Raw genomic sequence first — 70,881 nt, 5'->3', positions numbered from 1 at the left:
CTTTGGGTGTGTCCATAGCCCATTGAGAGCCATTGTTCCACAGGGCTTCGCTACTCAGCCTGTCCATAGCAATGCTTAACCACATTCAGAGAAATATTCAGCTTCCACACAGATTACAGATTCCTACCTACACACATAGACATTATATACTCACATAAATAGCATACATAAGATCAACAAACGATAAGCTCCCATTCAATACCCCACATGGCTCCCTTTTATACCAATTTCTGGGGCCAACACCCCCACCTAGGGGTGCAGCAGTGATCTGGCTGCTTCCCTCCAATTCGGTAATGTGACAGGTTGTGACTATTTTCTTCCACTATTTGATCTGAGGAAGTGGGCCTGGCCCAAGAAAGCTCATCATCTAATAAACCATCTTGTTAGTCTTTAAAGTGCTACATAGTCCTGTATTTTGTTTTAACTCTAAAATAGTGAGCACTAAATTAAAACATAAGCTCTTAAATATGAATAAACTGCAACACCTGCGCAAAAGAATATGAACAGAACACCAGGCATTTAGATTTACCCTAGAAATATACAAATCTTTTAATTTTGAAATAAAACATACATAAAAATGTGACATTAAACTCATGTAAGTGATTGCTGGAACATGGATTACAGCAGGGGTTCTCAAAATTTGTGATACCACCACCCCCTAAAATGCTAAACGAATTTGTGTGACCACCCACCCTCACTGCCCTGGGTCGCTTCCTCCCCCCCTTCTCACCAGACTCCTTGCCTTCATGGCATGTGCAGTCCTTAACACCCTCCCCCCTGCAGGCTCCTTTCCCCCATCTCTTTCGCCTCTGTGCCTCTTTTCTGCTCCGCATCCCTTTGGTTGGTTGGTCACTCTCCCGCTGCCTTGCCTCCTCCTGCAGCTGAGCCACGCTCCTGGAGTCCCATGGCCCCGGCCACGCTGTGCGGCTTGCTGGCAGCTGCCTTCCGCCACCCTGCCACTCTTCACAGCCCGGGGGAAAGGGGTCACAAGTGAAAAACCCAATCCAGCTACAACCCGCCCCCCCCCCGGGGGGTTGCGACCCAGTTTGAGAAACACTGGATTAGAGACTACAGTTAGTACTGTAAGTACAGTCCCCCTTAGCACTGGTGCCTGCAGGACTAAGTATTTGCTAGGTGATGCTTAGATATAAATTAAGGCAATAATGCAATGAGCCTGTAAGACAGTACTCGAGCCAAATAAAGACACAAGGCGTAAAAAGCCTTAAGCATAAGTAGTAACTAAAAATAACCCTAGATAATACCGTCTTAAACAGTAAAATGCTGAAATGACTGAAGAGGTGACAGGTAGCCACAGGATGCTAGTTCATAGCATCTGGAAATAAAAGAAAAAAAACAACAACAAATGGTCTGGTAGCACTTTATAGACTAACAAAACATGTAGATAGGATCATGAGCTTTCATGGACTCATGATACCATCTACATAAGAACGGCCATACTGGGTCAGACCAAAGGTCCATCTAGCCCAGTATCCTGTCTGCCGACAGTGGCCAGCACCAGGTGCCTCAGAGAGGGTGGACCGAAGACAATGATCAAGCGATTTGTCTCCTGCCATCCTTCTCCAGCCTCTGATGAACATAGGCCTGGGACACCATTTCTATCCCCTGACTAATAAATAGCCTTTTATAGACCTGATCGCCATGAAATTATCTAGCTTCTCTTTAAACTCCATTATAGTCCTAGCCTTCACAGCCTCCTCTGGCAAGGAGTTCCACAGGTTGACTACGCGCTACATGAAGAACTTTCTTTTATTAGTTTTAAACCTGCTACCTGTTAATATCATTTGGTGTCCTCTAGCTCTTCTATTATGGGAACTAATAAATAACTTTTCTTTATCAGCCCTCTCCACACCACTCATGATTTTATAGACCTCTATCATATCCCCCCTCAGTCTCCTCTAAACTGAAAAGTCCCAGTCGCTTTAACCTCTCTTCATATGGGACCCGTTCCAAACCCCTAATCATTTTAGTTGCCCTTTTCTGAACCCTTTCCAAGGCCAAAATATCTTTTTTGAGGTAAGGAGACCACATCTGTACACAGTATTCAAGATGTGGGCGTACCATAGTTTTATACAAGGGCAGTAAGATATTCTGGGTCTTATTTTCTATCCCTTTCCTAATAATTCCTAGCATCCTATTTGCCTTTTTGACCACCGCTGCACACCGTGTGGAAGTTTTCAGAGAACTGTCCACAATAACTCCAAGATCTCTTTCCTGATTTGTCATAGCCAAAGTAGCCCCTGTCATACTGTACGTATAGTTGGGGTTATTTTTCCCCAATGTGCATTACTTTACACTTATCCACATTAAATTTCATTTGCCATTTTGTTGCCCAATCACTCAGTTTGGTGAGATCTTTTTGGAGTCTCTCACAGTCTGCTTCTCTCTTGACTATCCTAAACAGTTTGGTATCATCTGCAAACTTTACTACCTCACTGCTTACCCCTTTCTCCAGATCATTTATGAATAAGTTGAAAAGGATTGGTCCCAGGACTGACCCTTGGGGGACACCACTAGTTACCCCTCTCCATTCTGAAAATTTACCATTTATTCCTACCCTTTGTTTCCTGCCTTTTAACCAGTTCTCAATCCAAGAAAGGACCTTCCCTCTTCTCCCATGGCCATGGAATTTACACAAGAGCCTTTGGTGAGGAACCTTGTGAGGAACCTCAGAAGGCGGGAAGGGCTCGAGACGCCTCCTGGGCATGCGTAGCTCAACAGGGGAAACTGCTATACAAAGCTCCGATCTGAGGCTCAGGGCGACCCTTCACCTACAGTGGAGCACCAACGGGGACACTACTCGAAGAACTACTACTGGATCCCCCTTGTCTGCATGTTTGTTAACCCCTTCAGAGAACTCTAATAGATGAATAAGACATGATTTCCCTTTACAGAAACCAAGCTGACTTTTGTCCAACAAATTATGTTCTTCTACATGCCTCACAATTTTATTCTTTACTATTGTTTCAACTAATTTGCCCACTACTGAAGTTAGACTTACCGCTCTGTAATTGCCAGGATCGCCTCGAGAGCCCTTTTTAAATACTGGTGTCACGTTGGCTACCTTCCAGACATTAGGTACGGAAGCCGATTTAAAAGATAGGTTACAAACCACAGATAATAGTTTAATAGTGTGACGGCGCGTTGGGAGTTCCCCGTCTCCTGCACCCCGAAATGGCACAAACAGACTGCACCAGCCAGTGGAACTGAGGGTGGTTTATTGCTCCTCCAGCACAGCGCAGCACAGATGTAATCTGGTTACAGGAACTGGGGGCTAAGAGGCCTCAGTGCTCCCCTTGAGATGGGGGAATCCCAGCCCCCTCCCCAGTTCCTTCTCCCCTTGCCTTCCAGCCAGGAACTCACTAACCCTCTTCCAGCCCTGCCCCCCAGCCAGGGCAGCATTCCACCTTCCTTTGTTCCTCTCCATGGGGGGTGTCTGGCCACTGGTTTGCATAGTGACTCATCCTGTTTTGCTGGGTCATGGTACCCACGGCAGCCAGTGGGGGTTACCCCAGAGCCAGCAGCATAGAAACCAGCCAGGTACCCCCACTACGTCACAAATAGCAATTTCCCATTTGAGTTCTTTTAGAACCCTTGGATGAATGTCATCCGGTCCTGGAGACTGGAGATCTCAGGGGCTCTAAGAGTAGCTCTTGAGCCCTCTCTGAACTGCGCGCCTGCGCAGTACATTTACATTAGATTTCCTCATTTGTGGAGCAGCTACTCACCGAGCAACAACACAGGTGATTAGCTGCGAGGAATGGTGGGAGCTGGGAGGCCTGGAGGGCTGAAGCACCCCAGCAAGCTGACTGTGGCTTTCAGCTGAAAGCGGCTGCCCCGCGCTCCAGTTAATTGGCGGCTTCTCCTCTGAGCCTGCCCACGTGGAGCTTGGTGCACCCTGGCTGAGCACCATGGCCAGCTGGCCGGGCAGCCACTTCTCTTCCCTCCAGCCCGGCTGCCCTGCACTCAGCCCAGGGAGGCTGCGTCTAGCTCCAGCTGTGCTGGAGCAAGCTTCCCAGGCTGAGCGCAGGATCACGGATGCCCATCTGATGGACTGTATACGACTAGCAATCTCAGACTAAAACCCAGACTTCAAGACACTGGCACATACTGTTCAGTCACGGGTGTCACACTGAGACTTTGTTATTGAAAGACAAAAAAGGGAGTTACTCACCTCATGCAGTAACAAGTGTTCTTCGAGATGTGTCTCCCCGTGGGTGCTCCACTCTAGGTGAAGGATCGCCCTGAGCCGCAGATCGGAGCTTTGCAAAGCAGTTTCCCCCCTGTTGAGCCGCGCATGCTCAGAAGGTGTCTCGAGCCCTTCCCGCCTTCTGTAGCGCGCGGCTCAACCCCCTCCCTTTCAGTTCCTCGTCTCCGCCCGAGTAATTTAGACTCCGTGCAGAGGGGAGGAAGGGAGGGTCGTGGAGCACCCACGGGGACACACATCTCAAAGAACACTCGTTACTGCACGAGGTGAGTAACTCCCTTTTCTTCTTCAAGTAGTGTCCCCGTGGGTGCTCCACTCTAGGTGACTACAAAGCAGTATTCAATATATGGCTGGAGGGAGCCGGAGTCAACGTTTAGCGGTGGTAGAGAGCACCGCCGTAGCAACTGCTGAGTCACGTTTAAGTTGTGGTAGGATAGCATAATGTCTGGCAAAGGTATGGTCTGAAGACCATGTTGCTGCTCGGTAAATATCCCTTAAGGGGACATTGTTCAAAAAGGCTGTGGATGCAGCCGTGGCTCGAGTGGAATGTGCTCGTGCTGGGCCCTGTAATGGCTTATTGCCCAGGGTGTGGCACTTGATTATGCATGACGAAATCCATCTTGAGATTCGTTGTGATGATAGAGGTGTTCCTTTGGAACGCTCAGCGATGGATATAAAAAGCCTTTCGGATTTACGAAATGGTTTTGTTCTCTCCAGGAAGAAGGCGAGAGCCCTTCGAATGTCCAGAGTATGCAGGTGGCGTCCTTCTGTGAGGCATGCGGTTTTGGGAAAAAGGTAGGTAGTACAATTGGCTCGTTGACATGGAATTCCGTACAGACCTTTGGCAGGAATGTTGGGTGAGGTCTAAGTATGACCCTGTCCTTCGTAAAAACAGTGTAGGGGAGTTCTGACATTAGTGCCCCGAGTTCACTCACCCGTCTGACAGACATAATAGCTAATAAGAAGCAGACTTTCATAAAGAGAAAGGGGAGTGGCACTGTAGCCAGAGGCTCGAAAGGAGGTCTGGTGAGGTGGTGGAGAACAAGATTTAGGTCCCACAAAGGAGGTGGGGCCTTGTAGGGCGGGTATATGTTGTGGAGCCCTTTAAGGAATCTTTTAGTGATCGGATGGGCAAAGATGGAGAAGCCGTCAATCAAGGTATGGAACGCTGCTATTGCGGAAAGATGGACTCTTAAGGAAGAGATTGACAGTCCTGATACTTTAAGGTCTAGAATGTAGTCCAGGATCGTATTCAGTGGGGCGACACGGGGCTCTACTTTGGTTCGCTGGCACCAGTGAGAGAATCGTGTCCATTTCTGCAGGTAAGTTTTTCGAGTGGACTGTCTCCTACTGTGGAGGAGGATGTCCTTCACTTGCTGGGAACAGTGATTCTCTATCTCCGAGAACCAGAGAGCAGCCAAGCCTGAAGGTGTAGGGTATGGAGCTGTGGGTGTAGTAATGTGCCATTGCTCTGAGATATCAGGTCTACATGGTTTGGTAGTCGATAAGGAGGGAGAACTGCTAGCTTGTGCAGGTACGGATACCAGGTTTGTCGGGGCCATGACGGGGCTATCAGAATGACTAGGGCTCCGTCTCTGCAGATCTTGCGTAGGATTCTTGGGATGAGTGGTATGGGGGGGAAGGCATAGTGTAGGGGGGCCGTCCATTTGATTAGAAAGGCATCCCCCAGGGAATGTCTGCCAAGTCCTGCGCGTGAGCAGAACTGGGGGCATTTGGCGTTCTGGGTAGACGCAAAAAGGTCTATAGATGGCCATCCCCATCGGTGGAAGATTGAGTTTGAGACCTCCGTGTGTAACTCCCACTCGTGATCTGAGGTGAAGTTGCGACTGAGTGAATCTGCTCTGGTGTTGCTCACCCCGGGCAGGTAGGATGCTATGAGGGTGACATGGTTGCGAATGCAGGAGTTCCACAGGCGGATAGCTTCTGCGCAGAGGGAGTGGGAGCGGGCTCCGCCCTGCCTGTTTATGTAGAACATTGTGCAGATGTTGTCCGTTAGGATACGGACTGTCTGATTGGCAATGTTGGGGGCGAAGTGTGCACAGGCATTCCTTACTGCCCGCAGTTCGAGGAGGTTGATGTGTAGTCGTGCCTCGGATGGGGACCACCTTCCCTGAACCCCCTGATCGTTCATATGTGCTCTCCAGCCAAGGAGGGAAGCATCTGTGGTAATCTGTATAGTGGGTTCGATTTATTGGAATGGAACGCCTGCCAGGAGGTTGTTCGGTACCATCCACCATTGTAAGGATGCAAGAACGTTTGGTGGAATAGTCACTGTCTTGTTGAGGGAGTGTTGTGAAGGTATGTACACAGTTGCTATCCAGAGTTGGAAGCATCGAAAATGCAGACGAGCGTGGCGGACTACATAGGTGGTGGAAGCCATGTGTCCCATTAGTCGGAGACAAGTAAGTACTGTAGTGGTAGGTGTTGTAAACATCACCCTTATAATTTCTTGTATAATTCTGAAACGTTGTCGAGGTAGGTATGCTCGAGCTGTGATTGAATCCAGGCGTGCCCCGATGAATTCTATATCTTGAACTGGGTGAAGCGTTGATTTGCTTTCGTTGACTAGAAGACCTAGGCGATTGAGGAGGGATGTGGTCATATCTATCATGGAGGCGGCTTCCTCCTGTGTCGAGCCCTTTAAAAGGCAGTCGTCTAGGTAGGGGAATATAATGACCTTTTGTCTTCTGAGGTACGCAGCGACGACTGCTAGTACCTTTGAAAATACTCTCGGAGCTGACGAGAGGCCAAAGGGGAGAACATTGTACTGAAAATGATCTGGGCCGAGCGTAAAGCGTAGATAGCGTCTGTGGGCAGGATGGATAGTTACATGGAAGTACGCATCTTGCAGGTCGAGGGCTGCGAACCAGTCCCCTTGATCTAGCGCAGGAATTATTGTTGTAAGTGTGACCATTTTGAAACGTTGTTTCCTGAGAAACTTGTTCAGTTTGCAGAGGTCTAATATGGGCCTCCAGCCCCCCGTTTTTTCTCTATCAGAAAATAGTTTGAGTAAAAACCTTTCCCGTGAAACTCTACTGGTATTCTTTCTATGGCTCCGATTAAGAGGAGTCGATCTATCTCTTGTCTTAGTAGAGTTTCGTGAGAGGGGTCCCTGAAAAGGGACGGAGTAGGGTGAAGGGTATGTGGGGTAGTGGTAAATGGGATGGTGTAGCCGACTCGAATTATGTCTAGAACCCATCGGTCCGATGTTATAGATTCCCATTGTGGGAGGAACGGCCGTAAACGGTGGGTAAAAAGATGGCCCTGTTGCGTTGTTGCTAGATCGTGAGGGAGGTATTGCAGACCTTCGACCACATCTTCAAATTTGTTGCTTAGAGGACTGAGCAGTTGGTGGGGGCCCTGATTAGGGCGCCTCCTCTGAGGTCGTTGTCTTGGCCTAGTGTCTTCATACGGTCTCTGTGGTCGGTTGTATTGTCCATACCTGTAGCGATTGTATGTGTTATATGGAGTGTATCGCCTGCGTTTGAAAGGTGGTGTGTACATGCCTAATGTACGAAGAGTGGTTTTCGAATTCTTACTGTTGTGTAGCATTTCATCTGTAGAAGCTGCAAATAATTTTTGCTTATCGAATGGTAAATCTTCTACTTTGGGCTGAAGATCTCGGGGAACTCCAGATGACTGTAGCCAGGAAGTTCTGCGCATGACTACCGCCATAGCTGTAGTCCTGGCTGCGGTGTCAGCGATGTCCATTGCGGTTTGGAGAGCGGTGCGAGCGATCGTATGGCCTTCATGGACTATCGCTTTCAAGATAGATCTTTTGGATTCAGGGAGATGTGGTATCAGTTCTCCCAACTTCGAGTAATTATCGAAGTCATGATTCGCTAAGAGGGCAGAATAATTTGATATTCTTAGTTGTAGTGTAGAAGAGGAGTATATCTTCTTGCCGAAGAAGTCTAGCTTTTTATGGTCCTTGTCCATATTGCCATTTTTGTATTGTGGCAACTTTGCTCTTTGCTGTGCTGATTCAACAACTAAGGAGTTGGCTTGTGGATGTGTAAACAGGAAATCATTGTCTTTTGGTGGAACGAAATATTTTCTGTCAATCTTTTTATTAGTCGGCTGTATGGATGCGGGTGTCTTCCACAGATCCTCAGATGTTTCCATGATTGCCTCATCAATTGGCAGGGCAATCTTACTGTGCAATGTAGGATGCAGGTTCTTTAACAAGTGATGTTGTTTCCTTTGCACTTCTTGGAGGGAGACATGCTGACTTGTCGCTACTCGTTTAAATAATTCTTGAAACTGTTTGAGGTCGTCAATCGCTACTGTATCTGATGGTATAACTGCCTCGTCTTGTTGGACACTCAGGTCGTCAAGGTGTGTGATGTTTATTGATTGGATATCGGATTCATTGTCCAAATTTTGTTCCTCCTCCTCCTCCTCCTCCTCCTCCTCCTCCTCCTCTGCGTGTGTTGCCAAAGGTAGGGGCTGTAGATGAGGCAGGTTCCCTCGAGATGGTGAGGAATGGGCTGAGGACCGGCGTCTGTATAGGTCCCAATGATCCCAGGGCCCCCATTGGGGTGGGTAGGGTGGGGGTGGGTATGACCAGTAAGGATGCCATGGGGTTTGTTGTGGTCCAGCCCTATGATAGTATGAGCGAGACCCCCTTGGCGACGTGTGTCGTGAAGAATATGTCGTATGTCGGTCATCATCCTGTAAGGGAGCGTCTTGCAAGGACACTGGAGACATAGATCTGGGAGGGGAATGCCCTGTCAAGGATCTCCCAGGTGAGCAGTCAGTGGGAGGCAGGCATGAATGCTGCTGCCTGCTGTGAGTGTCAGACGCTGTCTTAGAGTGTTCTGTAGCAGACTCTTGAGGATGCCTCTCACTGTCTGCTGCCGGCACCGGTGTAGAGATCTGATTTACAGTTGCAGCCGGTGCTGGCTGTGTATGTGTTTTCTTTTGGTGCGGTGCCGACGGTTTGAGCGGCACCGTCCCTTTAAGCTGAGCCGGGGTTTTTTGCGGTGCCGGGGTTTGAAGCGGCGCCGGGGCTTGCAGCGGCACCGCTGTTTGAAGCGGCGCTGGCTTTTCTTTCCGCCCCGGGTGTTTAGCGCGTTCTCGGGACGTCTCGGAGGCAGCGCGCACCGGTCCCGGTGCCGAACGGGAGGATCTTCCCTCTGCTTTGCTAGCAGGGGTCCTCAGACTTCCTTGCCCCTTTCCCTGTGTCTTTGGGGAGGAAGAAGGCGGGAGAGAGCGCGACGGTGAGGCTCTCTGCTTTGTACTTTTTGACGGCGGGGGGGTTTCATGTTGCGGTTCCCCCTGCTCTGTAGGCTGCAGAGCCTTTTCAAAAAGAATCATCCTCAGGCAGAGCTCTCTATCCTTTCTAGCTCTCGCCGTGAGGGAAGCACAATGTATGCAGCTGTGGGGTGAGTGAATTTCCCCCAAGCATCTAATACATTTTGTGTGGCCGTCAGAAGCCAGCATAGGCTCGCGGCACTGCTCACATTTTTTAAAGCCTGAGGAAGCTGACATAGTTCGAGAGATTCTTATTTTCTTGCACTGTTGATGTTTTCAGAGTTTTGTTTGTTTGTTATAGTCCTTTCTTTCTTTTTATGTGGTTTATTTGTTTTTCCAGCTGAAAAGCCGAGGAGAGAGAGCCCCGGTTCACCGGGGCTCCAGTCTGAGGCGAGTTTCAGTCCCCGAAGGGAAATATTGTCAATTTCATTCTTTTTATACAAGAAAAATTTTGTTGTTGTTATTATTTTAAAAAGAAGACAAGGAAAGAAACTAATTTGGAATATAAGAGGGGAAAACCGTGGTAAGCTAACTAATAGAAATGCAGTCTGAAAGACTGAGAGGGAGCTCCTACTCGCTCCGTCCGCTGACGAGGGCGGTTGAAGAGGAACTGAAAGGGAGGGGGTTGAGCCGCGCACTACAGAAGGCAGGAAGGGCTCGAGACGCCTTCTGAGCATGCGCGGCTCAACAGGGGGGAAACTGCTTTGCAAAGCTCCGATCTGCGGCTCAGGGCGATCCTTCACCTAGAGTGGCGCACCCACGGGGACACTACTCGAAGAAGAATATATAATTATCAATACTTGATTTTAGATTTACAAAATAGCAGAGAACAAAATGTATAATTGTAAATGCTTCATCTGACATTTAAACAGCATGCATTAAAAACTGACCATTTATTTCGTAACTATAAACGTGATTTTACTTTTATATATTGCATAATTTAAAAATAAACTGTTTAACAGAGTGTATAAGGGCTGGGGATAGCAAGTGATTGACAGGAGAATAGAGAGGGCGGGGCTTTAAGGAAGGGGCGGGGCAGTAGATCTTGGCCTGTTCTGAGACTTAAAAAGTAATCTTGGGTGTAAAAAGGTTGGAGACCACTGCCCTCTCTCTACTTGCTGTGCAGGGTTAGGGTGTTTGTGATGTGGCTCTAGCTCTATTCATTATAAATAGGGGGTGATTTTTTAAGTAGGATTTTTGCGACCATGCACCTTCAGACTCCCAACTGAACAGAATTCTCATACTTTACCTGATGGTGGTACAAGAATCTATCCAATTTCAGTGCTAAGTAAGGAAATGACATTAGTAATCACTGTATAGTCACTGTATCCGGCACTGGGCACGTGTTTCCTATTTTCATTAGTCAAAGGCCTAGGAAAGCAAACCCACACTGTTGCACTGCAGTGGCAGCATGCTAAATCCTCTCCAGCTCTCTCCTTAAAGACTGTGGGTGAGACCACGAGGCCCTTGCAGGATTTTCACTCGTAGGTAAATGGATCCTTGTCTTGAGCAAGGACCTCGGGATCTGACCTCATTTCCACACTGTACTGTGGCCACTACATGTGGCTGGAGGGGACCATCTCCACCGCTTGTGCTACTGAATTCTTCAGCCAGGAAACAGGGAGATGCTGGAGGGCCACATGCACCAGTTATGGTCTGGCAGCCCCCTGCTCCCACAGGCGACAAGGAGGCAGTGGAAGAGCCGATGACGACCCACCGACAAACCTGGCTCTGTCGGTTCCTGCATCACTGGGCGGGCCCCACCCTGCGTGCTGCCTCTGCCACGCCACTTCCTCTGGGGCCCAGGCTGCCATGAGGTGGGCTCTGTCCGGGACTTGCCAGGGAGAAACTCACCGGCGAAGGTAGCACACTCTGAGGAAGCATCCGGCACAGTGCTACCACTGCCATTTCCACCTTGCTTACCAAATGGCAGTTTACCCAAAGCCTCTCCCATCCAACCAGGATCCTAGACGCATTAAGTATCGCCAGCCAGGAGATTCGGCGGGCGGGTGGGGGGGGGGATTAATGACATTTTTAAAAATACAAAAATTGTTGTTCAGTTTATGTTGTAGATAAATCTATGTATTAAATATATTACTTCATATGACTTGACATTGTGCCTCTCCATATAACCTTGTAACTTTGTATTAGAACCCTTTGTAGAAAACTTGTAGAAAACTAAGTTATGAGGTTATATGGATTCAGGTTCTAATACAGAGTATATAGTTAAAGAGGTAAAAATGTCTTTTGCTAGGAGTAGAATAAGAACTTTCCCCCACTCTGTAATCAATTGCCCAGTTGAATGAATGAGGTGTGAATGAGTAAGACTTGGGAGCCAAGCAGGTCCAGACAGCTACGCCAGTTGAAGAGGGGGTGGAAGCCAGACCCAAGGGCTGTGTCTACATTGGCACCCTTTTCCGTAAAAGGGATGCTAATGAGATACTTCGGAATTGCAAATGCCGCGGAGGATTTAAATATCCCCCACTGCATTTGCATGAACATGGCTGCCGCTTTTTTCTGGCTCGGGGTTTTGCCGGAGAAAAGCACCAGTCTAGACAGGATCTTGCGGAAAATAAACCCTTTTCCGGAAGATCCCTTATTCCTACTTTCAAGTGGGCTCAAGAAAGACGAGCAGACATATTGATGGCCTTGGGGATTAGAAGCAGGCACCTTCTTTGGAAAACACCCTCTCTGAACAGACAACCCCCACAAAGGGACCAACGGACACAGACCCAGAGTTTGAATCTGGGATATATTTGCATAAGAGGGAAGCCGCTATAAAAGTGAGTTGTCTTGCAGAGGACCCCGGGTTTCATCTTGTCACCACTGGAGCATCGATCCGGATCGGCAGAAGCCTGGCTCCACCCCTCCCCCATCTAACTCACCTGGCCAGTGAAGTTAAGGGGAGCAACTAGCTGGTAACAACAGGAAAATAGGAAAGATAGAAAATACGGCAAAAGACCAGCTTGGCTTAACAAGGAGATCTTGCATAATCTCAAAATAAAAAAGGAGTCATATAAAAAATGGAAACTAGGACAAATAACAAAGGATGAATATAGGCAAGCAACACGGGAATGCAGGGGCAAGATTAGAAAGGCAAAGGCACAAAATGAGATCAAACTAGCTACAGGCATAAAGGGAAACAAGAAGACCTTTTATAAATACATTAGAAGCAAGAGGAAGACCAAGGACAGGGTAGGCCCACTGCTCAGTGAGGAGGGAGAAGCAGTAACAGGAAACTTGGAAATGGCGGAGATGCTCAATGACTTCTTTGTTTCGGTCTTCACCGAGAAGTCTGGAGGTGTGCCCAACGTAGTGAATACAAGCAGAGAGAGGGTAAGTTTAGAAGATAGGATACACAAAGAACAAGTTAAAAATCACTTAGGAAAGTTAGATGTCAGCAAGTTACCAGGTCCTGATGAAATGCATCCCAGGATACTCAAGGAGTTGATAGAGGAGGTATCTGAGCCTTTAGCTATGATCTTTGAAAAATCATGGAAGACAGGAGATTCCAGAAGACTGGAAAAGGGCAAATATTGTGCCCATCTATAAAAAGGGGAATAAGAACAACCCAGGAAACTACAGACCGGTCAGTTTAACGTCTGTCCCGGGGAAGATAATGGAGCAGGTAATTAAGGAAATCATATGCAAACACTTGGAAGGTAATAAAGTGATAGGGAATAGCCAGCATGGGTTTGTGAAGAACAAGTCATGCCAAACTAATCTGATAGCTTTCTTTGATAGGATAACGAGCCTTGTGGATAAGGGAGAAGCGGTGGATGTCATATACCTAGACTTTAGTAAGGCATTTGATACGGTCTCGCATGATATTCTTATTGATAAACTAGGCAAATATAACTTAGATAGTGCCATTATAAGGTGGGTGCATAATTGGCTGGATAACCGTAGCAGAGAGTTGTTGTTAACGGTGCTAAATCCTGCTGGAAAGGAATAACAAGTGAAGTTCCGCAAGGGTCTGTTTTGGGACCCGTACTGTTCAATATCTTCATCAATGATGTAGATATTGGGATAGAGAGTACACTTATTAAGTTTGCAGATGATACCAAACTGGGTGGGGTTGCAACTTCTTAGGAGGATAGGGACATCATTCAAAATGACCTTAGCAAGTTAGAGAAATGGTCAGAGGTAAACAGGATGAAGTTTAATAAAGAGAAATACAAAGTGCTCCACTTAGGAAGGAACAATCAGTTCCGTACATACAAGATGGGAAGCGACTGTCTAGGAAGGAGCATGGCGGAAAGGGATCTAGGGGTCATAGTGGACCACAAGTTGAATATGAGTCAACAGTGTGATGCTGTTGCAAAAAAAGCAAATATGATTCTAGGTTGTATCAACAGGTGTGTTGTAAGCAAAACTCGTGAAGTCATTCTGCCGCTCTACTCTGCACTAGTTAGGCCTCAGCTGGAGTACTGTGTCCAGTTCTGGGCGCCACATTTCAAGAAAGATGTGGAGAAATTGGAAAGGGTACAGAGAAGAGCGACAAGAATGATTAAAGGTCTAGAGAACATGACCTATGAAGCCAGGCTTCATGAACTGGGCTTGTTTAGTTTGGAAAAAAGAAGATTAAGGGGGGACATGATAGCGGTTTTCAAATATCTAAAAGGGTGTCACAAGGAGGAAGGAGAAAATTTGTTCCTCTTGGTTTCTGAGGACAGAACAAGGAGTAATGGGCTTAAAGTGCAGCAAGGGAGGTTTAGATTGGACATTAGGAAAAAATTCCTAACTGTCAGGGTGGTCAAATATTGGAATAAATTGCCAAGGGAGATGGTGGAATCTCCCTCTCTAGAGATATTTAAGAACAGGTTAGATAGACATCTGTCAGGGATGGTGTAGACGGAGCTTGGTCCTGCCTTGAGGGTGGGGGGCTGGACTCAATGACCTCTCGAGGTCCCTTCCAGTCCTATGATTCTATGATTCTATGAACAGCAAGACAGAGTGTGCTCTTGTTTGTGTGTAAGTGCATGAGTGACATTATATATACATATCATATGCATATGATAAGTATTGATTATTCTATGTGTGATCAATAAATGTGGCATGTTGCCTTATCCCTCTGAAAAAGATCCCAAGTACTTCTTTTATGTATAACACTGTGACTTTTGTAGCTCGTGTTTTCAAGTTCTTTCACCACGAGCCAGAGGGCCTTTTCTCAGAGACCCATGCCACGCTCGCAAACGTCTGTGCGGCCCTCCTTCGATACTTACCTTGAGCCAATTGCCATTTGCTCTTCTTCCATAGATCGCTGTCTGGTTTCCATCTGCCGGCAGGGTCTCGGGCAGGTGGCTCCTTTCGGTCTCTGCCACCAGGTGGCCAGCCTCTCATCTACCCCAAGTCTACAGGGACCGAAAGAGAGACAGAGAACGCTTAGGCGCTAGGCCACCCCAGGTGTGTGGAAAGGACACACATGTGCGTCACCTGGCTGCTGCTCACTGGAATTAACAAGGTGCGTGACTGTAAATATTTGATATGAAGTCAAATAAAAGGAAAATTAATACTGCAACATTTTCAGTGACCAACCTCCTCTCCTCTCCCTTCCCCTCCCACTGGCCTAGATGATCTCTCCGGGTCCCTTATGGTAAAACCCGCCCCGGGACCCTGTGCTGAGGTGACAAGTTCTTCACAAGATACTGGGTATATAAACTTTCCTCCTTTAACATACACATATCAATGTTGTCTCCTCAGGATTGTCTTGAAAAACTGTATGTTTGCAGACTCCAGCCACATGAGCTGATCTTAGCTCACATGACCACTAGATACATGTGGCTACATCTACACTGGCATGATTTTCCAAAAATGCTTTTAACGGAAAAGTTTTCCGTTAAAAGCATTTTTGGAAAATTGCATCTAGATTGGCAGGATGCTTTTCCGCAAAAGCCCTTTTTGCGGAAAAGCGTCCGTGGCCAATCTAGACGCGCTTTTCCGCAAAAAAGCCCCGATCGCCATTTTCGCGATCGGGGCTTTTTTGCAGAAAAGAAATCTCTGCTGTCTACACTGGCCCTTTTGCGCAGAAGCCTTTCGGAAAAAGACTTTTGCCCGAACGGGAGCAGCATAGTATTTCCACAAAAGCACTGACAATCTTACATGAGATCGTCCGTGCTTTTGCGGAAATTCAAGCGGCCAGTGTAGACAGATGGCAAGTTTTTCCGCAAAAGCAGATGATTTTGCGGAAAAACTTGCCAGTCTAGACACAGCCACAGTGTTTTGGTCATTCTTAGGAACTAAGATTCCTAATTTCCTTTTAGCAGCTATTCCCTAGTGTTCGATTGCGCTATAGTTGTCGTTCGGTACAGAGGAGAGGAGGAACAAGGTTAGCACACTTTCCTAGCTGAAAATCCAAGGAGAACAAAGGGGAGAATTGCAAATCAAGACTCTCTTAAGGGGTCTGAAAGCTACTTTGGTCTGGGCAGGTACTCAGTGGTACCAAGGCAGACTTTTCTGTGGCTCGGTTGTCTAATGCCACACTAAAACAAGTCTACCACGCCGAACGAAAGAGCAAACAATTACATGAAAGGCAAAAAAGGTGGCTTGGCAGAGAATTTGCTTCTGGACAAAAACAAGAGACTGCGGTGGTTAAAGAAGACCGGGAGGCATACCTGTGCATAAACCAATTCACCAGAAGCCTTCTGAACAACCAGTTCAGTCACATGTCCTTACAGGGACAAGCACCTTAATGACGGTCGCCCTGACATTTTATTTTGCAGACGATTCTACTTGTGGAAGGGCTGCTGGAGTGAAACTTGAGGCCCAAGCAGGAGGAAAGTTTGATTTTCTAGTACCAAGTAGAAAAACAATAGAACAAAAAGGCTAAAAGATGCCTAATGAACTAAGGACTATGTGGTTGAAGTTTTGATTTTCAATCTTTCCTTCAACTGCAGTTGCTCTTTCATTTTTCGTGAACAAACCCTAAACAGATACTACCTTATAAGGACACGGAAACCCAAAGTAACCTGTTCTCCCAACTCTCGCTTTCAGACGGGGTGGGGAACCTTATTGGGGGTGAAGGCATACATTAGTAGGGTTGCCAGGTGGTTTCAGCAAAAAAAAAAAAAGCACCAGGAAAATTTTTCTTGAGGAAAAAAAGCCAACCAAACAAAAAAACCCCACCAGGAACATTTTTGTTGAGCAAAATCCAGTTGTGACCCCTTTAATTAGTGAGCCAATCTCCCCACCCCCGGCTTATTTCTGCTGGGCACCGAGCCAGGAAAAGCAGAAAATACTGGCGGGGGAGGCGGGGGGGGGGAGGCCGTGACTCTCCCACGCCCCGCTGGCCTGCAGCCCCCCCCCCCCCCCGAGACACCCACGTGACTGGAGCCCGGGTCAGCTCCAGCGCCCCAAAGGGGGCCACAGCCCTGTTCCCCCGGCACCACGTGGGGGGGGGGCGACGCAGCCAGGGAGGGGGGATTACAGGGGCGCTGCCCCCCCCCCCCCCGCCGATGTCCAGCCTGGGGCCGGGGAGAAGCGCCACTGCCCCGCCCCCAGGCACCTGCGCCCCCGTCCCTGCCAGCCCCGCCTCTCAACGCAGCGTTTTCCCGCCCGGCCAGCGCTGCCCGCCCCTGCACTCTCCCGCGCACTGGCCCCTCCCCCCTCCTAGTGCCAAGCCCCCCCCGGCCCCTCCCCCACCCTGCTGCCCCCCAGTGACAAGCATCCCCCGGCCCCTCACCCTCCTTCCCTTCCCCCCAGTGCCAAGCGCCCCCCCGGCCCCTCCCCCCTCCTTCCCTCCCCCCCAGTGCCGAGCACCCCCCGGCCCCTCATCCCCTCCTTCCCCCCACTGCCAAGCGCCCCCCAGCCCCTCCCCCTCCCCCTCTCTGCTGCCCCCCCAGTGACAAGCATCCCCCGACCCCTCACCCCTTCCTGCCCCCCCCAGTGCCAAGCACCCCCCGGCCCCTCCCCCCCTTCTGCCCTCCCCCCAGTGCCGAGCAAACCCCGGCCCCTCCCCCACCCTGCTGCCCCCCAGTGACAAGCATCCCCCGGCCCCTCACCCTCCTTCCCTTCCCCCCAGTGCCAAGCGCCCCCCCGGCCCCTCCCCCCTCCCCTCTCCTTCCCTTCCCCCCAGTGCCGAGCACCCCCCGGCCCCTCATCCCCTCCTTCCCCCCACTGCCAAGCGCCCCCCAGCCCCTCCCCCTCCCCCTCTCTGCTGCCCCCCCAGTGACAAGCATCCCCCGACCCCTCACCCCTTCCTGCCCCCCCCAGTGCCAAGCACCCCCCGGCCCCTCCCCCCCTTCTGCCCTCCCCCCAGTGCCGAGCACCCCCCGGCCCCTCCCCCTCCCTGCTGCCCCCCAGTGACAAGCACCCCCGACCCCTACCCCTTCCTGCCCCCCCAGTGCCAAGCACCCCCCGGCCCCTCCCCCCCTTCTGCCCTCCCCCCAGTGCCAAGCACCCCCCGGCCCCTCATCCCCTCCTTCCCCCTCCAGTGCTGAGCACCCCCCGGCCCCTCACCCCCTCCTTCCCCCCACTGCCAAGCGCCCCCAAGCCCCTCACCCCCTCCTTCCCCCCCACTGCCGAGCACCCCCCGGCCCCTCCCCCTGCCTCCCCCCAGTGCCAAGCACCCCCTGGCCCCTCACCCCCTGCCTCCCCCCAGTGCCAAGCACCCCCTGGCCCCTCACCCCCTCCTGCCCTCCCCCCAGTGCCAAGCACTCCCCGGCCCCTCCCCCCCTTCTTCTCCCTCCAGTGCCAAGCACCCCCCCGGCCCCTCACCCTCTCCTTCCCCCTCCAGTGCCAAGCACCCCCCAGCCCCTCACCCCCTCCTGCTCCTGCCAGTGCCAAGCACCCCCTGGCCCCTCACCCCGTTCTTCCCCCTCCAGTGCCAAGCAGCACCAGGCCCCTCACCTCCTCCTGCCCCCCCAGTGCCGAGCACCCCCCCCCGGCGCCTCACCTCCCCCCCCCCCCCAGTGCCAAGCACCCAGCCAATCCAGGATACAAGAATCCAATTATCCCCTGAAGAAAAGTGATTTTGATTCCAACCAGACTTGGACGCTTGACCTGACAGACTGTGGAAAGCAAAATCAACAGAGAGCAGTCTCCGGAGGGAAGCTGAGATGGGGGGGGGGGGGGGGGGGGGGGGGGGGGGGGGGGGGAGGCCTGGATGCCAACAGAGCACTTCAGACCAAACCCACCCACGAGATACACAGGAAATACCCTGGACGCAGCTGGGTCCACTTAGTTCCCGTTCCCTACTCCCAGTCCCCTCTCCCCTCAGTCCACTCCCTGCTCCCAATTCCTCAGGGACATGGCATCCTGCCTGGATTTACATCGCCCTGTGCCTCCCAACTCCTGGTTTCTCTCCCACCCCGAGAGCAGGCAGGGAACCTAGATCCAGTTCAAATTTCAACCCACTGTCCGGAGTGTTTCTCCCGGCCCCCTGGCCAGCCCCTTTGCTGACTACCTTGGTCCCCCCGTGCTGGTCAGCCCTCCTCCTGTCCATTGCAGCCTCCCTTACTGCCTTCTCCCGTGACCCATGGAGCCCGACGATCTAGCCAGCCTCAGAACCATACTTCCCTTGGGATCTGGCTGTGACGGTACCTTGATAAGGCATATTTACTCTGCTATTTCCAACCCAATAGCAACAGAAATGAAATCCAGGACCCCTACTGTAGTAAGTTGAGGTTAGTAACATGGAGTCAGCAGGCCTAAATAGAGGCCTATAACATGAAAACAGCAACAGGCCTGCAATCTAGTGAGCAAGACTTTGGTTCAGTAACAGGAGCCAAGAAAGAGGCCCTATTGATAACTGTGCGATTGTGTAAGTTAGGTCGAGCATGGAAGGACACAGGGAGGCACTGGGTACAGACTGTAAGGCAAAGGGGAGTAATGGAACATCTTAATAAGAAATGTCTTGGTACAAAAACTCCCTAAAAACTAATGCACATACCAACCTAGGTTCAGGACCAGGTCGGAATTGACAGCATGAAGGATAGTAAGTAAGTCCCCCTTCCATAAGGTGAGGGGTGGTAACTAGGCAACAGAGGGTGGTAACCTGGTGCGTAAAGAAATGATGTAAGTTGTTTGTACCTGTCTATAAAAGGACACCGCAGAGGGTGCTCTCCGGCCGACCTTGGGGGGGGCGCACTAGGCGCCTGAACGGCAGGTGTCATTGCTTAAACTTACAGAGTAGCTTAACTTTGACTAACTGCTGTTAATATTTGTTATATGGCAATAGGCCTGCCCGGTGTTGGTACCTTGTCAACGCGGGCCATAGTGCCCAGTGGTGTAACATTGTACTGATCTCTGTTACCAGCTGGTAGAGCTTCGAATTTGACAATAAACCTGCTCGATTGATTTCAAACCTTGCCTGCATCTGTCGTTTCCGGGGCCTCTCAGAGATCTCTTGTGTTGACCCAAGTGCACGGGGTCTAACACTCTAGATAAAGGGAGTACCCATTGTTACGCACGCAGCCGAAAGTTTAACAACAGAGTAGAGGTCCTGTCAGGAGCGCGCCAGGACAACCCTGACCAGACGACGCTGACACTGACAGTCCAGACCACCGAAGGTACCGAGGTACGAAAACACCGAGGTATGACACCTACCAGCATATCCCTTTCAAACCCTCCCCATTCAAACCCCCAGCCCATGCTGACCGCAAGGCAAGCAGGGACGTTAGGCAGCCATTAAGTGAATAGTCCTGGAACCGCACAAAATACTGTCGGTTCCATGACTATTCGATAGTCTCCTGAGGTGGGGCCGGCAGCCAGTGCGATCCCAGCCCCCACTCCCAGGAAGCCCCCCCATCAGCATGGACTGCTTCCTTTGACACTGCCCCGGTATCTCACGCAGCTGCCTCCGTCCGCAGTGAGCCCTGGCGACCCACACCCCGCCTGCCACTGCTGCCTGCGATAGCTGGCACGTGCAGGGACTGGCTCCCATCTCCCCCCCTCACCCTCCACGCTGCGCCTCTCTATCGGAGCCGTGCACAGGAGGGAGGGGCGGGAGGACAGATGGCTCTCCACGGCACTGGCTCCCATTCCCCCCACTTCACTGCTACCAAGGCGGCGGGCAGGCAGAGGGAGGGGTGTGGGAGACAGGCGGCATCCTGTCCCCCTGCTGTCTCTGTCGCTTGTCCCCTTCCAGCCAAATAACTGAAGCCAAGTAAATTATTTTTGCAAAAAACCCTCCACTTTTCTGCCATTTCTCTCTCAGCAGAAAGGAGCGTGTTTTGGACCATGCGCCGCACATGCTGATGGTAATTCAAAGCACTCCATTTGGGAATGAGAAATGTCAGTCACAGGTTTTGCACATGCTCTGGTAGCTCGCAAACCCCTCCCCACAAAGCGCCACTTGCAGGATGGGCGAGTTCTGCTGGAGATGTCTAGGCGCCAGCAAGCTTTGTGCCGGCGGGCAAGGTGATGTCTCCCGGAGGGAGGGGCTCCTTCACAGCAAGGGCAGCGGTGGCCTCCTGATACCAGCACAGCGTCAGGGCAGCTTCCCCTTCCAGCCTCGCACGACCCTCGTCCTGCGCACGGGAACGCCTGAACCAGCGGGCGCTGCACTTCCCAGGATGCCCTGGGTCCTCCAGTCCCCCGCTGGCCCCGTACTCCCCACACGCTTTGGTCTGAAATGGAGAAGGGCCCGTGGAGCCCTGATCCATTTCACACGTGGGGAGCACGGGGCCAGCGGAGGGCTGCTCGAGTTCCCTGCTGGCCCCGCGCTCCCTACGGCGCTTCCGCCTTTGCAGAACCAGCGGGGCTCACGCTGCATTTCAGAGGCGCAGGCGCCCCATCGACCCACTGAACAGTCACGGCAAATTCCATCGGCAATTCGATTACTGTAATTTAGATCCGCTGACATCACTTCCTCTTGCACCCACTTCCGCCTCTCTTAGGAAGGCTCTTCCCCCACCCAATCAGAAGGCACCAGACCCCGCACTGGCCGTTGGTGGAGCAGGTGCTGGACCCTGCTCCTCTCCCCTGCTGCTGACCCTGCAGTAGGGTGACAGGTGTCCGGTATTTCCACCTCCTGCCCAGTAAAGAAGATCAGAAAATACCGGACACCTAAAATGTCTGGTATCTGCTGGTTTTTCCCTGCCAGGAGGCAAAAATACCGGACACCTGGCAACCCTACGGCACACTCGGCACTGGGCCCAGCTCCCCCTCCCCCACAGCCCCTGCTCACCTGGTCCCGCAGGGAAGCTGCCTTCTGGCTGGACCAAGAGAACAGAATGGCAGCCTAAAGCCCAAGGGGAAGCAATGCCCTCCCGAGCTCTCCTGCTGCCCCTGGCTCGCCTGGCTGGAGCTGGGCAGGGGCACATGGCTACGGCGCTGCTCGGGGGTGTGGCCATGACTGGGTGGGGGCAGGGCTGGGGGAGCGGGTGTTGCCAGCCTGGGACCGGGAGGGGGAAGGTGCCGGATCCAGGGGAAGGGTTAGGGGACGAAGCAAGCCACAGACTTCTTGATGTGCGGGTTCAGGAATTTGGGTTGGGGTACGTGAGGGCTCAGGGCAGGGGGTTCCAGTGTATGATAAGCTCAGATGTAGGGACTGGGGGAAAGGGGAGCGCAGGAGTGTTATGATGCTGTGGGCAGATGGGGGCTTGGCCCCAATGGGGGTTTGTTGGCCAGGCTTCACTTTGACACAGTATTTTATTTAAAACACAAGAAGTTTATGCATTGTCTTTATTTCTGAGAAGGGCAGGGAACCTGTTTGGAGTCAGGGGTCACTGACCCACAGAAAAGTCAATTGGGGCCACACAAGTGAGATGCAAAAAAACCCTCCTCCAACCTACTACCCCCGCCCTGAAGCTTCACTGATGTGGCCCCAACTGTGTTGATGGGAGCAGGGGACATAGTACTGGGGAAGGGTGCTAGTGGGTGCTTCCGCAGGGGACAGGGTGCCAGTGGGGAGAGCTTTCTGTGGCAGGGGAGTGGTGGGGAGAGAGTCCCCTGCACCCACCTCCTCCCAGGATTCTCCCCCCCCGCCCTTAGAGGGAAGCTGGTGCGTGCCTCCCATGGCGCAGCCCAACCCCCGTGCATGCCTGTTCCGGGGCCAACACCTGCTCCCGCGGCGCAGGGAAACCCCTGCACTCGGCTCACTCCTCCAGTGATGCAGGGAAGCTGCACTCCTCCTCTGGGGCCGACCCCCCCCCTCGCAGCGTGTGCCGCACGCCACAGAGCTGTGGGAGGGAAGCAGCCAGCGCACTTCTGGAACCAGCGCGAAGCTGCAGGCAGGACTTCCGTCCACCCCGCGGGAAGCTGGCACTACGCTGGGGGTAGGTAGTGGGGCTTCTTGGGTTGGGGGGAAAATAGGGGGTGGAGAGGCCCGAACGCCTCGCGATCCACCAGTCAATCATGATCTACCGGTTGGTGACCACGAAGCTATAGCAATGCAGAGGGAGGGGCTGGCAGGGAGAGATGAAACAATTACAGCACTTGTAAATAAAAACTCCTCTACACTCCGCCTTTGTGCCCCCAGTGACAGATTTGGACCCTTGACAGGGGGCTCGCACCCTGGGTAACAGTCACCCCCTTGGCCTCTGTGACGGACCGGGCCGGGTCTGGGCACAGCTGAGGGCGTCCGCTCAGGGCAAATTGCTCAAAACTAGGGCTCCTTACAGCCCCAGACTGGAGACCTTTCCCAAACAGGCCACAATCCGGTCACACCAAGCGCTTCAGCTGCCAATCTGGCCAGCAGGAAGCCTCACGAGCAAAACCCCTCAGACACTCCAGCTTTCCCTGTGCCACAATCAGCCCTGGGCCTGCACACAGGTGAGGGGTTATGGAACCCAATCTCACCTTCCCCGAACAGGTCTTTCCAGTCCCAAAGAACCAGCCACAGATTCTTGGTCAGTTTCCCCTTTGGATCTTACCCACAAGATCATGCTGGGCCAGTCCTTTAGAATCTAAAATCGAAAGCGACAAAGAGTCCTGTGGCACCTTCTAGACTAACAGTTTGATTGGAGCATAAGCTTTCGTGGGCAAAGACCCACTTCGTCAGACGCATGCAAGATGAAAGTCTAGAAGGTGCCACAGGACTCCCTGTCGCTTTTGCAGCTCCACACTAAGACGGCTACCCCCTGATACTTACAATCTACAGGGTTATTAATAAAAGAAAGAAAAGGTGGAGAGTGAGGGGGTTAAAGAAAATACATTACATGCACCAGTCACCCAGTTCTTGACGCAGGCTTTCAGCAGAGATGTTATAAGCTGCTAGCTTAAAAGTTTCTGGTGTGCAGCCTATGTCAGGATGGGTCAGCAATCCTTCCCGCTCTCTGTCCATTGTAAGGCTGCATCTGGGATCAGTAGCAAGATTGAAGACAAGATGGGATCCACCTCATGGCACTTATATAGTTCTCCTGGCGTCCCCCATCCAGAGCAGGTCACACAGTCTCTGTTTCACATGCTGGCAGCCATTATGCCCTGACTGGTTTGCAGGTTTCTAGATGCCTTCCCCAGGTGTGTATTGGCACCTAGAGACCATTGTCCTTGGGGCTGTGCTAATCAGCATAGTCATTCATGTGACAATCCTCCTTTACAACAGGCAGTCCAGGCCAATATCAGCAGAGTCCATATTCCACTAACTCCACACACGGATATCACACCCGAACATGAGGAGCAGACATAGATGGTATCTACATGTTTGGTTAGGCTATAAAGTGCTACCAGACCACTTGTTGTTTCTTTCTGTAACAGACTAACTCGGCTACCCCTGAAGCTCCTAGACACAGAGTCAGTAGAACACAAGCTTTCATTTGACACCTCGCATGGCCCCTTTGTACAGACTTTGGGGCAAACACCCGCCCCCATGGGCGCAGCAGTATCGGGCTGCTCCTAGGACCGCCCCCCAGCACCAATACCCAACAATGGTTTCTGAGACCACCCCCTGCAGTGTTACCCCAAAGCAGTGCCTGGGATTGGCCCCAGTGCTACCCGAGAGCAGTGCCGGGAACACTCCCCGCTGCAGCAGCGTCACCCAAGAGCGGCGCCAGAGCCCCACCCCAGCAGCGCGACCTGAGAGCAGAGCCAGGGACCCCCCCCAGCAACGTGACCCGAGAGCAGCGACAGAGACCCCCCCACCAGCACGATCTGAGAGCAGAGCCAGGGACCCCCCCAGCAGCGTGACCCAAGAAAGGAGCCAGAGACACCCCCCAGCAGCATCACCCAAGAGCGGCGCCAGAGACCCCCCCAAGCAGTGCGACCCGAGAGCGGCGCCAGAGACCACTCCCAGAAGAATCACCCAAGAGCAGCGCCAGAGAACCCCCCAGCAGCACGAGCTGAGAGCAGCGCCAGAGACCGCCCCCCAGCAGCACGACCCAGGAGCGGAACCAGAGACCCCTCCCAGCAGCGTGACCCAAGAGCGGAACCAGAGACCCCTCCCCAGCAGCGTGACCCGAGAGCGGCGCCAGAGACCCCTCCCCAGCAGCGTGACCCAAGAGCGGCGCCAGAGACACCCCCAGCAGCGTGACCCGAGAGAGGCACCAGAGACCACCCACCAGCTGCACGACATGAGAGCACTGCCAGAGAACCCCCCCCCGGCTGCATGACCCAAGAGCGGTGGCAGAGACCCCCCCAGCTGCACGAGCTGAGAGCGGTGCCAGAGACCCCCCCCACAGCAGCGCGACCCGAGAGCGGCACCAGAGACCCCCCCCAGCAGCGCAACCCGAGAGCGGCACCAGAGACCCCCCCCCAGCATAGCGACCCGAGAGCAGAACCAAAGACCCCCCCCCAGCAGCTCGATCCGAGAGCGGGGGCAGAGACCCCCCCCTGCAGCGCAATCCGAGAGCGGTGCCAGAGATCCCCCCCCCAGCATCACCCGAGAGCGGAACCAAAGACCTCCCCCCAGCAGCTCGATCCGAGAGCGGGGGCAGAGACCCCCCCCAACAGCGCAATCCGAGAGCGGTGCCAGAGATCCCCCCCCCAGCATCACCCGAGAACGGAGCCAGAGACCCTCCCCCCAGCAGCACGACCTGAGAGCGGAGCCAGAGCCCCCCCCCCAGCAGCAAGACCCGAGAGCGGCACCAGAGCCCCCTCCCCCAGTAGCGGAGACGCTCCCCCCCCAGCAGTGCCAGAAGATTGGCGCCAGAGACCCCCCCACAGCAGGACAACCTGAGAGCGGAGCCAGAGACCCTCCCCCCCAGCATCACCGGAGAGCAGAGCCAGAGACCCTCCCCCCCAGCATCACCCGAATGCGGCGCCAGAGACCCCCCCAGCAGTGAGACCCGAGAGAGGAGCCAGAGACCCCCCCCAGCAGCGAGACCCGAGAGAGGAGCCAGAGACCCCCCCCAGCAGCGAGACCCAAGAGCAGCACCAGAGCCCCCTCCCCCAGTAGCGGAGACCCTCCCCCCCAGCAGTGCCCGGAGATCAGCGCCAGAGACCCCCCCCCCAGCAACACAATCCGATGGCGGCGCCAGAGACCACCACCCAGCAGTGCAACCCGAGAGTGGAGCCAGAGACCGCCCCCAGCAGCGTCACCTGAATGCAGTGCCAGAGACCCCCAGCACCCAGCAGCACGACCAGAGAGAGGCACCAGAGACACCCCCCCCACCAGCATCACCCGAGAGCGGAGCCAAAGACCCCCCAGCTGTGGGGCCCGAGAGCAGAGCCAGAGACCCTTCCCCCCCAGCAGTGCCCGGAGTTCAGCGCCAGATACCCCCCCAAGCAACACAATCCGAGAGCGGCGCCAGAGACACACCCCCCGCAGCAGCATCACCCGAGATCGGCGCCAGTCTCCCCCCAGCAGCGTGACCTGAGAGCGGTGCCAGAGAACCCCCTCAGCAGCACGACCCGAGAGCGGTGCCAGAGACCACCCCAGCAGCGTTACCCGAGAGCGGCAACAGAGACCTCTGCCCCCAGCAGCGCAACCCGAGAGCGGCGACAGAGACCCCCTGTGACGGACCGGGCCGTGTCTGGGCACAGCTTAGGGCGTCCGCTCAGGGCGAATTGCTCAAATCCGGGGCTCTTTACAGTCCCCCTGACTGGCGACCTCTCCAAACAGGCCACAAACCAGTCTCACAGAGCGCTTCAGCAGCCTGCCTGAAGCCTCCCGAGCAAAACCCCTCCGACACCCCAGCAATATCCGTGCCCCAGATGGCCCCGGGCCTATACACAGGTGGGGGGTCCTAGCACCCAATCCCACCTACCCCGAACAAGTTCTGTCCGGTTCCAAGAAACCAGCCACAGATCCCTGGTCAATTTACCCTCTGGACCTTACCCACAAATCACGCTGGGCCAATCCTTTAGAATCTATATCTAAAGGTTTATTAACACAAGAAAGAAAAGCCTGAGAGTAAGGTTACTAAAGTACAGTACGTTACATGCACCGAATCTCCCAGTTCTCGATGCAGGCGCTAGCAGAGATGTTGCAGCTGCTGGTTAAACGTCCTTATTGCACATCCTACGATCAGGATGGGTTCCCAGGTCTTCCGGGCTCTTCAATCCCTGCAGTGCTGCCTCTGGGATGAAGTGCTGAGCTGAGAACCAAATGGCATCGACCACATGGCCTCTTTATACTCCTTCCTGGCCTCTTCTAGTCTGCAGCAAGTCACCTGGTCAGAGGCCAATCTCTGCTGGCAGCCCATGGGTCTCCGCCCTCCTGCTTTAGGTGTGTCTTTGGGCCATCAAGGGCCATTGTTCCACAGGGCTTTGCTACCCAGCCTGTCCATAGCAATGCTCAACCACATTCACAGAAATATTCAGCTTCCACACATATTACAGATTCCTACCTACACACACAGACATTATACATTCACATAAATAGCGTACATAAGATCAACAAACAATTCAATCCCCATTCAATCCCCCCATACCAATTTCTGGGGCCAACACCCCCACCCAGGGGTGCAGCAGCGATCTGGCTGCTTCCCTCCAATTCAGCAACGTGACACCCCCAACGCAAAATTGATGCAGGAAGTGATGCCAGTAACATCACTGAGGGCATCACAGGCCTCCCCCAACAAAATGGTGGTGTGCCTCAGTTTCCCTTCTTACACAGGACCTTCTGGCTGGAACCCTTTTTGTACTGTAAGAAGTTCCAAGCCCAGTTACAAGTGTTAACCACGAAATAGCAACATCACAATGTCCCCTTACATACCGTCTGTCGTTTGGTACATCTCCATACAGATTACATGGTATTTCCATAAGCTCATGCACACTGTATACCGTTACAATTCTCTGCAACAATAATACATTGGTTACAAGAATTAACATCAGTAACAAGAACAATCCTACATCAGGTGTATACTGAAATTCTCCGTCAGGCCCCTTCTCTGGCCCCACACCATTGCAGTTTTGGCCCTTCAGGTTTAAACTGCAAATCTTCTTGGCCAAAACAAGTCCTGTCCCTCCCCCTTGTCCTCTGGGCTCCAGGCCTGAAACCTCTGGCCTGACCAAGACAATGGGCTGGCTGGGCGTGACTCCCTGGCTCACAATGGCCCTGGAATTTTCCCCTTTCCCCCACTCAGTGGGGTAACAGCAGTAAGCTGTAGACTCCCAAGTCTCTCCTCTGTCCATCTCCAACCTCTGGTTCCACATGGAACCAGATATCCACCTCCCTGATTGAGTATGAGTGTCCACAGTGTCCAGAGATGGGAGCGTAACTGCCATCTCCTGCATCCTAGGGAGAGTGACCACACAGCTGTTCTGCTCTGCATACTTAGCTACCCAGCCCTTCTCCTGAATCTGAGACACTAACTTCCCACTCTCCTCATTCACCTGGGAACAATCCTGTCCCACACACACTGACTTCCCAGCAAGCTGGTCACACACAGTCACTGGGTTAGCAGCCTGCTCCAGTTCTCTGGATGTTCTTGCCTCATCTGGAACAACCCTCAGTCCCTCCGAGACCTCTCCACCACCATCCACACTGGGTTTCCCTAAACCCAAGTCAGTGGAGTCACTGTTAACAGACAAGTTCTGTCTGTCAGGCACCAAAACAAGTGCCTCACACAAGAAGCTGCTGCCTTTTACAGGCAGAGCTTTCTCCTGAATGCCTTCTCCAAGCCAGGCATTCTCACCTCTCTCAGTCACAGCAAACTGCTTGCTACAAGCACTGCCAGGACTCTCCTCCCTATGAGCTTCCTTAAGCAGCAGTTCACCCTTCCCTGACTCTGCAGTAGCATTGCCCTGCTGAGCCCCAACCAATTCCTCCTGCACTTCCCTTACTCCCTGAGTCATCTCTGGCCCCTCAGGTGGATTCACAGATAATCCCCTCTCAGGCACATAGACAGACTCACAAGAGACAGGGTCAGAGGCATCTTCACTCCCTGTGCAGCTCTCTAGATGGCTGTAAACGTCCACACCATCATTAGGCACCAGAGTTAACACACCCTCATTCTCTCCTTGTGCCCGAGCTAAGGGGTCTCCCTGCTCCCACCGAGTAGCTCCCCCCTCTGCCAGCAACACAGCAGCATCAGGCACAATATCAGGGTCACCACTGTCTGATCTCTGGGGTTCTGGTAAAACACTGACTGTCTCTACCTGAGTCACCTCATCCCTCTCCCCAGCAGACACAAACCTTGGGCCACCCCCTTCCTGGGCCTTAGCCATATCCAGACCCAACTCTGGGACAACAACACTGCTCTCAGCCTTCACAGGCTGTGGAGCATCTTCCTCAGACAAAGGAAGAAACTCTTCCCCACACACAGACAGACAACCAGAGACAGTTTCTCCCTTGTCCCCACACTCCTGGCTAATTTCAGGCATACAGCTAGCCACGGGGACAGATTCCTTTACTGCCCCACTGCTACTTCCACCAGCCAAATTGCCAGCTTGCACACACTGTGCTTCACACGACTCAATTTCAGCTTGTGCAGGTTCAATTCCACAAACCTCACCAGCCACCAACACCTCAACTAAAACTTCACTCTGGCCAGCCACTCCAGGCTGCCCCAGAGAAACATTTCCCTGACTTCTGGGCTCTTCCTGCCCTGGTTCTGATTCCAGCCTCACCTCTGAGGCATCAGACGGGCCCTCACCCACAGGCTCACATATAGAGACACTTTCCCCTCGGTTACAGGGAGACTGACCAGCTCCAGGAAACTTTTCATACCCACATGCACCCCCTTCCCAAACCTCCCTGTTAGCTACAGGTAACACAAAAGGTTTGCATTCACACATGCTTTGGGGTTGGGTCATCACATCAGCTGGGCAAAATACGTCTGCCATATCATAAGCACACCCCATACCCACAGAGTTATACATTGAACCTTCAGGAGAATACAGTCTCTCTTGTTCTTTAAGTCTCTTAAGCTGGAGGTCAAGTCTAGCATTTTCCTCCTTGGCTAGGGCCATCTTCTTTGCATGCTCTGCCATTCTCTCTGCATGTTCTGCTTTTCTCATCTCAAGTTCCAGATCCATCTCCTGCTTTCCCTTAGCAATTTCTTCATCTGCCTTCCGCCTTCTTTCAGCAGCCTCCTTGGCTTGCTTCTGCTCCTTTTCATCCACATCTCTGGTTAATAACAACACTACCAGATCTAGTTTAGAGGCCCTTTTCCTAAAGGCAATGCCTCTCCCCAAGCACAAATCCTTCAGAGCACTTTTGCTCAGACTCTCATATAATTCCGGGATCATCGCAGCGGCTCTTTAATCAACCAAACTCTCAACACCAAAAATCAAATTTAGACAGCGTGGGGTCCTGATCCCAAAGCTCAATTGACCAAGATCTGTGGATCCTGCCGACTACGCCACTGTGACGGACCTGGCCGTGTCTGGGCACAGCTTAGGGCGTCCGCTCAGGGCGAATTGCTCAAATCCGGGGCTCTTTACAGTCCCCCTGACTGGCGACCTCTCCAAACAGGCCACAAACCAGTCTCACAGAGCGCTTCAGCAGCCTGCCTGAAGCCTCCCGAGCAAAACCCCTCCGACACCCCAGCAATATCCGTGCCCCAGATGGCCCCGGGCCTATACACAGGTGGGGGGTCCTAGCACCCAATCCCACCTACCCCGAACAAGTTCTGTCCGGTTCCAAGAAACCAGCCACAGATCCCTGGTCAATTTACCCTCTGGACCTTACCCACAAATCACGCTGGGCCAATCCTTTAGAATCTATATCTAAAGGTTTATTAACACAAGAAAGAAAAGCCTGAGAGTAAGGTTACTAAAGTACAGTACGTTACATGCACCGAATCTCCCAGTTCTCGATGCAGGCGCTAGCAGAGATGTTGCAGCTGCTGGTTAAACGTCCTTATTGCACATCCTACGATCAGGATGGGTTCCCAGGTCTTCCGGGCTCTTCAATCCCTGCAGTGCTGCCTCTGGGATGAAGTGCTGAGCTGAGAACCAAATGGCATCGACCACATGGCCTCTTTATACTCCTTCCTGGCCTCTTCTAGTCTGCAGCAAGTCACCTGGTCAGAGGCCAATCTCTGCTGGCAGCCCATGGGTCTCCGCCCTCCTGCTTTAGGTGTGTCTTTGGGCCATCAAGGGCCATTGTTCCACAGGGCTTTGCTACCCAGCCTGTCCATAGCAATGCTCAACCACATTCACAGAAATATTCAGCTTCCACACATATTACAGATTCCTACCTACACACACAGACATTATACATTCACATAAATAGCGTACATAAGATCAACAAACAATTCAATCCCCATTCAATCCCCCCATACCAATTTCTGGGGCCAACACCCCCACCCAGGGGTGCAGCAGCGATCTGGCTGCTTCCCTCCAATTCAGCAACGTGACACCCCCCCCAGGAGCGCGACCGGAGAGCGGTGCCAGAGACCCCCCCAGCAGCATCACCCAAAAGAGGCGCCAGAGACCTCCCAAGCAGTGCGACCCGAGAGCGGGGCCAATGACCCTCCCCCCCCCAGGAGCATCACTCGAGAGCGGAGCCAGAGACCCTCCCAGCAGCGTGACCCGAGAGATGCGGCAGAGACCCCCCCCCAGCAGCGTGACCCGAGAGCGGCGGGAGAGACCCCCCAACAGCACGACCCGAGAGCGGCGCCAGAGAGCCCCCCCAGCAACACAATCGGATAGCGGCGCCAGATGACCCCCCCCCAGCAGCGTCACCCGAGAGCGGAGCCAGAGACCCCCCCCAGCAGCATCACCCGAGAGCGGAGCCAGAGACCCTCCCCCCCAGCAGTGCCCGGAGAGCTGCGCCAGAGACCCCCCCACCCAGCAACACAATCCGAGAGCGTCTTCCTCCTCGAGAACCTCCGCTCGGACTCGCTGTCTAAGCAAACGTGACTTCCCTTCCTAGACCCGAGTGGGCCGTAAGCCGAGAGATTTCCAGACCCGACACTTATCTCCGTGACAGCGACGGCTGCTCCGCTCCCAGACGGATGGTTCTCGCCTCGCTTCGACCAAGCTCCCGAGCTCGCTGTTCTCGTTTCCGTTCCATCCCCAGACGGGAGGACACCGGGAGGGTTGACTTCTTATCGCTCGCTACCGAACACAGCAGAGGGGGAAAACCAACCAAACAACTTAGCGTTTCAGTCCACAAGGACGCGGCATCGCTTCTCCTCCCACCATCGCACCGCAGCCTCCCACCATCGGCCACCCCCTCCCGCTGCCACTACAGGACCGCGGAGAGAAAGGAGGCCTTGAATCTCTATCCACGCGCTGTTGAACCGCCTACTGCCCCTTCACCAGTCCCCAAGCCACCAGGCTCCGTGCCCCAGCAGGAAGCTCTCTGCCTCAGAAGAAACCTACTGCCAGGACGCTTGAAGATTTCAAAGCACGCATCTCTTACTCACACAGAGCCATGGGAAGGCCAAAGGCTGAAGACCCTTCACGTGTCCCGAGAATCACGCCCAGGAAGCTCAAGTCCATCTCGGACGGTTTCTTCTCTGGCCATGGCCCTGCACTGATTCCTCTGCAAGCGCGGAACAATAAAAACCCAGCGTGAGCTCCCACTCACTACAGTCCCTAACTGCGGGAATTCTATCCTTTAGCCCTTTCCCCCCCTCTGCCCTCTGTATCTGGCCCACTACAAGGACACTGAGTCAGTCAGCCAGGACACAGCCAGGACACACCACCGCTCTCCCTGGCGTGACTGGCGTACCTGCAGAATTCCTGTTAGCTCCTGAGCCCTTAACCCATGGAGATGCTCACCTGGAACAGCTCTTGACTTGCAGTAATTTTGCTCATAGTCTCGTTTTCTCTCTCTGTTCATCGCAGAACTGGAGGAGTCTCCAATAGTTGACTTTTTCCCCTGGTTCTGAATCCAGCACTTTAGGAAAAGTGAACACGTTGGCATCTCAGTCCGTAATGTCACGTAACCGCTTCTCACATATAAAGTATGCCTCTGGCTTCTACCCTCCCACTGGCACTGCAGAAATACGAGTGGAGAAGAGCGCTTTGAGCCAACATCCAAATAGTTTCCTTACAGAGCAGACCCAGCAGAATTATTCGTACCCAAAAGGAAGCTCATGGCCTGTGATGAAACCGTCAGTTGTCCCCTACTTTTTTGAAGGCTCCCAAGACCACATCTGTGGAGATGTTCACCCAGCAGACCTTCCCATGTCCTGTGGAGGGAGACAGCAGCACTGCGAAGAATAGAGTCTCAAAGGGGTGATCAGTGGAGAAGTTCATTTCCTATTTTGGTCTCTACGTAAGTATGACTGTTTTGAATACATGGTATTGGGGGCTGCACTGTGGAGGGGAGAGATCTAAGGATCCCAGGGGCACAGAGTTTGGGGGATTTAGAGGCTCCAGAGATGGAGGAGAGCATGGAGGAGTGTTTGAGGACCCCAGGGTGGCAGGCAAAGCCAACTCAGCAAGTTCATGGGTGATGTGTAAAAGGGAAGTCAAATCCCCCGGAGCCATTGATTCCCCTATGAGGGGCACATACAATATACATACATTGCTAATGCTTAGATATATTTGCTATTTGTATAGGAGTAAGACATGACAAAGGTCAAGGCCTGTCACAGGTAATAACTTATAATAAGGAGATGAGGGGAGGTGAAACCAGTCTTCTGTTAAGTAGAGATATGGATAGATTCCACATCCTTTAACTTGTGACCGGCTCAAGCAGGAAAGGGAAAAGGGAAGTATGGCTTGCCCATTGTTCAGCAAGAGTGAATGAATGTAATACAGCTGTAACCGCAAAGTCAGCAAGTAGGCACTGTATTTAACCTCGTTTGGAAAATTAACCTGACCTATAGGAATGCTAAACGTCAAAAATGAAGTAACCTATCATGTTAAGGCACCTAAACCAGGAAGGATGTTAACCCTATAAAAACCCCTGCATATGAGATGTTGGGGGTCGGCTCTGATTTGAACATTGAGTTCCTTAGCCGTACCGTGGTTGCAACCAATAAACTTGAGTTGGACCCAGCCTGAAAGTGTGACTCTCTTCTTGGGGTAAATCAGACTAGCCTCCAAGGGGACGAAACCTTGCAATTTATGCAACAAATTGGCGACCCAGATGGGACATCCCTTGGACTACTCCGGAGTCGGACGACAAGATTCGCCGTAGGTGACCGTGAAGTGCGCACCGGACTGTTTGAGTCCGTCACGGCACCGAAAGCGTGAGTCGGGACATCCGGAAAGTTAAAGGAGTCTCTATTGAATGAGTCACACGAGGCTGTCAGGTCCGAAGAAAAGAGGAAGGCGCCGGGGTATAGACGGAGTGAGTATACCTATTCCTGTGTTCTAGCAGATATTGATCTGTAAGTTTGCACTCAGCATATAGGTCTGAGTATTTGTTTGTCCCCCGGGGGCGTTGCGTTCAGCACATAGGTCTGAACATTGGAAAGAACACAATATTGTGGAATTGGGTCGCTCCCAAAATGGTAGAAACCTCTGTAAGCCCCAGAAGGAACACCATGAACCCGTGGGTTGCGTGGGGAAGTTATGAGGAGTTAGGAAAACTCCAGTGGATTGCTTTTGTTTTTAGTAGGAGTACTCTTGTTCTTTGTTTTAAATGATTTGTTGGAAACCTAAATTGTGAAACCACAGGTTTGTGTGTAAGCATGACTGTTGCTGACCAGGTCTGAGACTTAAGCTGACTCCAGCCGCCCCAAGAATCCTGCAAGGGGAAACCCGATGACCAGGATTTCTTGATTGCAAGGGGGGTCAGCTGAACCTCGTGACCCAGCGAGTCTCTAAGCCCCCTGTTTGTCTATATTTGTTACTGTTTGATAGGCCCGTCTTAAGTGTCACGGCTCCACAAGGGCACACCGGTGTCTCTAGTGAGGCAGCCAAGCGCTGGACCCCTCTCTGAGTTCGGACGCTAAAAGCTGGTGTGGTGTCATTCCATCGACACACGGAGCCGCGATAAAAGCTTGTTGACTGTGTGTGTGTGTGTGCGCGCAATATATATAAATAGATAGATATGGGTTCGGGAAGCTCCCGGATAGAAAACTCCCCAACCCCATTGGGATGCATGTTACGGAATTTTAGTAATTTTAAAAGTGACTATAGAGTAAAAATGGCAAAAGATGAGTTAATTAAATTTTGTCAACTTGAGTGGCCTACTTTTGGTGTTGGATGGCCAGATACGGGCTCCTTTGATGTAACCCTGGTATCCCTAACACATAGAGTTGTGACGCGGGACGGACAGTGGGATCACTTCCCATATATTGATTGTTGGTTATTCCACGTCCAGGATCGACCAAAATGGATATTAAAATGTAGTATGGGTGTGTGTAAGGTCATGGCTGCAAAGGCAAAGACCTTGGGAGGTAAAAGCCCTGAAATACTGGCTCCCTCTAGTGATGAGGAATTTGAGTCCTATGGAAAGAAGAGGAAACCCCCTTCTTCTTCAGGAGGGTCTAGCCCTATTAGAGAGAATAAGAATTGTTCCTCTCCTGCCACTTCAGGAGGAAACAGTAACTCTGAAATCATAAGTGAACTTACATCTGAAAAGTTACTCCCCCCTTATCAGACTCCTGCTGGTCCTGGATTCACTTCAGCCCCCCCTGCAGAGGCTGAAGTGAGGGGGGCTGAACCAACAGGGTGGACTACTCCATTCGGGCAAAAAAAAAAAAAAATACTTCTTGCGAAAAGGCCCATCAGATCCGGGATCATCATACCATCAGTACCCCCTTAGAGAAGTAATAGAGGAGGGAAGATAAGAGAGCGCAGAAGCAGATGGCAGTGCTGGCTGCAGCACTCTCCAGCAACCAGAGGCCGGACCATAAGGGGCCCCCTCAGAAAGGAAAGGGACGGGTAGCAGTTGATGAATGTGTGCACTGATGGGGAAAAAGGACATTGGAAGAGAGACTGCCCAAAAATTGAAGGCAAAGGGGAAGAAAAGACAACCGGAGAACCGCCAGATGCGGGCAGAATCCTCCGGAGAAGAATCTAGTTGAAGGGGACGGGAATCTAAGGCCACCACCCTACGAGCTAAAGCTCGAAAGGATCCCATGGTAAAAATAAGGGTGGGTGGCAGGGACTATGAGGCTCTGGTGGATATTGGAGCCACGTTCTCTATGATCCCCATAAAACCCCCTTCAGCTAAAGAAAGTGGAAAGCATGTGACGATAGAAGGAACTGAGGGAAAGAGAAGCAGGCTACCCGTATGTAGACCCCTCCTCACGAAGATTAGAAAAAAATTATGGTAGAGCATGCCTTTGTTGTTTCATCTGCATGCCCAGTTGCCCTGCTAGGGCGAGATATGCTAATTAAGCTGCAAGCTAAAATTTTCTTCCGTAGTGATCAGAATGTAGTGCAGCTGCCAGTGAAACAGGGCTCAAATTACCAGATGGCCCTCTGTGCAGCTGAGATGCTGTTAGAGACAAAAGGGACTGAGGTCTTAGAAGGAGTCAATCCATGTGTTTAGGCAGATGAGACCCCTGCCCGAGCAAAGTTTGTGACTCCAGTAAGAATTCCTCTCATTGAAGGAGAAGGCTCTGTGGGTGTAAAGCCATATCCCCTGAGAGAAAAAAGAGCCACCTGGATAGGCTTAAAGCCATTAATCGAACAATTCAAAAGATATGGCTAGGTAGTAAAAAGTTCCTCTCCCTTCAACACCCCTATTTTAGGGATGCCAAAACCGGATAGCGTCTCTTATAAACTCGTGCAAGACTTACGGGCAATAAATAAGAAAGTTCTTGTAGACCATCCTATGGTCCCCAACCCACACACTATCTTAACACAAATTCCAGCAGACACAACAGTGTTTATGGTATTAGACTTGAAAGATGCTTTCTTTTCTATACCTTTACACAAAGATAGTTGGAAATTATTTGCTTTTGAATGGGAAGACCCGGACACCCATCACAAAACCCAGCTGTTGTGGACTGTGTTGCCCCAGGGTTTTGTGTCATCCCCCCATATTTTTGGGACGACATTGCAAAAAGACTTAGAAGACTGGAGGGGGCAGCACCCTGAGGTAGCTCTCCTCCAGTATATTGATGATTTGTTGATTACCAGTCCTGATATGCAAAAGGGAAAAAGGGCAACGGAGCCCCTGTTGAATGCCCTAGGGAAGAAGGGATATAAAGTTTCACAAGAGAAGGCCCAAATATGCACCTTCCTAAGCTATGAGATTGAAAAGGGAATGCGGGCTTTGAGCAAGGATCGAATCCAAGCAACTTCAGGAAATTCTCAAGCCCTTCTTAGCAAATAGATAATGACAGCCTCTACGGCTAGAAACGCAGGCAACCCAAAGATGTTTCACAACATATGAGTGGGGGCCACATCCAGAGGAAAAAACATAACAAACAGTTAAAACCTTTCCCTCACACGCCGTTATAATTGGCTTGAGGGCGTGGGGGAAGGTAACTTAAAAGCCACCCAAAAGTCAACCAGTAGAAATTGAATGTGAAGATGTAATCACTAAAAACTAAATCTGCCCTAACAAGGAGACACATTCTGCAACATAAATCTCCTTATAGAACATGAGCAAGTGATTCACCCCAGAGCCAGCAGCATAACTCAACTGTTGCAGCCTGGATGTTATGAAAATCATATACTGAAAAGAATTAGGAAGTGTGGGGGCTAACTAGAAAGCCCACTCTCCTTACCAAATTAATGCTAGACAAATCTGTGTAATTAAGAAAAGTCATTTAGCAGGATCAAGACAGATCATAAGGAAAAAAAAAAAAAAAAGAGCCCGGTCTGCAATACGAGAGGGAAACAGAACCATGCCACTGTTGGGGAGGGCTAGTAACTCTAAGGTAATTCAAGGGAGTGGAAGGTCACGAGTACCGATGAAGCGCTCTTGTTCTCAGAAAGTTGCAGCTCACTCGCACATGAAAATGGTAAGGAACTAGCTGTAACCTGTTCCCCTAGCAGATCTTAGGCAGTATTTTAAGTTATAATAGGCCACCCCGATGGGGGGGGAGAAATGTTTTCTTGTCTTTCAGATCATCAGAAAGCGCTGGCGCCAGTTGAAGAAAAACAACAACAAAATGCCATGGTTCTGTGTCATGACATGTGTTTGTGTTCTGTCCAAGTTTGTCTTGTGTGTCTTAATTGTAATACGTATTGCAAATGTTGTGAATAGAAAATTGTTTAGGCTAGGAGAATGTTAACAATGTCTCCACAGGTGAACAAAAAGAACTGGAAGGAAGCAAGGAGTACATCACGTGAACAGAAGGATGGGAGACAGGACTAGCTCCTTCCCACCAGACTAGTTTTGCTTTAATGGCCATTGCTAACTTGCCCTCATTTGGATATCATCAACCAGGACTTTAAGGACAAAATGGAGCCTCCCAGTTGTGCACCATGCCCTGAACAGGCCCCTGTTCCAGAACAAGGACAACTGTCACTGGTCCTTACCTTGATGATGTTCCACACTGGTACAGACCAGTTGTGTGCTAGACTGGTTAATCAAATTGGCAAATGCCTGATTAGGCAATGACAAGGCTTAGCAGATACCATCGCAGATTGGTTTGAGCCTGGTAACCCTATCAGCAACACTTATGTCATAGCCCAGAAATTGTATGAGAATCCAGACTTGTAAATGCAGTAATATCCAGTGCCCATAAAGGCCTACACACCAGCCAAGCTAATCAATTGATCCTAAATAGTTTGAAGGATCTGTTCAGCTCTGTAGACCTAACCTGATGTTTGGACCAGAAGCTAATTGGATTAGAAGTAAAATAAAGAAATTAGAAGGCCAGTACTGAAGAATAAGGTAAGCTTTAGCCACTACCACTTAGTTCTTATGGTGGTGAGTCCCCAATCTCCCCTGTGCCTACCCATTGGAGTAGGGAAAGAGAGAATCCATGAGGACCCAAAGGCCCACCTGGACAGGGCATAGTACAACCATTTGTTTTTGGTCCCTCTGAGGATTCCTCACTCAGATCAGATCAGAATGGTAACCTCCCTGCCTGTACCAAAGCAAGGGCATATAGATAGAATAGAAGGCATTGCTTATTCTGAAGGTGTGGGAGCCTCCCTATACCCAGGGATTGTTGTACCCACTTTGATAAGGAAATTTTATGTACCTGCCCATTTAACATCATGACGAATCTGCCTAGGCTTGATGTGGTTGTCATAGAAAAACAAATGAACATCGAGCTGGTCCAAATGAACGGTACCTACTGGTGTTTGACTACCCAGACAGATCACTCCATCCTGCCCCTCTGTATATCCGTCTGTGTGCATAACGGTCCCTCATCAAGCGGCCTAACCGTCAATAGAATGTGGACATATCGCACTTTGGTAGTGGAGATAACCACACATGAGATGCTGAGTGGCACGGCGGAAGTAAGTACCAAGAGGAGGGTTTACTGGCCCTGCAGGCAAAGATCAAGAAGTTGGTGGCCAATGCCCAAAGATATATTGGGGCTAGCCGTCTGAGGTACACACAGATAGGGAAACACCGTGGACCATGCCAAACACCTATCTCTGCAGCACTCAACCAGGCAGTAGAGGTCAAACCTATAATCATGGGCAGTGCCAGTAAGGCGACGAAATATCTTGGGGATGGATTTGAATAGTGTTTGCCAAATTATGTAGAGAGTTTAAATGTTAACATTTATAATAATGATAGTGCTGTACCAGCACTTCCAGAGTAAATTAAAATCCCTTAAATTGTTGTATTTAACCTAGTAGATTAAGAAGAACCCCAAAGTCAAGAGAAAAGAACTATAGGAGTAAACTGAGGCAGTCCATGGTATCTTGCTAAGGACTGACAAACTCAAATCATTAAGTCAGCCTGAGAAGCGTATGCTACAGCAGTAACTGCGACCCTGGTTCCCCTGGCAACCACATGCCAAAAAGGCCTCACTTTGATAAGGCCGGTATCAAGCAACCGCGTGGGATTGTTTTTATGGTTTGCTTTATTCCTAGGAAATAACCTTGGTTCCAAAAGAGCTAGCTGGCTTTTGGCTCAGAGAATAAAGACTCTTATGTCCATCAGCGCTGTGAAGTGCCAAGAACTGACTGTTAGCCAATGCTTCCCATTGCAAAATGATCCTACCCCGACTGCTGATAAGCCTCTCTCTTCTGGTCCTGCTTTCCCACCTGTTGGACACCAGAAGAATCGAAATATTACAGGGTGATGTGCTAGTAACCTCTCCCCTGCATGATGCTGAACCACGACTGTTTCAAAGAAAAAGAGGAAAACTCTTGTTGTGCTATGTTGATACACATTCCTGTTTAGTTTTGTTTTGTTGTGATTATATTATGCTTAATGCCCTGTTTTATACCTTGTATAATTGCCTCTATATGTCGCACTGTATTGACTACTGTCAACCGTGAAATGCTTGTACATTACCAAAGATTAGCCAAAGAAGAAACTGATGAGGTATAAGAAAGAGAAAGCCTCTTGAGGGGGGAATTGATGTGTAAAAGGGAAGTCAAATCCCCCGGAGCCATTGATTCCCCTATGAGGGGCACGTACAATATACATACATTGCTAATGCTTAGATATATTTGCTATTTGTATAGGAGTAAGACATGACAAAGGTCAAGGCCTGTCACAGGTAATAACTTATAATAAGGAGACGAGGGGAGGTGAAACCAGTCTTCTGTTAAGTAGAGATATGGATAGATTCCACATCCTTTAAACTTGTGACCGGCTCAAGCAGGAAAGGGAAAAGGGAAGTATGGCTTGCCCATTGTTCAGCAAGAGTGAATGAATGTAATACAGCTGTAACCGCAAAGTCAGCAAGTAGGCACTGTATTTAACCTCGTTTGGAAAATTAACCTGACCTATAGGAATGCTAAACGTCAAAAATGAAGTAACCTATCATGTTAAGGCACCTAAACCAGGAAGGATGTTAACCCTATAAAAACCCCTGCATATGAGATGTTGGGGGTCGGCTCTGATTTGAACATTGAGTTCCTTAGCCGTACCGTGGTTGCAACCAATAAACTTGAGTTGGACCCAGCCTGAAAGTGTGACTCTCTTCTTGGGGTAAATCAGACTAGCCTCCAAGGGGACGAAACCTTGCAATTTATGCAACATGGGGAACAATAATTGGAATTAGGGAGAGCTGGGGGTTAAGGGATCCCATGAATGGAGGGATAACCATTGCAGGGAGCAGATTAGGGAACGATATGGCAGGCTGGCAGTGCTGGCAAGGAGGAGGAGTGAGGAGGTAGGAGTGCAACGTGAGGGCGTGAAAGAAAGAATAAGAGGCTGACAGGTCCCAGGCCCGGTGAGACAGGGGTGTGTGGGTTAGGAAGAAAGGAAGAAGGGAGGCTGGTAGGTCGCAGACCTGGCGAGGGAGGGGTGTGCGAGGAGGGTGTGTGGGTTAGGAAGGAAGGAAGGAAGAAGGGAGGCTGGTAGGATGCAGACCTGGTGACAGAGGGGTGTGCGAGGAGGGTGTGTGGGTTAGGAAGGAAGGAAGGAAGAAGGGAGGCTGGTAGGATGCAGACCTGGTGACAGAGGGGTGTGTGAGGAGGGTGTGTGGGTTAGGAAGGAAGGAAGAAGGAAGGCTGGTAGGACGCAGACCTGGCGAGATAGGGGTGTGCGAGAAGGGTGTGTGGGTTAGGAAGGAAGGAAGAAGGGAGGCTGGTAGGACGCAGACCTGGCGAGATAGGGGTGTGCGAGAAGGGTGTGTGGGTTAGGAAGGAAGGAAGAAGGGAGGCTCGTAGGACGCAGACCTGGCGAGAGAGGGGTGTGCGAGGAAGGTGTGTGGGTAAGGAAGGAAGGAAGAAGGGAGGCTGGTAGGACGCAGACCACCCCCCCAGCAGGATGATTCAAGAGCGGCACCAGATAGCCCCCCACCAAACAACGTCACCCGAGAGTGGCGCCAGAGACACCCCCAGCAGCATCACCTGATATCGGTGCCAGAGTCTCCCCCCCAGCAGAGCGACCCCAGAGCGAAGCCAGAGACCCGCCCCCGCAGTGCGACCCGAGAGCGGCAACAGAGACCCCCCCCCCAGCAGCGCGACCGGAGAGCGGCGCCAGAGACCCCCTGCCCCAGCAGTGCGACCCGAGAGCGGAGCCAGAGACCCCCCCGCAGCAGAATCACCCGAAAGCGGCGCCAGAGACCCCCCCCCCAGCAGCATCACTCGAAAGCGGCGTCAGAGACCCCGCCGCAGCAGCATCACCCGAGATCGGCACCAGAGACCCCCCCCAGCAGCGCAACCCGAGAGGGGAGCCACAGACCCCCCCCAGCAGTGCGAACCGAGAGCAAAACCAGAGACCCCCCCAGCAGCATCACTCGAGAGTGACACCAGAGACCCCCCCCAACAGCACCACCTGACAGCGACACCAAAGACCCCCCCCAGCAGCGCGATCCGAGAGCGGCGCCAGACACGCCCCCCCCAGCAGCACGAAACGAGAGTGGCGCCAGAGACGCCCCCCCCCGAGCAGCGCGACCAGAGAGAGGCGCCAGAGACCTCCCTCAGTCACATCACCCGAGAGCGGCACCAGACACCCCCCCAGCAGCCTCACCTGAATGCGGCGCCAGAGACACCCCCCCAGCAGCGTCACCCGAGAGCAGCGCCAGAGACCCCGCCCCAGCAGGTCGACCCGAGAGCGGTGCCAGAGACCACCCCCCAGCAGCATCACCCAAAAGAGGTGCCAGAGACCTCCCAAGCAGTGCGACCCGAGAGCGGGGCCAATGACCCTCCCCCCCCCAGGAGCATCACTCGAGAGCGGAGCCAGAGACCCTCCCAGCAGCGTGACCCGAGAGATGCGGCAGAGACCCCCCCCCAGCAGCGCGACCCGAGAGCGGCGGGAGAGACCCCCCAACAGCACGACCCGAGAGCGGCGCCAGAGAGCCCCCCCCAGCAACACAATCGGATAGCGGCGCCAGATGACCCCCCCCCCCAACTGCGGGACCCGAAAGCGGCGCCATACACCCACCCCCAGCAGCGTCACCCAAATGCGGCGCCAGAGACAACCCCCCAGCAGAGCAACCCCAGAGCGGCGCCAGAGACTCCCCCCAGCAGCGCGACCCGAGAGATGCGACAGAGACCCCCCCCAGCAGCGCGACCTGAGAGCGGCGGCAGAGACCCCCCCCAGCAGCGCGACCTGAGAGCGGCGGCAGAGACCCCCCCCAGCAGCGTCACCCGAGAGCGGAGCCAGAGACCCCCCCCAGCAGCATCACCCGAGAGCGGAGCCAGAGACCCTCCCCCCCAGCAGTGCCCGGAGAGCTGCGCCAGAGACCCCCCCACCCAGCAACACAATCCGAGAGCGTCTTCCTCCTCGAGAACCTCCGCTCGGACTCGCTGTCTAAGCAAACGTGACTTCCCTTCCTAGACCCGAGTGGGCCGTAAGCCGAGAGATTTCCAGACCCGACACTTATCTCCGTGACAGCGACGGCTGCTCCGCTCCCAGACGGATGGTTCTCGCCTCGCTTCGACCAAGCTCCCGAGCTCGCTGTTCTCGTTTCCGTTCCATCCCCAGACGGGAGGACACCGGGAGGGTTGACTTCTTATCGCTCGCTACCGAACACAGCAGAGGGGGAAAACCAACCAAACAACTTAGCGTTTCAGTCCACAAGGACGCGGCATCGCTTCTCCTCCCACCATCGCACCGCAGCCTCCCACCATCGGCCACCCCCTCCCGCTGCCACTACAGGACCGCGGAGAGAAAGGAGGCCTTGAATCTCTATCCACGCGCTGTTATAGAATCATAGAATCATAGAATAATACGACTGGAAGGGACCTCGAGAGGTCATCGAGTCCAGCCCCCCGCCCTCAAGGCAGGACCAAGCTCTGTCTACACCATCCCTGACAGATGTCTATCTAACCTGTTCTTAAATATCTCCAGAGAGGGAGATTCCACCACCTCCCTTGGCAATTTATTCCAATATTTGACCACCCTGACAGTTAGGAATTTTTTCCTAATGTCCAATCTAAACCTCCCCTGCTGCACTTTAAGCCCATTACTCCTTGTCCTGTCCTCAGAAACCAAGAGGAACAAATTTTCTCCTTCCTCCTTGTGACACCCTTTTAGATATTTGAAAACCGCTATCATGTCCCCCCTTAATCTTCTTTTTTCCAAACTAAACAAGCCCAGTTCATGAAGCCTGGCTTCATAGGTCATGTTCTCTAAACCTTTAATCATTCTTGTCGCTCTTCTCTGTACCCTTTCCAATTTCTCCACATCTTTCTTGAAATGTGGCGCCCAGAACTGGACACAGTACTCCAGCTGAGGCCTAACTAGTGCAGAGTAGAGCGGCACAATGACTTCACGAGTTTTGCTTACAACACACCTGTTGATACAACCTAGAATCATATTTGCTTTTTTTGCAACAGCATCACACTGTTGACTCATATTCAACTTGTGGTCCACTATGACCCCTAGATCCCTTTCCGCCATGCTCCTTCCTAGACAGTCGCTTCCCATCTTGTATGTATGGAACTGATTGTTCCTTCCTAAGTGGAGCACTTTGCATTTCTCTTTATTAAACCTCATCCTGTTTACCTCTGACCATTTCTCTAACTTTCTAAGGTCATTTTGAATTATGTCCCTATCCTCCAAAGAAGTTGCAACCCCACCCAGTTTGGTATCATCTGCAAACTTAATAAGCGTACTCTCTATCCCAATATCTACATCATTGATGAAGATATTGAACAGTATGGGTCCCAAAACAGACCCTTGAGGAACTCCACTTGCTATCCCTTTCCAGCAGGATTTAGAACCGTTAACAACAACTCTCTGACTACGGTTATCCAGCCAATTATGCACCCACCTTATCGTGGCCCTATCTAAGTTATATTTGCCTAGTTTATCAATAAGAATATCATGCGAGACCGTATCAAATGCCTTACTAAAGTCTAGGTATATGACATCCACCGCTTCTCCCTTATCCACAAGGCTCGTTATCTTATCAAAGAAAGCTATCAGATTAGTTTGGCATGACTTGTTCTTCATAAACCCATGCTGGCTATTCCCTATCACTTTATTACCTTCCAAGTGTTTGCATATGATTTCCTTAATTACCTGCTCCATTATCTTCCCTGGGACAGACGTTAAACTGACCGGTCTGTAGTTTCCTGGGTTGTTCTTATTCCCCTTTTTATAGATGGGTACAATATTTGCCCTTTTCCAGTCTTCTGGAATCTCCCCTGTCTGCCATGATTTTTCAAAGATCATAGCTAAAGGCTCAGATACCTCCTCTATCAGCTCCTTGAGTATCCTGGGATGCATTTCATCAGGACCTGGTGACTTGCTGACATCTAACTTTCCTAAGTGATTTTTAACTTGTTCTTTGTGTATCCTATCTTCTAAACTTACCCTCTCTCTGCTTGTATTCACTACGTTAGGCACTCTTCCAGACTTCTCGGTGAAGACCGAAACAAAGAAGTCATTGAGCATCTCCGCCATTTCCAAGTTTCCTGTTACTGCTTCTCCCTCCTCACTAAGCAGTGGGCCTACCCTGTCCTTGGTCTTCCTCTTGCTTTTAATGTATTTATAAAAGGTCTTCTTGTTTCCCTTTATGCCTGTAGCTAGTTTGATCTCATTTTGTGCCTTTGCCTTTCTAATCTTGCCCCTGCATTCCCGTGTTGCTTGCTTATATTCATCCTTTGTTAGTTGTCCTAGTTTCCATTTTTTATATGACTCCTTTTTTATTTTGAGATCATTCAAGATCTCCTTGTTAAGCCAAGCTGGTCTTTTGCCATATTTTCTATCTTTCCTACACAGCGGAATTGTTTGCTTTTGGGCCCTTAACAACGTCCCTTTGAAATACTTCCAACTCTCCTCAGTTGTTTTTCCCTTCAGTCTTGCTTCCCATGGGACCTTACCTACAAGTTCTCTGAGCTTATCAAAATCTGCCTTCCTGAAATCCATTACCTCAATTGTGCTGGTCTCCCTTCTACCTTTCCTTAAGATCATGAACTCTATTATTTCGTGATCACTGTCCCCTATACTGTCTTCCACTTTCAAGTTCTCAACTAGTTCCTCCCTATTTGTTAAAACCAAATCCAGAACAGCTTCTCCTCTGGTAGCTTTTTCAACCTTCTGAAACAGAAAGTTGTCTCCAATGCAGTCCAGAAACTTATTGGATAGCCTGTGCCTCGCTGTGTTAGTTTCCCAACATATGTCTGGATAGTTGAAGTCCCCCATCACCACCAAATCTTGGGCTTTGGATAGTTTTGTTAATTGTTTAAAAAAGGCCTCATCCACCTCTTCCACCTGGCTAGGTGGCCTGTAGTAGACTCCTAGCATGATATCACCCTCGTTTTTTACTCCTTTTAGCTTAACCCAGAGACTCTCTACACGGCTATCTCCTACGTTCATCTCCACTTCAGTCCAAGTGTGTACATTTTTAATATACAAGGCAACCCCTCCTCCCTTTTTTCCCTGTCTGTCCTTCCTGAGCAAGCCGTACCCTTCCATACCAACATTCCAATCATGTGTCCCATCCCACCAGGTTTCTGTAATACCAATGATATCATAGTTGTATTTATTGGTTAGCAATTCCAGTTCTTCCTGCTTATTACCCATACTTCTCGCATTTGTATATAGGCATCTAAGATACTGATTTGATCTTGCCTCCCTGTTGTGCCCTGACCCTCCTTTCTCCTTGCCATTATAGGCCGTAGTCCCCCCCATTTCCAACCCATCTCCCAGTCCCGCACATGCAGCACTTACCTGTGGGCTTTGCTCACCTGCCCCCGTCGAAGCTAGTTTAAAGTTGTTGAACCGCCTACTGCCCCTTCACCAGTCCCCAAGCCACCAGGCTCCGTGCCCCAGCAGGAAGCTCTCTGCCTCAGAAGAAACCTACTGCCAGGACGCTTGAAGATTTCAAAGCACGCATCTCTTACTCACACAGAGCCATGGGAAGGCCGAAGGCTGAAGACCCTTCACGTGTCCCGAGAATCACGCCCAGGAAGCTCAAGTCCATCTCGGACGGTTTCTTCTCTGGCCATGGCCCTGCGCTGATTCCTCTGCAAGCGCGGAACAATAAAAACCCAGCGTGAGCTCCCACTCACTACAGTCCCTAACTGCGGGAATTCTATCCTTTAGCCCTTTCCCCCCCTCTGCCCTCTGTATCTGGCCCACTACAAGGACACTGAGTCAGTCAGCCAGGACACAGCCAGGACACACCACCGCTCTCCCTGGCGTGACTGGCGTACCTGCAGAATTCCTGTTAGCTCCTGAGCCCTTAACCCATGGAGATGCTCACCTGGAACAGCTCTTGACTTGCAGTAATTTTGCTCATAGTCTCGTTTTCTCTCTCTGTTCATCGCAGAACTGGAGGAGTCTCCAATAGTTGACTTTTTCCCCTGGTTCTGAATCCAGCACTTTAGGAAAAGTGAACACGTTGGCATCTCAGTCCGTAATGTCATGTAACCGCTTCTCACATATAAAGTATGCCTCTCGCTTCTACCCTCCCACTGGCACTGCAGAAATACGAGTGGAGAAGAGCGCTTTGAGCCAACATCCAAATAGTTTCCTTACAGAGCAGACCCAGCAGAATTATTCGTACCCAAAAGGAAGCTCATGGCCTGTGATGAAACCGTCAGTTGTCCCCTACTTTTTTGAAGGCTCCCAAGACCACATCTGTGGAGATGTTCACCCAGCAGACCTTCCCATGTCCTGTGGAGGGAGACAGCAGCACTGCGAAGAATAGAGTCTCAAAGGGGTGATCAGTGGAGAAGTTCATTTCCTATTTTGGTCTCTACGTAAGTATGACTGTTTTGAATACATGGTATTGGGGGCTGCACTGTGGAGGGGAGAGATCTAAGGATCCCAGGGGCACAGAGTTTGGGGGATTTAGAGGCTCCAGAGATGGAGGAGAGCATGGAGGAGTGTTTGAGGACCCCAGGGTGGCAGGCAAAGCCAACTCAGCAAGTTCATGGGGAACAATAATTGGAATTAGGGAGAGCTGGGGGTTAAGGGATCCCATGAATGGAGGGATAACCATTGCAGGGAGCAGATTAGGGAACGATATGGCAGGCTGGCAGTGCTGGGAAGGAGGAGGAGTGAGGAGGTAGGAGTGCAACGTGAGGGCGTGAAAGAAAGAATAAGAGGCTGACAGGTCCCAGGCCCGGTGAGACAGGGGTGTGTGGGTTAGGAAGAAAGGAAGAAGGGAGGCTGGTAGGTCGCAGACCTGGCGAGGGAGGGGTGTGCGAGGAGGGTGTGTGGGTTAGGAAGGAAGGAAGGAAGAAGGGAGGCTGGTAGGATGCAGACCTGGTGACAGAGGGGTGTGCGAGGAGGGTGTGTGGGTTAGGAAGGAAGGAAGAAGGAAGGCTGGTAGGACGCAGACCTGGCGAGATAGGGGTGTGCGAGAAGGGTGTGTGGGTTAGGAAGGAAGGAAGAAGGGAGGCTGGTAGGACGCAGACCTGGCGAGATAGGGGTGTGCGAGAAGGGTGTGTGGGTTAGGAAGGAAGGAAGAAGGGAGGCTCGTAGGACGCAGACCTGGCGAGAGAGGGGTGTGCGAGGAAGGTGTGTGGGTAAGGAAGGAAGGAAGAAGGGAGGCTGGTAGGACGCAGACCACCCCCCCAGCAGGATGATTCAAGAGCGGCACCAGATAGCCCCCCACCAAACAACGTCACCCGAGAGTGGCGCCAGAGACACCCCCAGCAGCATCACCTGATATCGGTGCCAGAGTCTCCCCCCCAGCAGAGCGACCCCAGAGCGAAGCCAGAGACCCCCCCCCGCAGTGCGACCCGAGAGCGGCAACAGAGACCCCCCCCCCAGCAGCGCGACCGGAGAGCGGCGCCAGAGACCCCCTGCCCCAGCAGTGCGACCCGAGAGCGGAGCCAGAGACCCCCCCGCAGCAGAATCACCCGAAAGCGGCGCCAGAGACCCCCCCCCCAGCAGCATCACTCGAAAGCGGCGTCAGAGACCCCGCCGCAGCAGCATCACCCGAGATCGGCACCAGAGACGCCCCCCAGCAGCGCAACCCGAGAGGGGAGCCACAGACCCCCCCCAGCAGTGCGAACCGAGAGCAAAACCAGAGACCCCCCCAGCAGCATCACTCGAGAGTGACACCAGAGACCCCCCCCAACAGCACCACCTGACAGCGACACCAAAGACCCCCCCCAGCAGCGCGATCCGAGAGCGGCGCCAGACACGCCCCCCCCAGCAGCACGAAACGAGAGTGGCGCCAGAGACGCCCCCCCCCGAGCAGCGCGACCAGAGAGAGGCGCCAGAGACCTCCCTCAGTCACATCACCCGAGAGCGGCACCAGACACCCCCCCAGCAGCCTCACCTGAATGCGGCGCCAGAGACACCCCCCCAGCAGCGTCACCCGAGAGCAGCGCCAGAGACCCCGCCCCAGCAGGTCGACCCGAGAGCGGTGCCAGAGACCACCCCCCAGCAGCATCACCCAAAAGAGGCGCCAGAGACCTCCCAAGCAGTGCGACCCGAGAGCGGGGCCAATGACCCTCCCCCCCCAGGAGCATCACTCGAGAGCGGAGCCAGAGACCCTCCCAGCAGCGTGACCCGAGAGATGCGGCAGAGACCCCCCCCCCAGCAGCGCGACCCGAGAGCGGCGGGAGAGACCCCCCAACAGCACGACCCGAGAGCGGCGCCAGAGAGCCCCCCCCAGCAACACAATCGGATAGCGGCGCCAGATGACCCCCCCCCCCAACTGCGGGACCCGAAAGCGGCGCCATACACCCACCCCCAGCAGCGTCACCCAAATGCGGCGCCAGAGACAACCCCCCAGCAGAGCAACCCCAGAGCGGCGCCAGAGACTCCCCCCAGCAGCGCGACCCGAGAGATGCGACAGAGACCCCCCCCAGCAGCGCGACCTGAGAGCGGCGGCAGAGACCCCCCCCAGCAGCGCGACCTGAGAGCGGCGGCAGAGACCCCCCCCAGCAGCGTCACCCGAGAGCGGAGCCAGAGACCCCCCCCAGCAGCATCACCCGAGAGCGGAGCCAGAGACCCTCCCCCCCAGCAGTGCCCGGAGAGCTGCGCCAGAGACCCCCCCACCCAGCAACACAATCCGAGAGCGTCTTCCTCCTCGAGAACCTCCGCTCGGACTCGCTGTCTAAGCAAACGTGACTTCCCTTCCTAGACCCGAGTGGGCCGTAAGCCGAGAGATTTCCAGACCCGACACTTATCTCCGTGACAGCGACGGCTGCTCCGCTCCCAGACGGATGGTTCTCGCCTCGCTTCGACCAAGCTCCCGAGCTCGCTGTTCTCGTTTCCGTTCCATCCCCAGACGGGAGGACACCGGGAGGGTTGACTTCTTATCGCTCGCTACCGAACACAGCAGAGGGGGAAAACCAACCAAACAACTTAGCGTTTCAGTCCACAAGGACGCGGCATCGCTTCTCCTCCCACCATCGCACCGCAGCCTCCCACCATCGGCCACCCCCTCCCGCTGCCACTACAGGACCGCGGAGAGAAAGGAGGCCTTGAATCTCTATCCACGCGCTGTTATAGAATCATAGAATCATAGAATAATACGACTGGAAGGGACCTCGAGAGGTCATCGAGTCCAGCCCCCCGCCCTCAAGGCAGGACCAAGCTCTGTCTACACCATCCCTGACAGATGTCTATCTAACCTGTTCTTAAATATCTCCAGAGAGGGAGATTCCACCACCTCCCTTGGCAATTTATTCCAATATTTGACCACCCTGACAGTTAGGAATTTTTTCCTAATGTCCAATCTAAACCTCCCCTGCTGCACTTTAAGCCCATTACTCCTTGTCCTGTCCTCAGAAACCAAGAGGAACAAATTTTCTCCTTCCTCCTTGTGACACCCTTTTAGATATTTGAAAACCGCTATCATGTCCCCCCTTAATCTTCTTTTTTCCAAACTAAACAAGCCCAGTTCATGAAGCCTGGCTTCATAGGTCATGTTCTCTAAACCTTTAATCATTCTTGTCGCTCTTCTCTGTACCCTTTCCAATTTCTCCACATCTTTCTTGAAATGTGGCGCCCAGAACTGGACACAGTACTCCAGCTGAGGCCTAACTAGTGCAGAGTAGAGCGGCAGAATGACTTCACGAGTTTTGCTTACAACACACCTGTTGATACAACCTAGAATCATATTTGCTTTTTTTGCAACAGCATCACACTGTTGACTCATATTCAACTTGTGGTCCACTATGACCCCTAGATCCCTTTCCGCCATGCTCCTTCCTAGACAGTCGCTTCCCATCTTGTATGTATGGAACTGATTGTTCCTTCCTAAGTGGAGCACTTTGCATTTCTCTTTATTAAACCTCATCCTGTTTACCTCTGACCATTTCTCTAACTTTCTAAGGTCATTTTGAATTATGTCCCTATCCTCCAAAGAAGTTGCAACCCCACCCAGTTTGGTATCATCTGCAAACTTAATAAGCGTACTCTCTATCCCAATATCTACATCATTGATGAAGATATTGAACAGTACGGGTCCCAAAACAGACCCTTGAGGAACTCCACTTGCTATCCCTTTCCAGCAGGATTTAGAACCGTTAACAACAACTCTCTGACTACGGTTATCCAGCCAATTATGCACCCACCTTATCGTGGCCCTATCTAAGTTATATTTGCCTAGTTTATCAATAAGAATATCATGCGAGACCGTATCAAATGCCTTACTAAAGTCTAGGTATATGACATCCACCGCTTCTCCCTTATCCACAAGGCTCGTTATCTTATCAAAGAAAGCTATCAGATTAGTTTGGCATGACTTGTTCTTCATAAACCCATGCTGGCTATTCCCTATCACTTTATTACCTTCCAAGTGTTTGCATATGATTTCCTTAATTACCTGCTCCATTATCTTCCCTGGGACAGACGTTAAACTGACCGGTCTGTAGTTTCCTGGGTTGTTCTTATTCCCCTTTTTATAGATGGGTACAATATTTGCCCTTTTCCAGTCTTCTGGAATCTCCCCTGTCTGCCATGATTTTTCAAAGATCATAGCTAAAGGCTCAGATACCTCCTCTATCAGCTCCTTGAGTATCCTGGGATGCATTTCATCAGGACCTGGTGACTTGCTGACATCTAACTTTCCTAAGTGATTTTTAACTTGTTCTTTGTGTATCCTATCTTCTAAACTTACCCTCTCTCTGCTTGTATTCACTACGTTAGGCACTCTTCCAGACTTCTCGGTGAAGACCGAAACAAAGAAGTCATTGAGCATCTCCGCCATTTCCAAGTTTCCTGTTACTGCTTCTCCCTCCTCACTAAGCAGTGGGCCTACCCTGTCCTTGGTCTTCCTCTTGCTTTTAATGTATTTATAAAAGGTCTTCTTGTTTCCCTTTATGCCTGTAGCTAGTTTGATCTCATTTTGTGCCTTTGCCTTTCTAATCTTGCCCCTGCATTCCCGTGTTGCTTGCTTATATTCATCCTTTGTTAGTTGTCCTAGTTTCCATTTTTTATATGACTCCTTTTTTATTTTGAGATCATTCAAGATCTCCTTGTTAAGCCAAGCTGGTCTTTTGCCATATTTTCTATCTTTCCTACACAGCGGAATTGTTTGCTTTTGGGCCCTTAACAACGTCCCTTTGAAATACTTCCAACTCTCCTCAGTTGTTTTTCCCTTCAGTCTTGCTTCCCATGGGACCTTACCTACAAGTTCTCTGAGCTTATCAAAATCTGCCTTCCTGAAATCCATTACCTCAATTGTGCTGGTCTCCCTTCTACCTTTCCTTAAGATCATGAACTCTATTATTTCGTGATCACTGTCCCCTATACTGTCTTCCACTTTCAAGTTCTCAACTAGTTCCTCCCTATTTGTTAAAACCAAATCCAGAACAGCTTCTCCTCTGGTAGCTTTTTCAACCTTCTGAAACAGAAAGTTGTCTCCAATGCAGTCCAGAAACTTATTGGATAGCCTGTGCCTCGCTGTGTTAGTTTCCCAACATATGTCTGGATAGTTGAAGTCCCCCATCACCACCAAATCTTGGGCTTTGGATAGTTTTGTTAATTGTTTAAAAAAGGCCTCATCCACCTCTTCCACCTGGCTAGGTGGCCTGTAGTAGACTCCTAGCATGATATCACCCTCGTTTTTTACTCCTTTTAGCTTAACCCAGAGACTCTCTACACGGCTATCTCCTACGTTCATCTCCACTTCAGTCCAAGTGTGTACATTTTTAATATACAAGGCAACCCCTCCTCCCTTTTTTCCCTGTCTGTCCTTCCTGAGCAAGCCGTACCCTTCCATACCAACATTCCAATCATGTGTCCCATCCCACCAGGTTTCTGTAATACCAATGATATCATAGTTGTATTTATTGGTTAGCAATTCCAGTTCTTCCTGCTTATTACCCATACTTCTCGCATTTGTATATAGGCATCTAAGATACTGATTTGATCTTGCCTCCCTGTTGTGCCCTGACCCTCCTTTCTCCTTGCCATTATAGGCCGTAGTCCCCCCCCATTTCCAACCCATCTCCCAGTCCCGCACATGCAGCACTTACCTGTGGGCTTTGCTCACCTGCCCCCGTCGAAGCTAGTTTAAAGTTGTTGAACCGCCTACTGCCCCTTCACCAGTCCCCAAGCCACCAGGCTCCGTGCCCCAGCAGGAAGCTCTCTGCCTCAGAAGAAACCTACTGCCAGGACGCTTGAAGATTTCAAAGCACGCACCTCTTACTCACACAGAGCCATGGGAAGGCCGAAGGCTGAAGACCCTTCACGTGTCCCGAGAATCACGCCCAGGAAACTCAAGTCCATCTCGGACGGTTTCTTCTCTGGCCATGGCCCTGCACTGATTCCTCTGCAAGCGCGGAACAATAAAAACCCAGCGTGAGCTCCCACTCACTACAGTCCCTAACTGCGGGAATTCTATCCTTTAGCCCTTTCCCCCCCTCTGCCCTCTGTATCTGGCCCACTACAAGGACACTGAGTCAGTCAGCCAGGACACAGCCAGGACACACCACCGCTCTCCCTGGCGTGACTGGCGTACCTGCAGAATTCCTGTTAGCTCCTGAGCCCTTAACCCATGGAGATGCTCACCTGGAACAGCTCTTGACTTGCAGTAATTTTGCTCATAGTCTCGTTTTCTCTCTCTGTTCATCGCAGAACTGGAGGAGTCTCCAATAGTTGACTTTTTCCCCTGGTTCTGAATCCAGCACTTTAGGAAAAGTGAACACGTTGGCATCTCAGTCCGTAATGTCACGTAACCGCTTCTCACATATAAAGTATGCCTCTGGCTTCTACCCTCCCACTGGCACTGCAGAAATACGAGTGGAGAAGAGCGCTTTGAGCCAACATCCAAATAGTTTCCTTACAGAGCAGACCCAGCAGAATTATTCGTACCCAAAAGGAAGCTCATGGCCTGTGATGAAACCGTCAGTTGTCCCCTACTTTTTTGAAGGCTCCCAAGACCACATCTGTGGAGATGTTCACCCAGCAGACCTTCCCATGTCCTGTGGAGGGAGACAGCAGCACTGCGAAGAATAGAGTCTCAAAGGGGTGATCAGTGGAGAAGTTCATTTCCTATTTTGGTCTCTACGTAAGTATGACTGTTTTGAATACATGGTATTGGGGGCTGCACTGTGGAGGGGAGAGATCTAAGGATCCCAGGGGCACAGAGTTTGCGGGATTTAGAGGCTCCAGAGATGGAGGAGAGCATGGAGGAGTGTTTGAGGACCCCAGGGTGGCAGGCAAAGCCAACTCAGCAAGTTCATGGGGAACAATAATTGGAATTAGGGAGAGCTGGGGGTTAAGGGATCCCATGAATGGAGGGATAACCATTGCAGGGAGCAGATTAGGGAACGATATGGCAGACTGGCAGTGCTGGGAAGGAGGAGGAGTGAGGAGGTAGGAGTGCAACGTGAGGGCGTGAAAGCAAGAATAAGAGGCTGACAGGTCCCAGGCCCGGTGAGACAGGGTTGTGTGGGTTAGGAAGAAAGGAAGAAGGGAGGCTGGTAGGTCACAGACCTGGCGAGGGAAGGGTGTGCGAGGAGGGTGTGTGGGTTAGAAAGGAAGGGAGGAAGGAAGAAGGGAGGCTGGTAGGATGCAGACCTGGTGACAGAGGGGTGTGCGAGGAGGGTGTGTGGGTTAGGAAGGAAGGAAGACGGGAGGCTGGTGGGTCGCAGACCTGGTGAGAGAGGGGTGTGCGAGATGTGTGTGTGGGTTAGGAAGGAAGGAAGAAGGGAGGCTGGTAGGACGCAGACCTGGCGAGATAGGGGTGTGCGAGATGTGTGTGTGGGTTAGGAAGGAAGGAAGAAGGGAGGCTGGTAGGACGCAGACCTGGCGAGAGAGGGATTTACGAGGAGGGTGTGTGGGGTGGGAAGGAAGGAAGAAGGGAGGCTGGTAGGACGCAGACATGGCGAAAGAGGGGTGTGCGAGGAGGGTGTGTGGGGTGGGAAGGAAGGAAGAAGGGAGGCAGGTAGGTCGCAGACCTGGCGAGATAGGGGTGTGCGAGGAGGGTGTGTGGGTATGGAAGGAAGGAAGAAGGGGGGCTGGTAGGTCGCAGACCTGGCGAGAGAGGGATGTGAGGGTTGGAAAGGAAGGAAGAAGGGAGGCTGGTAGGACGCAGACCTGGCGAGATAGGGATGTGCGAAGAGGGTGTGTGGGTTACGAAGAAAGGAAGATGGGAGGCTGGTAGGACGCAGACCTGGCGAGATAGGGGTGTGCGAGAAGGGTGTGTGGGTTAGGAAGGAAGGAAGAAGGGAGGCTGGTAGGACGCAGACCTGGCGAGAGAGGGATTTACGAGGAGGGTGTGTGGGGTGGGAAGGAAGGAAGAAGGGAGGCTGGTAGGACGCAGACCTGGCGAAAGAGGGGTGTGCGAGGAGGGTGTGTGGGGTGGGAAGGAAGGAAGAAGGGAGGCAGGTAGGTCGCAGACCTGGCGAGAGAAGGGTGTGAGGGTTGGAAAGGAAGGAAGAAGGGATGCTGGTAGGACGCAGACCACCCCCCCAGCAGGATGATTCAAGAGCGGCACCAGATAGCCCCCCACCAGACAACGTCACCCGAGAGTGGCGCCAGAGACACCCCCAGCAGCATCACCTGATATCGGCGCCAGAGTCTCCCCCCCAGCAGTGCGACCCCAGAGCGAAGCCAGAGACCCCCCCCAACAGTGCGACCTGAGAGCGGCACCAGAGACCCCCCCCGCAGTGCAACCCGAGAGCGGCAACAGAGACCCCCCCCAGCAGCGCGACCGGAGAGCGGCGCCAGAGACCCCCCCCCCCAGCAGTGCGACCCGAGAGCGGAGCCAGAGACCCCCCCGCAGCAGCATCACCCGAAAGCGGCGCCAGAGACCCCCCCCCCAGCAGCATCAACCGAAAGCGGCGTCAGAGACCCCGCCGCAGCAGCATCACCCAAGATCGGCACCAGAGACCCCCCCAGCAGCGCATCCCTAGAGGGGAGCCACAGACCCCCCCCAGCAGTGCGAACCGAGAGCAAAACCAGAGACCCCCCCAGCAGCATCACTCGAGAGTGACACCAGAGACCCCCCCAGCAGCACCACCTGAGAGCGACACCAGAGACCCCCCCCAGCATCGCGATCCGAGAGCGGCGCCAGACACGCCCCCCCCAGCAGCACGAAACGAGAGTGGCGCCAGAGACGCCCCCCCCGAGCAGCGCGACCAGAGAGAGGCGCCAGAGACCCCCCTCAGTCGCATCACCTGAGAGCGGCGCCAGACACCCCCCCCAGCAGCCTCACCTGAATGCGGCGCCAGAGACACCCCCCCAGCAGCGTCACCCGAGAGCAGCGCCAGAGACCTCCCAAGCAGTGTGACCCGAGAGCGGGGCCAATGACCCTCCCCCCCCCCGGAGCATCACTCGAGAGCGGAGCCAGAGACCCTCCCAGCAGCGTGACCGGAGAGATGCGGTAGAGACCCCCCCCAGCAGCGCGACCCGAGAGTGGCGGGAGAGACCCCCCAACAGCACGAACCGAGAGAGGCGCTGTCACGTTGCTGAATTGGAGGGAAGCAGCCAGATCGCTGCTGCACCCCTAGGTGGGGGTGTTGGCCCCAGAAATTGGTATGGGGGGAGCCATGTGGGGTGTTGAATGGGAGATTATTGTTTGTTAATCTTATGTACACTATTTATGTGAGTGTATAATGTCTGTGTGTGTAGGTAGGAATCTGTAATATGTGTAGAAGCTGAATATTTCTGTGAATGTGGTTAAGCATTGCTATGGACAGGCTGAGTAGCAAAGCCCTGTGGAACAATGACTCTCAATAGGCTATGGACACACCCAAAGAATGGGATTTGTCCCCTGAGGGCAGCCAGCAGGAAACATAGAGATTGGCCTCTGACCAGGTGACTTGCTGCATACAAGAAGAGGCCAGGAAGGAGTATAAAGAGGCCATGTGGTCGATGCCATTTTGTTCTCAGCTCAGCACTTCATCCCAGAGGCAGCACTGCAGGGATTGAAGAGCCCGGAAGACCTGTGAACCCATCCTGATCGTAGGATGTGCAATAAGAACTTTTAAACCAGCAGCTGCAACATCTCTGCTAGAGCCTGCATCGAGAACTGGGAGATTCGGTGCATGTAACGTACTGTACTTTAATAACCTTACTCTCATGCTTTTCTTTCTTGTAATAATAAACCTTTAGATATAGATTCTAAAGGATTGGCCCAGCGTGATTTGTGGTAAGGTCCAGAGGGTAAATTGACCAGGGATCTGTGGCTGGTTTCTTGGAACCGGACAGAACTTGTTCGGGGTAGGTGGGATTGGGTGCTAGGACCCCCCACCTGTGTATGAGGCCCGGGGCCATCTGGGGCACGGATATTGCTGGGGTGCCGGAGGGGTTTTGCTCGGGAGGCTTCAGGCAGGTTGCTGAAGCGCTCTGTGAGACTGGTTTTTGGCCTGTTTGGAGAGGTCGCCAGTCAGGGGGACTGTAAAGAGCCCCGGATTTGAGCAATTCGCCCTGAGCGGACGCCCTAAGCTGTGCCCAGACACGGCCCGGTCCGTCACAGTGGCGTAGTCGGCAGGATCCACAGATCTTGGTCAATTGAGCTTTGGGATCAGGACCCCACGCTGTCTAAATTTGATTTTTGGTGTTGAGAGTTTGGTTGATTAAAGAGCCGCTGCGATGATCCCGGAATTATATGAGAGTCTGAGCAAAAGTGCTCTGAAGGATTTGTGCTTGGGGAGAGGCATTGCCTTTAGGAAAAGGGCCTCTAAACTAGATCTGGTAGTGTTGTTACTAACCAGAGATGTGAATGAAAGGGATCAGAAGCGAGCCAGGGAAGCTGCTGAAAGAAGGCAGAAGGCAGATGAAGAAATTGCTAAGAGACAGAAGGAGATGGATCGGGAACTTGAGATGAGAAAAGCAGAACATGCAGAGAGAATGGCAGAGTATGCAGAGAGAAGGGCAGAAAGGGCCAGACGTCAGCTTAAGGAAATGGCAGAGCATGCAAAGAAGATGGCCCTAGCCAAGGAGGAAAACGCTAGACTTGACCTCCAGCTTAAGAGACTAAAAGAACAAGAGAGACTGTATTCTCCTGAAGGTTCAATGTATAACTCTGTGGGTATGCGATGTGCTTATGATATGGCAGACGTATTTTACCCAGCTGATGTGAGAACCCAACCCCAAAGCATGTGTGAATGCAAACCTTTTGTGTTACCTGTAGCTAACAGGGAGGTTTGGGAAGGGGGTGCATGTCGGTATGGAAAGTTTCCTGGAGCTGGTCAGTCTCCCTGTAACCAAGGGGAAAGTGTCTCTATATGTGTGCCTGTGGCAGATGGCTGTGTGTCTGTGCAGGGGGGCAGTGAGTCTGTGGGTGAGGGCCCGTCTGATGCCTCAGAGGTGAGGCTGGAATCAGAACCAGGGCAGGAAGAGCCCAGAAGTCAGGGAAATGTTTCTCTGGGGCAGCATGGAGTGGCTGGCCAGAGTGAAGTTTTAGTTGAGGAGTTGGTGGCTGGTGAGGTTTATGGAATTGAACCTGCACAAGCTGAAATCGAGTTGTGTGAAGCACAGTGTGTGCAAGCTGGCAATTTGGCTGGTGGAAGTAGCAGTGGGGCAGTAAAGGAAGCTGTCCCAGTGGCTAGCTGTATGCCTGAAATTAGCCAGGAGTGTGGGGACAAGGGAGAAACTGTCTCTGGTTGTCTGTCTGTGTGTGGGGAAGAGTTTCTTCCTTTGTCTGAGGAAGATGCCCCACAGCCTGTGAAGGCTGAGAGCAGTGTTGTTATCCCAGAGTTGGGTCTGGATATGGCTAAGGCCCAGGAAGGGGGTGGCCCAAGGTTTGTGTCTGCTGGGGAGAGGGATGAGGTGACTCAGGTAGAGACAGTCAGTGTCTTACCAGAACCCCAGAGACCAGACAGTGGTGACCCTGATATTGTGCCTGATGCTGCTGTGTTGCTGGCAGAGGGGGGAGCTGCTCGGTGGGAGCAGGGAGACCCCTTAGCCCGGGCACAAGGAGAGAATGAGGGTGTGTTAACTCTGGTGCCTAATGATGGTGTGGACGCTTACAGCCATCTAGAGAGCTGCACAGGGAGTGAAGATGCCTCTGACCCTGTCTCTTGTGAGTCTGTCTATGTGCCTGAGAGGGGATTATCAGTGAATCCACCTGAGGGGCCAGAGATGACTCAGGGAGTAAGGGAATTGCAGGAGGAGTTGGTTGTGGCTCGGCAGGGCAAGGCTGCTGCAGAGCCAGGGAAGGGTGAACTGCTGCCTAAGGAAGCTCATAGGGAGGAGAGTCCTGGCAGTGCTTGTAGCAAGCAGTTTGCAGTAACTGAGAGAGGTGACGATGCCTGGCTTGGAGAAGGCATTCAGGAGAAAGCTCTGCCTGTAAAAGGCAGCAGCTTCTTGTGTGAGGCACTTGTTGCAGTGCCTGACAGACAGAACTTGTCTGTTGGCAGTGACTCCACTGACTTGGGTTTAGGGAAACCCAGTGTGGATGGTGGTGGAGAGGTCTCAGAGGGACTGAGGGTTGTTCCAGATGAGGCAGGAACATCCAGAGAACTGGAGCAGGCTGCTAACCCAGTGACTGTGGGTGACCAGCTTGCTGGGAAGTCAGTGTGTGTGGGACAGGATTGTTCCCAGGTGAAGGAGGAGAGTGGGAAGTTAGTGTCACAGATTCAGGAGGAGGACTGTGTAGCCAAGTATGCAGAGCAGAACAGCTGTGTGGTCACTCTCCCTAGGATGCAGGAGATGGCAGTTATGCTCCCATCTCTGGACACGGTGGACACTCATAATCAATCAGGGAGTTTGATATCTGGTTCCATGTGGAAACAGAGGTTGGAGGTGGACAGAGGAGAGACTTGGGAGTCTACAGCTTACTGCTGTTACCCCACTGAGTGGGGGAAGGGGGAGAATTCCAGGGCCATTGTGAGCCAGGGAGTCACGCCCAGCCAGCCCATTGTCTTGGTCAGGCCAGAGGTTTCAGGCCTGGAGCCCAGAGGACAAGGGGGAGGGGCAGGACTTGCTTTGGCCAAGAAGATTTGCAGTTTAAACCTGAGGGGCCAAAACTGCAATGGTGTGGGGCCAGAGAAGGGGCCTGACGGAGAATTTCAGTATACACCTGAGATAGGATTGTTCTTGTTACTGATGTTAATTCTTGTAACCAATGTATTATTGTTGCAGAGAATTGTAACGGTATACAGGGTGCATGAGCTTATGAAAATACCATGTAATCTGTCTGGAGATGTACCAAACGACAGACGGTATGTAAGGGGACATTGTGATGTTGCTATTTCGTGGTTAACATTTGTAACTGGTCTTGGAACTTCTTACAGGACAAAAAGGGTTCCAGCCAGAAGGTCCAGTGTAAGAAGGGAAACTGAGGCACACCACCATTTTGTTGGGGGAGGCCTGTGATGCCCTCAGTGATGTTACTGGCATCACTTCCTGCATCAATTTTGCGTTGGGGGTGTCACGTTGCTGAATTGGAGGGAAGCAGCCAGATCGCTGCTGCACCCCTAGGTGGGGGTGTTGGCCCCAGAAATTGGTATGGGGGGAGCCATGTGGGGTGTTGAATGGGAGATTATTGTTTGTTAATCTTATGTACACTATTTATGTGAGTATATAATGTCTGTGTGTGTAGGTAGGAATCTGTAATATGTGTAGAAGCTGAATATTTCTGTGAATGTGGTTAAGCATTGCTATGGACAGGCTGAGTAGCAAAGCCCTGTGGAACAATGACTCTCAATAGGCTATGGACACACCCAAAGAATGGGATTTGTCACCTGAGGGCAGCCAGCAGGAAACATAGAGTTTGGCCTCTGACCAGGTGACTTGCTGCATACAAGAAGAGGCCAGGAAGGAGTATAAAGAGGCCATGTGGTCGATGCCATTTTGTTCTCAGCTCAGCACTTCATCCCAGAGGCAGCACTGCAGGGATTGAAGAGCCCGGAAGACCTGTGAACCCATCCTGATCGTAGGATGTGCAATAAGAACTTTTAAACCAGCAGCTGCAACATCTCTGCTAGAGCCTGCATCGAGAACTGGGAGATTCGGTGCATGTAACGTACTGTACTTTAATAACCTTACTCTCATGCTTTTCTTTCTTGTAATAATAAACCTTTAGATATAGATTCTAAAGGATTGGCCCAGCGTGATTTGTGGTAAGGTCCAGAGGGTAAATTGACCAGGGATCTGTGGCTGGTTTCTTGGAACCGGACAGAACTTGTTCGGGGTAGGTGGGATTGGGTGCTAGGACCCCCCACCTGTGTATGAGGCCCGGGGCCATCTGGGGCACGGATATTGCTGGGGTGCCGGAGGGGTTTTGCTCGGGAGGCTTCAGGCAGGTTGCTGAAGCGCTCTGTGAGACTGGTTTTTGGCCTGTTTGGAGAGGTCGCCAGTCAGGGGGACTGTAAAGAGCCCCGGATTTGAGCAATTCGCCCTGAGCGGACGCCCTAAGCTGTGCCCAGACACGGCCCGGTCCGTCACAGGCGCCAGAGAGCCCCCCCAGCAACACAATCGGATAGCGGCGCCAGATGACCCCCCCCAGCTGCGGGACCCGAAAGCGGCGCCAAACACCCACCCCCAGCAGCGTCACCCAAATGCGGCGCCAGAGACAACCCCCCAGCAGAGCAACCCCAGAGCGGCGCCAGAGACTCCCCCCAGCAGCGCGACCCGAGAGATGCGACAGAGACCCCCCCCGAGCAGCGCGACCTGAGAGCGGCGGCAGAGACCCCCCCCCCAGCAGCGCGACCCGAGAGTGGAGCCAGAGACCCCCCCCCAGCAGCGTCACCCGAGAGCGGAGCCAGAGACCCCCCCCGGCAGCATCACCCGAGAGCGGAGCCAGAGTCCCTCCCCCCAGCAGTGCCCGGAGAGGCCAGAGACCCCCCCACCCAGCAACACAATCCGAGAGCGTCTTCCTCCTCGAGAACCTCCGCTCGGACTCGCTGTCTAAGCAAACGTGACTTCCCTTCCTAGACCCGAGTGGGCCGTAAGCCGAGAGATTTCCAGACCCGACACTTATCTCCGTGACAGCGACGGCTGCTCCGCTCCCAGATGGATGGTTCTTGCCTCGCTTCGACCAAGCTCCCGAGCTCGCTGTTCTCGTTTCCGTTCCATCCCCAGACGGGAGGACATCGGGAGGGTTGACTTCTTATCGCTCGCTACCGAACACAGCAGAGGAGGAAAACCAACCAAACAACTTAGCGTTTCAGTCCACAAGGACGCGGCATCGCTTCTCCTCCCACCATCGCACCGCAGCCTCCCACCATCGGCCACCCCCTTCCGCTGCCACTACAGGACCGCGGAGAGAAAGGAGGCCTTGAATCTCTATCCACGCGCTGTTGAACCGCCTACTGTCCCTTCACCAGTCCCCAAGCCACCAGGCTCCGTGCCCCAGCAGGAAGCTCTCTGCCTCAGAAGAAACCTACTGCCAGGACGCTTGAAGATTTCAAAGCACGCATCTCTTACTCACACAGAGCCATTGGAAGGCCGAACGCTGAAGACCCTTCACGTGTCCCGAGAATCACGCCCAGGAAGCTCAAGTCCATCTCGGACGGTTTCTTCTCTGGCCATGGCCCTGCACTGATTCCTCTGCAAGCGCGGAACAATAAAAACCCAGCGTGAGCTCCCACTCACTACAGTCCCTAACTGCGGGAATTCTATCCTTTAGCCCTTTCCCCCCCTCTGCCCTCTGTATCTGGCCCACTACAAGGACACTGAGTCAGTCAGCCAGGACACAGCCAGGACACACCACCGCTCTCCCTGGCGTGACTGGCGTACCTGCAGAATTCCTGTTAGCTCCTGAGCCCTTAACCCATGGAGATGCTCACCTGGAACAGCTCTTGACTTGCAGTAATTTTGCTCATAGTCTCGTTTTCTCTCTCTGTTCATCGCAGAACTGGAGGAGTCTCCAATAGTTGACTTTTTCCCCTGGTTCTGAATCCAGCACTTTAGGAAAAGTGAACACGTTGGCATCTCAGTCCGTAATGTCACGTAACCGCTTCTCACATATAAAGTATGCCTCTGGCTTCTACCCTCCCACTGGCACTGCAGAAATACGAGTGGAGAAGAGCGCTTTGAGCCAACATCCAAATAGTTTCCTTACAGAGCAGACCCAGCAGAATTATTCGTACCCAAAAGGAAGCTCATGGCCTGTGATGAAACCGTCAGTTGTCCCCTACTTTTTTGAAGGCTCCCAAGACCACATCTGTGGAGATGTTCACCCAGCAGACCTTCCCATGTCCTGTGGAGGGAGACAGCAGCACTGCGAAGAATAGAGTCTCAAAGGGGTGATCAGTGGAGAAGTTCATTTCCTATTTTGGTCTCTACGTAAGTATGACTGTTTTGAATACATGGTATTGGGGGCTGCACTGTGGAGGGGAGAGATCTAAGGATCCCAGGGGCACAGAGTTTGCGGGATTTAGAGGCTCCAGAGATGGAGGAGAGCATGGAGGAGTGTTTGAGGACCCCAGGGTGGCAGGAAAAGCCAACTCAGCAAGTTCATGGGGAACAATAATTGGAATTAGGGAGAGCTGGGGGTTAAGGGATCCCATGAATGGAGGGATAACCATGGCAGAGAGCAGATTAAGGAACGATATGGCAGGCTGGCAGTGCTGGGAAGGAGGAGGAGTGAGGAGGTAGGAGTGCAACTTGAGGGCGTGAAAGAAAGAATAAGAGGCTGACAGGTCCCAGGCCCGGTGAGACAGGGGTGTGTGGGTTAGGAAGAAAGGAAGAAGGGAGGCTGGTAGGTCGCAGACCTGGCGAGGGAGGGGTGTGCGAGGAGGGTGTGTGGGTTAGGAAGGAAGGAAGGAAGAAGGGAGGCTGGTAGGATGCAGACCTGGTGACAGAGGGGTGTGCGAGAAGGGTGTGTGGGTTAGAAAGTAAGGAAGAAGGGAGGCTGGTAGGACGCAGACCTGGCGAGAGAGGGATTTACGAGAAGGGTATGTGGGGTGGGAAGGAAGGAAGAAGGGAGGCTGGTAGGACGCAGACCTGGCGAGATAGGGGTGTGCGAGGAGGGTGTGTGGGTTAGGAAGGAAGGAAGAAGGGAGGCTGGTAGGACTCAGACCTGGCGAGATAGGGGTGTGCGAGGAGGGTGTGTGGGTTAGGAAGGAAGGAAGAAGGGAGGCAGGTAGGACGCAGACCTGGCAAGAGAGGGATTTACGAGGAGGGTGTGAGGGGTGGGAAGGAAGGAAGAAGGGAGGCTGGTAGGTCGCAGACCTGGCGAGAGAGGAGTGTGCAAGGAGGGTGTGTGGGTAAGGAAGGAAGGAAGAAGGGAGGCTGGTAGGTCGCAGACCTGGCGAGAGAGGGGTGTGAGGGTTGGAAAGGAAGGAAGAAGGGAGGCTGGTAGGTCGGAGACCTGGTGAGAGAGGGGTGTGTGGGTTGGGAAGGAAAGAAGAAGGGAGGCTGGTGGGTCGCAGACCTGGTGAGAGAGGGGTGTGCGAGGAGGGTGTGTGGGATGGGAAGGAAGGAAGAAGGGAGGCTGGTAGGACGCAGACCTGGCGAGAGAGGGGTGTGCGAGGAAGGTGTGTGGGTAAGGAAGGAAGGAAGAAGGGAGGCTGGTAGGACGGAGACCTGGCGGGAGAGGGGTGTGCGAGGAAGGTGTGTGGGTAAGGAAGGAAGGAAGGAAGGAAGAAGGGAGGATGGTAGGTCGCAGACCTGGCGAGAGAGGGATGTGAGGGTTAGGAAGGAAGGAAGAAGGGAGGCTGGTAGGTCGCACACCTGGCGAGAGAGGGGTGTGTGAGGAGGGTGTGTGGGATGGGAAGGAAGGAAGAAGGGAGGCTGCTAGGACGCAGACCTGGCGAGAGAGGGATGTGCGAGGAGGGTGTGTGGTTGGGAAGGAAGGAAGAAGGGAGGCTGACAAGTCCCAGATCTTGCAAGAGAGGGGTGTGCGAGGTAGGGTGTGTGGTTTCGGAAGGAAGGAAGAAGGGATGCTGGTAGGACGCAGACCTGGCGAGAGAGGGGTGTGCGAGAAGGGTGTGTGGGGTGGAAAGGAAGGAAGAAGGGAGGCTGGTAGGATGCTGACCTGGCGAGATAGTGGTGTGCGAGGAGGGTGTGTGGGTCGGGAAGGAAGGAAGAAGGGAGGCTGGTGGGTCGCAGACCTGGCGAGAGAGGGGTGTGCGAGGAGGGTGTGTGGGTTAGTGTGACGGACCGGGCCGTGTCTGGGCACAGCTTAGGGCGTCCGCTAAGGGCGAATTGCTCAAATCCGGGGCTCTTTACAGTCCCCCTGACTGGCGACCTCTCCAAACAGGCCACCAACCAGTGTCACAGAGCGCTTCAGCAGCCTGCCTGAAGCCTCCCGAGCAAAACCCCTCCGACACCACTGCAATATCCGTGCCCCAGATGGCCCCGGGCCTATACACAGGTGGGGGGTCCTAGCACCCAATCCCACCTACCCCGAACAAGTCCTGTCCGGTTCCAAGAAACTAGCCACAGATCCCTGGTCAATTTACCCTCTGGATCTTACCCACAAATCACGCTCTGCCAATCCTTTAGAATCTATATCTAAAGGTTTATTATTACAGGAAAGAAAAGCATGAGAGTAAGGTTATTAAAGTACAGTACGTTACATGCACCGAATCTCCCAGTTCTCGATGCAGGCTCTAGCAGAGATGTTGCAGCTGCTGGTTTAAAAGTTCTTATTGCACATCCTACGATCAGGATGGGTTCACAGGTCTTCCGGGCTCTTCAATCCCTGCAGTGCTGCCTCTGGGATGAAGTGCTGAGCTGAGAACCAAATGGCATCGACCACATGGCCTCTTTATACTCCTTCCTGGCCTCTTCTAGTATGTAGCAGGTCACCTGGTCCTCAGCCTCTCTGTGTTCCCTGCTGGCTGCTCTCAGGACAGCCCCCATTCTTTGGGTGTGTCTCTGGCCCATTGAGAACCATTGTTCCACAGGAAATTAGCATGTCCACAGGCTCGGCCCTGCCCAATGCTTAACCACATGCAGGGAAATCTTCAGTTTCCACACAGATTACAGATCTACACACACAGACATTATATACTCACATAAACAGTGTACACAGGATCAGAAAACAACAAGCTCCCATTCAATACCCCACATGGCTCCCTTTCATACAGATTTCTGGGGCCAGCACCCCTACCTAGGGGTGCAGCAGCGATCTGGATGCTTCCCTCCTATTCGGTAATGTGACAGTTAGGAAGGAAGGAAGAAGGGAGACTGGTAGGACTTAGACCTGGCGAGAGAGGGGTGTGCGAGGAGGATGTGTGGCTTGGGAAGGAAGGAAGAAGGGAGGATGGGAGTTCGCAGACCAGGCGAGAGAGGGGTGTGTGAGGAGGGTGTGTGGGTTGAGAAGGAAGGAAGAAGGGATGTTGGCAGGACGCAGACATGGCGAAAGAGGGGTGTGCGAGGAGGGTGTGTGGGTTGGGAAGTAACGAAGAAGGGAGGCTGGTAGGACGCAGATCTAGCGAGAGAGGGGTGTGCGAGGAGGGTGTGTAGATTGGGAAGGAAGGAAGAAGGGAGGATGGGAGTTCGCAGACCAGGCGAGAGAGGGGTGTGTGAGGAGGGTGTGTGGGTTGAGAAGGAAGGAAGAAGGGATATTGGCAGGACGCAGACATGGCGAGATAGGGGTGTGAGAGGTGGGTGTGTGGGTTAGGAATGGAGGAAGGAAGGAGGAAGGGAGGCTGGTAGGTCGCAGACCTGGCGATAGAGGGGTGTCGGAGGAGGGTGTGTGGGCTGGGAAGGAAGGAGGAAGTGAGGCTGGTAGGATGCAGACCTGGTGAGAGAGGGGTGTACGAGGTGGGTGTGTGGGTTAGGAAGGAAGAAGGGAGGCTGGTAGATCACAGACCTGGCAAAATAGGGGTGTGTGAGGAGGGTGTGTGGGTTGGGAAGGAAGGAAGAAGGGAGGTTGGTAGGATGCAGACCTGGAGAGAAAGGGGTGTGCGAGGAGGGTGTGTGGGTTAGGAAGGAAGGAAGAAGGGAGGCTAGTAGGACACAGACCCGGCGAGATAGGGGTGTGCGAGGAGAGTGTGTGGGTTAGGAAGGAACAAAGAAGGGAGGCTGACAGGTCCCAGACCTGGCGAGAGAGGGGTGTGCGAAGTAGGGTGTGTGGGTTAGGAAGGAAGGAAGAAGGGATGCTGGTAGGACGCACACCTGGCGAGAGAGGGGTGTGCGAGAAGGGTGTGTGGGGTGGGAAGGAAGGAAGGAAGAAGGGAGTGTGGTAGGACGCAGACCTTGCGAGACAGGTGTGTGCGAGGAGGGTGTGTGGGTTGGGAAGGAAGGAAGAAGGGAGGCTGGTAGCACGCAGACCTGGTGAGAGAGATGTGTGCGAGGAGGGTGTGTGGGGTGGAAAGTAACGAAGAAGGGAGGCTGGTAGGACGCAGATGTGGCGAGAGAGGGGTGTGCGAGGACAGTGTGTGGGATGGAAAGGAAGGAAGAAGGGAGGCTGGTAGGATGCAGATCTGGCGAGAGAGGGGTGTGCGAGGACGGTGTGTGGGTTGGGAAGGAAGGAAGAAGGGAGGCTGGTAGGATGCAGATCTGGCGAGAGAGGGGTGTGCGAGGAGTGTGTGTGGGGTGGAAAGTAACGAAGAAGGGAGGATGGGAGTTCGCAGACCAGGCGAGAGAGGGGTGTGTGAGGAGGGTGTGTGGGTTGAAAAGGAAGGAAGAAGGGATGTTGGCAGGACGCAGACATGGCGATATAGGGGTGTGAGAGGTGGGTGTGTGGGTTAGGAAGGGAGGAAGGAAGGAGGAAGGGAGGCTGGTAGGTCGCAGACCTGGAGATAGAGGTGTGTCGGAGGAGGGTGTGTGGGTTAGGAAGGAAGGAAGAAGGGAGGCTGGTAGGTGGCAGACCTGGCGAGAGAGATGTGTGCGAGGAGGGTGTGTGGGTTGGGAAGTAACGAAGAAGGGAGGCTGGTAGGACGCAGATCTGGCGAGAGAGGGGTGTGCGAGGAGGGTGTGTAGGTTGGGAAGGAAGGAAGAAGGGAGGATGGGAGTTCGCAGACCAGGCGAGAGAGGGGTGTGTGAGGAGGGTGTGTGGGTTGAGAAGGAAGGAAGAAGGGATATTGGCAGGACGCAGACATGGCGAGATAGGGGTGTGAGAGGTGGGTGTGTGGGTTAGGAATGGAGGAAGGAAGGAGGAAGGGAGGCTTGTAGGTCGCAGACCTGGCGATAGAGGGGTGTCGGAGGAGGGTGTGTGGGTTAGGAAGGAAGGAAGAAGGGAGGCTGGTAGGTGGCAGACCTGGTGAGAGAGGGGTGTGCGAGGAGGGTGTGCGGGTTAGGAAGGATGGAAGGAAGAAAGGAGGCTGGTAGGTCGCAGACCTGGCGAGGGAGGTGTGTGCGAGGAGGGTGTGCGGGTTAGGAAGGAAGGAAGGAAGAAGGGAGGCTGGTAGGATGCAGACCTGACGAGAGAGGGGTGTGCGAGGAGCCTGTGTGGGTTAGGAAGGAAGGAAGGAAGAAGGAGTGGGGGTGCTGTTGGACTGGGGGTGTGGTGGATTGGAGGTAGGATGAAAGGGGGGCTGGGTTGGGCTGAGGTAGAGGGAGTGGGGGTGCTGTTGGAGTGGGGGTGTGGTGGATGTGGAGTAAAAGGGGGTGCGGGTTGGGCTGAGGCAGAGAGAGTGGGGGTGTTGTTGGACTGGGGATGTGATGGATTGGGGGTGGCGTGTAAGGGGGGCTGGTTGGGCTGAGGCACAGGGAGTAGGGTTGCTATTGGACTGGGGGTGTGATGGATTGGTGGGCTGGAGTGAAAGGGGATGTGGGTTGGGCTGAGGTAGAGGGAGTGGGGGTGCTGTTGGACTGGAGGTATGATGGATTGGGGGTGGATTGAAAGGGGGTGTGGGTTGGGCTGAGGTAGAGGGAATGGGGTTGCTATTGGACTTGGGGTGGGATGGATTGGGCGGGTGGAGTGAAAGGGGGTGTGCGGTGGGCTGAGGTAGAGGGAGTGGGGGTTGCTGTTGGACTGGGGTGTGATGGATTGGGGTGTGGGGTTAGAGGGGGCCTGGGTTGGGCTGAGGTAGAGGGAGTGGGGGTGCTGTTGGACTGTGGGTGTGATGGATTGGGGGTAGAATGAAAGGGGGGCTGAGTTGGAGTGAGGTAGAGGGAGTGGGAGTGCTATTGGACTGGGGGTGTGATCGATTGGGGGTGGGGTGAAACAGGGGCTGGTTTGGGCTGAGGTAGAGGGAGTGGGGGTGCTGTTGCACTGGGGGTGTGATGGATTGGGGGTGGGATGAAAGGGGGCTGCTTTGGGCTGAGGTAGAGGAAGTGGGGGTGCTGTTGGACTGTGGGTGTGATGGATTGGGGGTAGGATGAAAGGGGGCTGGGTTGGGCTGAGGCAGAGGGAGTGGGGTTGCTATTGGACTGGGGGTGTGATGGATTGGTGGGATGAAAGGGGTTGTGGGTTGGGCTGAGGCAGAGGGAGTGGGGGTGCTGTTGGACTGGGGGTATGTTGGATTGGAGGTGAGTTGAAAGGAGGTGTGGGTCGGGCTAAGGTAGAGGGAGTAGAGGTGCTATTGGACTGGGCGTGTGGTCGATTAGGGGTGAAGTGAAAGGGGGGCAGGTTGGGCTGAGGTAGAAGGAGTGGAGGTGCTGTTGGATTGGAGGTGTGATGGATTGGGTGGTGAGTTGAAAGGGGGTGTGGGTTGGGTTGAGGGAGAGGGTGTGGGGTTGCTATTGGACTGGGGGTGTGATGGATTGGGGGTGGGATGAAACGGGGCTGGGTTGTGTTTAGGTAGAGGGAATGGCGTGCTGTTGGACTAGGGATGTGATGGATTGGGGGTGGGATGAAAGGGGGTGTGGGTTGGACTGAGGGAGATGGAGTGGGGTTGCTATTGGACTGGGGGTGTCATGGATTGGTGGGGTGAAAGGGGTTGTTGGTTGGGCTGAGGTAGAGGGAGTGGGGGTGCTGTTGGACTGGGGGTATGATGGATTGGGGGTGGGATGAAAGGGGGTGTGGGTTGGACTGAGGGAGAGGGAGTGGGGTTGCTATTGGACTGGGGGTGTGATGGATTGGGGTGGTCGGCTAAAAGGGGGTTTGGGTTGAGCTGAGGTAGAGGAAGTGGGTGTGCTGTTGGACTGGGGGTGTGGTGGATTTGGGGTGGGATGAAAGGGGGTGTGCGTTGGGCTGAGGTAGAGGGAATGGTGTGCTGTTGGACTGGGGGTGTGATGGACAGGGGGCGGTGTGAAAGGGGGTGTGTGTTGGGATGAGGTAGAGGGAGTGCCGGTGCTGTTGGACTGGGGGTGCTGTTGAATTTGGAGTGTGGGGGATTGGAGGTTTAGTGAAAGGGGGCTGGGTTGGGCTGAGGTAGAGGTGTGGGGGTGCAGTTGCACTGGGGTGTGATGGATTGGGGGTGGGGTGAAAGGAGGTGTGGGTTGGGCTGAGGTAGAGGGAGTGGGGCTGCTGTTGGACTGGGGGTGTGATGGATTGGAGGTGGGGTGAAAGCAGGCTGGGGTGGGCTGAGGTAGAGGGAGTAGGGGTGCAGTTGGACTCGGGGTATGATGGATTCGGAGGTGGAGTGAAAGGGGGTGTGGATTGGGCTGATGTAGAAGGAGTGAGGGTGCTGTTGGACTGGGGTGTGATGGACTGGGGGGTGGGATAAAAGGGGGGCTGGGTTGGGCTTAGGTAGAGGAAGTTGGTGTTAGGTTGGACTGGGCGTTTGATGGATTGGGAGTGGGATGAAAGGGGGTGTGGGTTGGGTTGAGGGAGAGGGAGTTGGGTTGCTATTGGACTGGGGGTGTGATAGATGGGGGAGTGGGATGAAAGGGGCTGTGCGTTGGGCTCAGGTAGACGGAGTGGGGGTTCTGTTGGACTGGGGGTGTGATGGATTGGGGGTGGGCGAAAGGGGGTGTGGGTTGGGCTGAGGTAGAAGGAGTCGGGGTGCTGTTAGAGTGGGGTGTGATGGATTGGGGGTAGGATGAAAGGGGGCTGGGTTGGGCAGAGGTAGAGGGAGTGGGAGTGCTATTGGACTGGGGGTGTGGTGGATACGGGGGTGGG

The 70,881-nt window shown here is 52.9% G+C and overlaps 2 long non-coding RNA genes across 2 annotated transcripts; both read right to left on the bottom strand.

Annotated features, from left to right (window-relative positions):
* Positions 1-32,146: 32,146 nt before the first annotated feature.
* Positions 32,147-33,168, bottom strand: LOC142825988 (uncharacterized). Its single transcript, XR_012900284.2, has 3 exons — positions 32,801-33,168; positions 32,498-32,714; positions 32,147-32,258 (listed from the first exon to the last, which is right to left on the bottom strand). It is a non-coding gene; the product is annotated as an uncharacterized LOC142825988 (long non-coding RNA).
* Positions 33,169-62,288: 29,120 nt separating this feature from the next.
* LOC149521320 (uncharacterized) lies at positions 62,289-63,801 on the bottom strand. Its single transcript, XR_016348062.1, has 3 exons — positions 63,071-63,801; positions 62,768-62,984; positions 62,289-62,528 (listed from the first exon to the last, which is right to left on the bottom strand). It is a non-coding gene; the product is annotated as an uncharacterized LOC149521320 (long non-coding RNA).
* Positions 63,802-70,881: the final 7,080 nt, after the last annotated feature.

This window comes from Pelodiscus sinensis, chromosome 29 (assembly GCF_052426305.1).
Source record: "Pelodiscus sinensis isolate ZL-2025 chromosome 29, ASM5242630v1, whole genome shotgun sequence".
Lineage (NCBI taxonomy): Eukaryota > Metazoa > Chordata > Testudines > Trionychidae > Pelodiscus > Pelodiscus sinensis.
Note: the sequence above shows the minus strand (reverse complement) of the source record. Positions and strands in the feature narration are given on the sequence as shown.